Consider the following 72,089-nt stretch of genomic DNA (forward strand, 5'->3'; position numbering starts at 1 on the left):
CCACTCTCCATTTTCTGTAGTTCAGGTTTCCGAAGACCGTCGAGTACCAGCTGCAAAGTTGAGGCGTGAGAAGATCGAGCCCTTCACTGATCGGGACATCAGAACGCTAATTATCAGTAAAGAATTGGTGGAAGTCAGCGTGCCGTAGCCACGAAGCTTGGCAGCGGAATGGCCTGGCTGCAGGTTCCGGTATTTGACCAAAGAGGTTCAATAAGAGAGGCGTGTGATCTGATTTATTGTGTGGTAAATGACGCAAGAAGGCTTCTGGAAACAAAGTGCGCCAGTCCGGGCTACAGAGAGCTCTATCTAGTCTGCAAGCAACACGTGTACGAGGCGTCAAACCTCTATACCAGGTAAACATCGGACCTTGAAAACCCATATCCACCAAGTCCATACTGTCAATCCAATTTGAAAATAGTGTGCATCGATCCAAGACTCTCCTTGCTCCACCTTGTTTCTCATTAGGACTTTTGATGCTGTTAAAATCCCCAATGATCAAGTAAGGCTTCACAATTTGATTCTTACAGACTCTTAATTTCTCCATATACTCACGTTTAAACCTCATTTGCGGTCTGACATAAGTAAAGATGATATCGAAACTGATCCCGTTACGCGAACCGCCAATCAAGGCGACCTCCGCATGAAGGAACTGTGTGTCAATTTCCTTTACAAAGAGAGAAGTATTTGTATTTTGCCAAAAAAACCGAAATTCCGCCACTAAAACCCTCCGCTTCTACAACTTCAACTGCGAATAAATTCAAACGTCTACAGAGATCTATAACACGGGTGCCTGGGAGCCGTGGCTCGAGGAGCACAAGGATGTCCGGGTCATGAATCTGTAGCATATGTCTAAGAACTCGATAAAACTCAGTGCTTCCTGCACCATATCAATTCCAAGAGATTAACTTCATTTACAGGTTAAATCAAAGAAACTGCAAGCCAATCACAAGCTCAAGGCTTTAAACCAAATTGACGACCTCTCCCTGTTTCCAGGGCCCCCTCACATTCTAAACTAGACTCACCTTCAAAGCTCTATGCTCCTCACCTTGCTTGTTACCCGGTAGATTAACTGGTCTAACATTCTCTTTAAGCGCTTCTGCTCGACTCCGCTTAGCCCGTGAGGTCTCCACATTGTAAGTCTCCATTTCAATGGAGGAGTCAGGAACTCTGTCCTGTAGTTTCGCAAAAGGGTTGTGACTTGAAATGTCCCGCAGAGGCATTCGTGGCTCCGAGCCTACTATCTTCTTTCCCTTACGGATTGCTGGTCGCATTCTACTGTTATTTTTTAGAAGAGCTACTGGAGGTTGAGCTCCGGGCTGCTGTAGGTTCTGATCCTATGTGATTCCCCCTGGTCCCAAGTTAGTAAACACAAATGGACTTGTTGGGACGGGCTGCAGGCGTTGCTGTTCCATTGGTTTTTCTTTCTGAACATATTTACGCCTTGGGACCATCCTCCAGGGACCATATTCCAACTCTTTAGGATTAGTAATACCATCTGAACCTTCTAGCCCCATTCTATTCTCCGATGTTGAAGAAGATTCAATAAGTGCAGCTTCCGGTGGTGTTCTAACATTCGCCCTTGGTTCAGATTGGAAGATACTGGGTTGAATGCATGAGTTCTTGTCATGGCCATACTTTCCACACTTTTTGTAGGCTATATGTAGTCCCTCATACTCAATCCTGTATGAAATTTGGTTGATCTCAAACTCAGCTATTAGGGTTTTTTTTAGACCGATTTCAATGCAGACACGTGCAAACCTCCCCCTCGAAGCTTTAATTATGTTTCGGTCTACCTTTATTGCTTTCCCAATGACATTTGCAATGGTCATAAGGAAGTCAGCATCATACATTTGAACCGGTAAATCTAGAAAACGAACCCATACTAGTGTTGAAGATATGGTAGCCGTGGCTGCCACGAATTCAGGAGACCAGGTGCGAACGGTTAGGTAATGCCCCTGCACTGTCCAAGGACCTTCACTGATAACTCTTTCCCTATCTTGCATATCCCCAAACTGCACCATATGAAAACCATATCCGATATCCATTATTTCCATGCTTCCCTTAGGCTTCCATAACTCCAAAGCTCTCTTTTGTAACGCGATGTAACCCAGGTTCCGTCCAAACAACTTCACAATCAAAGCATCTTTCCATTTAACAGCCCAATCAACCATTAATTTCGGAGCAACAGTAAAGCTCGGTTTGAGCGAGTTCGCCATAGATATAGAGACGAGTCCCCCTGCCTGTAAATCCCGATGAATTCGTGGACCTTTGGATGTTGTAGAGCCTCGCACGGAGTCCCTGTACAACATCTTCTCTCCGATGTCCATATCATGTGCATCGCCACCTCCATCCGGTGGTTGTGGGGGTTGATCGGTCATGCGGCGGTGGTTTCCTAGGGTTCAGCTGTAGAGCCTCGCAAGAGTTATAGAATGAAAATCTGCTGAAAATATTAATGATGTAACTGTTTGATAAATACTAAAAATAAGTGCTGAATATAAAAATATTAGTTATAATGTTTAACTTAAAATGTTAAGCTAAATATTCTGACTTACCAAAATAAGTGATTTTTAACTTAATTGATTAATTTAAGTGGTGGAGAAATAACTCTTATTAAACACACTTCACATAAATAAGTTCTTAATATTTTAATTTAAGTGATAAAACTTGTTATTAAACCAGGTCAACTCTCTAATTCTCCCTCTAAAACCAGTTGCTGCCTCTCTTTATAGGAAGCCAAATAGAAAATACAATCTTCAAATCAAAGCATTCGACTGAAAATGGTAAAAGAATGACTACGTGAACCCAAATCAATTAGTAGTAGTTAATTTTGCATTCTCCGTTCTATTCTGCGTTCACTTTATGTCCATTCTCACGTTCTATTTCACTTTCACCTTCTCTCACTAAGAATTCTTACTCTATATTTGTTTAATCTCATTACTAGAACACTAACTTGATCGTCGGAGTGTCTACAAGGATCCGTCCCAACACACGATGTGAACCAACAAATATAAATCCCATATCCTTATTAATATATATTTTTTAAAAAATATGATTTGTCATTGTGGCTTAACAATTAGGGCTAATTACAAATCTAGTCCAATTAAGAGGGGTATTTTACATATCTAACCCATTTTGCTTCCATCTTACCAAATTAGACACTTTCAACCATTTTGGACAAAAGTACCCTTAGTTTTATTCAATCATCGATCCACTTCTTCGTCTTCTTCTTCTTTTTCTTCTTCTTCTTCGTTTCAACTTCTTCTTCTTCTTCTTCATTTCAACTTCTTCTTCGGTTCATCTTCTTCAATTTCTGATACCAATCATTAGCGATTTTTGAGATTATTGACGTATTATGTTCAATTTCCCGTAGAAATTGTATGTTTTTAGCTTATACGCTTGCTTTTCTCATTGGTCTTGCCTCTTTCTTCATCTGTAATGGTATCGTTTCAATTTCCTCTATTTTTCTCAATTTTCCTCCATTGCTGTCGCATTTGTGACGAAATTTGTCACATTTCGTCACAAACGCGACAAGAGTTATCGCATTCGTCGCAAATGCGACAACTCTTGTTGCATTTGTGACGAAATGCGACAACTCTTGTCGCATTTGTCGTATTTCGTCACAAATGCGATAAGAGTTGTCACATTTGTGATGAAATGCGACAACTTTTGTCGCAGTTGTGACGAAATGCGACAAATTTCGTCACAAATGTGATAGCAATGGAGGAAAATTGAGAAAAATAGAGGAAATTGAAACGATACCATTACAGATGAAGAAAGAGGCAAAACCAACGAGAAAAGCAAGCGTATAAGCTAAAAAGATACCATTTCTACGGGAAATTGAACATAATACGTCAATAATCTCAAAAATCGATAATGATTGGTATCAGAAATTGAAGAAGATGAAACGAAGAAGAAGAAAAAGAAGAACCAGAACCAGAACCAGAACCAGAAGAAGAAGAAGAAGAAGAAGAAGAAGAAGCAGAAGCAGAAGCGGAAGAAGAAGAAGAATCAGAAGTAGATCGATGATTGAATAGAACTAAGGGTAATTTTGTCCAAAATGGTTGAAAGTGTCTAATTTGGTAAGATGGAAGCAAAGTGGGTTAGATATGTAAAAGACCCCTCTTAATTGGACTAGATTTGTAATTAGTCCTAACAATTAATACATTAGAGATCCGTTGTATTTGGGAAAAAAATTGCCCTAAATTTTGAAGGTGTCACGTTAGCTTCCAAACTTGATTAAAGTAATGTGTTGAACCCCAAACTTGTTTAAATAACCTATTTGACCACTTAAACTTGCTTAAAATAATAGCATTTCAACCTATAATAATTTGGGTTAATTACAAATAAATACCCTATGGTTTGACCGATTTGCGATGTGGTACCTGTGGTATTTTTTTTGCAAACACAACCCTATGATTGCAAAATTGTACATGTTTTTTTACTTTGCCAAATTTGGCGGATAACGACTTCGAAATAAAAAATTTCAAGAGCTAAATGATATTTTAAGCAACTTTAATTCTTCAACTTTTTAGGTTCGAGGTCATTTAGGTGTTGTTGTTTTTATGAGAGAGAAAGATAATGTTTAGAGAGAGAAAACTCCAAAAATGATGATTTTGAAAAATTAAGAATACGGTTCCATAGTAAATATGATACTAAACAAGTTTAATTCTTAAAAATTTTCATTTCGAAGTCGTTATCGGTCAAATTTGGTAAAGTAAAAAAAACATGTAAAATTTTGCAACCATAAGGTTGTGTTTGCAAAAAAAAAAAAAAACCACAGGTACCACATCGCAAATCGGCCAAATCACATGGTAGTTATTTGTAATTAATCCTAATAATTATTTGGGAAAATTATAAAATTGAGTCAAATGGAAAGCCTATTTACATATTTAGACCAATTACCCAACTCATTACATATCTAGACTATTTATTTGTGACTTTCCCAAAATACCCTAAACCTTTCATATTTCCCCCTTCATTCTATCGGTTTCATCTCCTTTGTTGTCTATCTTTTCATCTTTCCCTCCCTTTATATTGTGAAAATCACCAAGAAATTCTTCATCATCATGTCTCTTCTTCCTCTCTTTCTCTCTCTCTTTTTGTGAAGGTATGCATCTTCATCTTTCCGTTTCATGTTCATCTCTTGGGTTTCTCTCTTCTTGTGCGAATTGAAGGCATCGTTATTCAATATTTTTTTTTGCGTTTATCATATGTTTATTGTCGATTTCAATGGCAAAAGAGGGAAATAAGGTAAGTATCTATCGTTTCATTTTCATCTTTTTTTTTCCAGAAATTAATTTGCAAAATGAGTTTTCATCATATTTTGTGAAGTCTGCAAAGATTTTGCTTCGCATAAAGCGATTCTGCGAAGCTTGCGCAGCAAAACTATCATTTTTCAGCTTGTTTTTCTCTTCGTAGGATTCGCATAATCGCTTGTTGTGAAGCAAAATCATCATTTTTTAGGTGATTTTTTATCCGCAGACTTTGCAAAATGTGACGACAACTCATTTTATGAAGTAATTTCCAAGTGTTTTTTTCTTCGCAGATTCTCTCTCTGCGAAGCGTTTCTTTCATTATTTTCCTCAAATTACTTATTTTTTTTTTGAAAGTTGAATACAAAAAAAATCAATCATAGTGATCCATTTATCTTGAATACAAATGCATCAATCATAGTGAGGGGTGATTAGGATGTGATGAAGATTGTGAACCTGCCAATTTTTCTTGCTTCCGAAAAGAAAAGAAAAATCACCATTATCATCATAGAGGCCATTGATTCTATATGATGCTGTCGATTTTTCTTGCTTTTGTAAAGCCTGTAATCACTTTAATGTTCTCGTTCCTTTTGCTTCTAAACTTCTTAGCAAAATGTTCTCGAAGCACACTCTCACCCAAATGTCCTGGGAAGCACACTAGGGAGAGAGTGTTCCTTCAGAATATTTTGCTAATCATTCTATTCTGGAAGCAAATTCCTGGGGTTTAGGGTTTGAATTATTGTTGCAATCTTATTATAAATTTTGATAATGTTATGATTTTAATGTTAGAATTATTGTTGCACCCTTGTTATTATAATTTTAATGTTATATACCACTTTGCATCAAAATGCGAAGTCTGTGAAAATATTACTACTTAAGAACATGACTTTTACTTCACATTTTGCGAAAAGTACGAAGAAAAAGTAATTATGTGAAATAGTATTACCTTTGCATGCTTCACATTTTGCGAAAAATGCGAAATAAATTTCATGTTCTTAAGTAGTATTATATTCGTAGGCTTCACAAATTGTGAAAAATGCGAAGTAAATTTCATGTTCTTAAGTAGTATTATATTCGCAGGCTTCACAAAATTGAAAAAATGCGAAGTAAAACGGAAAAGAGAAACAAGAAAGAGTAATAAATTTCTAGGTGTTATATATATATGAACAATATTTTGGAAAAGTCACAAATAAATAGTCTAGATATGTAATAGATTGGTGAATTGGTCTAAATATGTAAATAGGTCTCCCATTTAACTCAATTTTGTAATCTTTCGTAACTATTTTCTCTATAAATATAGGATAAATTACATCCATGGTCACTCAACTTTATCTTTACCAATATTATGTCCATTCAACCTCAAAAGTCGACATAAAAGTCATATAACTTTCTCTCTTTGTAAAAAGCATGCACTAACATTATCGTCTCTTATAAAAGTAAACTGTCTTAAAATTATCATTGTCGATTTTAAATTGAAAGGTCAAGAGTTTTAAAGTTGTTTAGAAACACATTCCATATTTTCAAAAAAAATTCTAAACCCAACAAACTCAAGAATTAACTCGCTTAAAATAATTTCTATCGATTATATATTGACGAATTACCTATTGTTAGAATATTAAATAGCTTTTATGTTAATAAATGCAAAGTTGACCGATTTTTATAGTAATTATAATGTTAATAAAGATAAAATTGAGTTATTATGAATTAATTTATGCTATAAATATAATTAGTTCTCTTTTTTTTTTGAATCAAAGAAAAACTTTTATTAACTTAAATCAGAAGATAACACTTCAATAATAAACGGTGGTGGACATGCACACTCACCACGAACAGAACTAGAAGTAACAGCTTTAGCTAGACTATGGACTGCTAAATTCGCTGATCGTTTAATAAAAGAGATCGACCAGGAGTTCAAATCTCGCAACAAATCACAACACTCATGTATCACATCAGATAAATAAGATAATTGACTTTTTTGGAGCTGAATAGCCCGTACCACCATCAGGTAGTCGGACTGAACTTCAACATGGCTTAAGTTATAATTCTTGATCCATGATAGCGCTTCGCGGATTGCCATTGCCTCAGCCAAAGGTGGATCCGTTATCTCAGCAAGGTAACCCATGCTTGCCGTAAAGCATCGCCCCTGATAGTTGCGTAAAAGGAAGCCAAAAGAGCAGAACTTATTTAACCCATTTACCCCTGCATCGATGTTACAGATGTAGCAGCCTGCAACCGGTTTCTTCCATTTACACAAAGCACCCGTGTATTGATTTTGTTGATCTGGGTGATGTCTTTGCGCTGCCTCCCAAGCCGTCAGTTCAGCAGTGGCGGTCTGAAATATTTCCTCGGGCGTTCGAAATTTATCATTCCAAACTTTTTCGTTTCGTGCCCTCCATAGTTGCCAACAGATCATCGCAATAAGGTTACAATCCATCGTCACATCACCAAGGATATTTGTAAACCAGTGGATAAAATTCATGATTAGATCCAACCGATTGTCTTTGAACAATAATTTCCATACCTGAGCAGCTCGATGACACCCTATGAACACGTGAAACTCATTTTACCTGAAAGCTCCGCACACCGGACAACAGTTAGGTAGCGAGCTATGACGAATTGCAATATTATTCAAAGTTGGCAGGCAGTTGGTAAAAATTCGCTATAAACAGTTTTTGACTTTCGGGGCTACCTTCAAATTTCATACCAGCTTCCAATTTATTCCGTTCGGATTTATTTGATTCGACGGTGTCAGTCCCCTTGCCCGAAAATATCCGCTCCTAACTGTATAAGCATCAGATTTATCAGATGGCCAGAACCAACCATCTTCAACACGCGTACGCCTGGCCGGTATGGAATAAATGAGTTTGACATCCCGTGGGCAAAACGAGCTGTTAATAACCTCATGCTTCCAATTTCCTTGATCATCCATAAGGTCTTTGATAAGTCTTGAGGGAAAAGTCGTTACAGCCGAGCTTTTTGGGAAAGGGTTCTGATTATCCGGCAGCCAAGGGCTGTTCCAAATGGAACTGGATTCTCCATTGCCAATTTTCCTCTTCAATCCGGCGATCAAGATCCCTCGACCCCAATGATGCTGCGCCACACGAAGGAAGGGTTGTGCCCCAGGGTACCCTGTAAAAAATCAACATTAGGAAAATACCTTGCTTTTAGAGTTCTTGCTATCAGAGAATTCGGATACGTAACAAGGCGCCAGCTTTGTGTTGCTAGAAGAGCGAGATTAAAATTATGGATGTCCCGGAAGCCCAATCCTCCATTAGCTTTCGGCCAACAAAGTTTATCCCAAGCTTTCCAGTGGATTCCATTTGAAGTTGAGGAGGATGAATTCCACCAGAACCTATTCAGCATATTGTTAATATCATTAGAGAACTCCATAGGCATGAGAAATATGCTCATGATATAAGTTGGAATAGATTGCAACACAGCTTTGATGAGGATTTCCTTCCCCGCACGGGATAAATATTTCTCCTTCCAATTATTGATCCGCTACCAAATTCTATCTTTTAAGAAACTGAATGCTTGCATCTTATTTCTTCCAACAACAATCGGTGCCCCCAAATAGAATCGCATATCCTCAACTTCAGCAACCCCAAGTTCGTTGCATACATCTGACCGATCTTCAATTGACGAATTCCCGCTAAAAAATACCGAAGACTTTTGGAAGTTCACGCACTGATCCGAAGCTTGTTCATAGCACCTTGAACAGTCTCGAACCACCCTTGCCTCTCTCTTATTGGCTCAGAAAAACAAATAGCTGTCATCTGCAAAGAATAAGTGAGAGATTTTTGGAGCATTTCTAGCTATCTGAGCACCATTAATTAAACCAGCCTGTTCCTTAGCTGCTAATAATGCAGATAATTCTTCAGCACAAATTAATTAGTTCTCTTAATTCAACCAGATCAAATGCAATATAATTATAATATGGATTAGAGTGGACTTGAACAAATATGTAAGGAACGGGTTAGGCCCGGCCCGGCCCAAACCAGCCATCACAACACCAAATTGTCTAGTTTTGTCTCTAATCTTGTATAGGAACTGGCTTATTCTACCACACGGCTAGAGAACTACTCGTCTCAGGTGTAAGTACGATCCGAAAACAAACGCTCCTCCCATTGATCGTCATTCCAATTTTCAACAACAATGTTTTCCATTTTGGAATTAACGGAGTAGCAAAAGACCGTCGATTCGCCCCTTCGTCCGGAAAAGAAAGATGCTCCAAATTGGAACTCTTCACGGTCGAAACACTGTTTGTCTCTTTAATTCATCGACTTCAAATGCTTGAACTCCTCTTCGCTTTTGTAGACAGAGGAATCAAATTTCACATTATACATATGCATAATATATAGAAATAGGGATAGAAGGATAGATAACGAGAGAGCAATGGATCCAGAGCAGACATTTATAAGGGTACAAGAAAGATTCTCGCAGATGCTAACACCCAAAGTGAGGGCAGCTTTGGAGTATGTGTATTTGTTCATAGCCGTCACTCTTTTTTGCATTCTGGTTGTTATGCATGCCAATTATGTTCAACAGGTGATCTTAATATCAATTCTTTTGTAATTTCGTTATTATTTTTTCCATATGCATCTTGAAAGGTTATTTATATATGTTTTTGGTTAATTCTCTTCTGAATGTTGCAATTTTCTACTGTTATTGGTGTTTGGTGCAATTTTCAATTATATGGTAGGGTTTTATTATGTTGTTGGGTTCTATTTGAGGAGTCGTTTCTGCTCAATTATTCTCATTTAACTTCTGCTTGCAAATTTGTTGGGTGGTAGAAGGCAAATGATAATTGAATCGAGATACAAAAACTCATAAGATATTTTGGAGTTTAGAATATACAAACTTTAACTGATAGCTGGAAAATGTGAACTAGAGGAAATACTGTGTTGAATGATCGGAAATTGATGCTCTTGGTTTTCTTGCTTCTTCTAGTTTCTCGATCCTTGAACTTCTTTTTTTTCAATAATGAGCTAAACTGATTCTTTTGCATATGAAAGCCTGGATGCTCAAGTGAGTTCTCTCGCGTTGATATGATGGAAGCTCAGCTCATCCAAATCAGGGTATGTAGCCTTCAAGCAGTGGCAAATTCTAGTTATTTTGCCATAGATTTGAAATGCTATTCTTTGTATTGTCCTTCTCTTGAAGAAATACTTTTCTTTCAAATTTTCATTTTAAAAGTTTATTTAGTTAATATTTTTAGACATTTATTTTCTTTTTCCTTTGGCTCATAGAAGGCTGACTTCTGCTTCATCGTGCAGATAACCAGTGCAGGCCTGTGGTCTCAGAATGAGTCTGAACCAATTGTAGGAGATGTTCCTGCTCCAGAGACAGTAGCCGATAAATTAGAATTGCAAAATGTTGATGGAGATGAACTGGCATTTTTGGCTCCAAAATTTTGGTTGAATTGGATTGGTTTTACTGCCACTAAAGGGAATCTAGCATTGAAATTATGGAAGACTGAGTTCGAAAATGTTGAATATCAACCTGGGAGCTCAAATGAGCATGAAAATGCCAGGTCAGTAGTTGATGATGTTGCTAAAACTGATAAAGTGGAAACACGCAGTAGTTTCACTACATCAGCCAAGGAAACTTTGAAAGCAGCTTTGAATCATTTTGGCAAAAAGTGGCACAGGCGTCTATCATTCATTTGGAAGCATGTCTTACAAATACTACGAAGTTTCCAGAAGTTGTGGGTGAGTTATTTGGAAAACCTTGCTATGGTTTCTGTTGGATTACTCTAACATTCACTGATAATTATTCCTGTTTTTATTTGCATCAAATATTTGACCAAATGCAGATGAACTGGTTTGGTTATCTTGTTATAGGAAATGGTCAATTGGTGGATTCTCATGCCTATCAATTTGACACAGAAAAAAACTGACCATATGGGTTGATATACATTGTGAATATAGTGCACCATGGATTGACCTTTCTCTCCCATGAAAGAACTGTTACGTCTTAAATGCTTCGACTTTGACAATTATAGTTTCTTGCTTTTGATATCTGTAATTTGTTTTTGTATACCAAAAGAATGCCTTTATCAGTTTTTCTATTATCTAAACATGAGGGTGCATTTTTATGTACTTTATCTGTATGTTAGGTTAGGATAGTTCATTGTCTGTTGTGTTGATGTTAAGTTTTGACAGGAAGTTTGCATTATTATTTTTCTTATTAAAATATGTTGCTCCCCAATTTATTTAGGTTGGTATCCTTGGCAGTAGTCATAATAATTTTGATACAGGACTAGTCATTGGTGGTGGCTGTTACTGTAATTTTTGTTCTTTTATTTCACTATTGCACAATTTTTAAGCAATGCACAATTCTTTTATTTCCTTTTTTTTAGGAATTCAGAGCTTTTGTTTGTTTAAATTATCTCGACAGGCATAAGCAGTCGACACTGAAATTAAGTTACTGATAATCTAAAATGCAACTCTTTTCTCTTTGTTTGATACTCTTCTTCCCATCTCCCTTTTAGTTGTATCCATGTAGAATTTGAACTTTGCGTTTTGAAAATTTAAGATAATTGATAGATTGCTAGAAATATGCTTAATTTCAACTTGATTATCATGAATAAATAGTTTTTGTGAATTTGGGATTTTAACTGCAGAACATCACAGGCATCCATTTGAATCTTGATTTTCCCAAGTGGATGAGAATACTTTACTTGGACAGGCTTAACTCATTGGCAGGTATCTCATTGTTTGCTGGTTAAGATAATATAGACACTGAATAATTTAAGCTTATGTAAGATCCTGCCAAGATAGAACCTTTTTAATCTTTTAATTTGTTTTCAGATCCTCGCTTGACTAGAGATCAAAAATAATAGGCTGACTGCGAAACAAATTAGTTCTCCACTATCATATATCAGACTTTTTTTACTGCCTCTAGGAATACTTGAAGTTCTTCTCGTTTTATTTTTGTCTTTTACCAGGGTGGATGAAATTGACCAGAGGTCACGGGTTCGAGTCTTAGGAGTGGCCTCTTGCCAATTAAATTGGCAAGGGAAGGCTTGCCCCCAATACACCCTTGTGGTGGGACCCCTCCCCGGACCCTCGCTCAGCGGGGACGCGTAATGCGACCGGGCCGCCCTTTTTTTACCAGGGTGGATGAAGTGGTTATGATTTAAAGAAGCATATATAATGGGGCATGCTTAGATTTTTCAGGATCAGGAATACAAATCTGTATTTTTTGTTTATGCAAGTTTTTGGTATCAAAATTTGTCAGTAGTGGCAAGTTGGAAGAGATTGGAGGGCAATACTTCTTTCAAATTTTTGGTTTGTATGCACAGATTGGATTAGAAGGCTTTAGGGCATGAGACATGACCTCTCTCCACAATTATTATCTTTTGCACTTCAATTTTACTTCTCACCGTAATATGGATGTACAGGCTTTGATCTATGTCCCAGATTTTTGTATCCATATGTACAATTCCTCTGAATTTTTTCATACTTGACCTGGTGCTTTATGGTTGGCATTTAGCTGTTTTTGTTTCTTGTTTTTTCTGTTAAAATAACCTAAGTGATAGGTTTTATAAGCTTTTGTTAATTGTTTTCTCTGCATCTCTTATGTTTAATATACTTGATACAATCAATGAAGAGCTTTTCTATCTATTTCAGTTCAATGGCTAGAGAATAAGAGCAAGGCATTTGAGCCAACTTATTTGTATACCATGGAAAAGGTATTGCATTGTTTTCTTTTTTTTTGTTCTTCATATTTATTTCTTGGTTGAATGACCAATAACATCGAACTTTTATATGTTTCCGAGTTTTGATCCAAACTTGAACTTTGATAATTTTGGTATTATTTTAAGAATCTGGTTGTTATTTTGGTCAGGTGGTCTTAATACAGATTAACTTTAAATTAAACTTAAAACTGAATAGTTTTGTTTCTATTTTATCTATGTTTTGCCCCTCCATGGTCCTTTTTTTTTCTTTTTTCTCTTCTCTGCCTCCCTACTATGCCCTCCCTTTTCTTTCCCTTCTTCCTTAACCTCAGTATAGATAAATCTTTGTTGCAAGATCTTCATCTTTAGACAAAAGACTCAAAATTATCAAAACTCAAGTTATCACAGCTTTGCAAAACTGAAAACAATGCAGACCAAAAATCTTACCTAGCACACTAAAGGGTCAACATATCTGCTTCAGAATGATGCAGAAACAACCAGATTCAAAATGATTATTCAAGAGCTCAAGCTCAATCTAATGCCTCCAATTTTTGGACAAGAGCTAGTGAGTTACTGAAATTAGCAGTTCCATCCAATGGTGGTCAAAATTTGGCGAAAGAGTGCCTTCTAGCCTAGATCAATCAAGGGTGTCTTGGATTGGCTCGTGTCTTTGCCTTAGATTTTAAATTTTTTGAAATATATGGCAATAGCAGAATGCTTGGTCAAAATGGAATACATGTTAACATGTTTGATTTTTTTTTTTTTTTTTTTTGTTGTTGTCCTTGTGTCTTATTTCTGTAAATTCCATTATATGAAATCTTTCTCCATTAGATGATCTTATGGAGAGAGAGTTTTTTGCTGCCTTTATCTTTATAGCTTATTTTTTGGTACAAGTGTCTTAACAAAATTGGTTTTGGTCACAGGGGTATTTCTTGCTTCCTGAAGACGCTAAATCTCGGCATAATATACGTACTGTTAACATCAACATATCAGCTCGGCATCCTTGCTTTGGGAACAGGTTATTTAGTTTAGCATTCATCAACAAAGGCATAGTTTTAACTGAAACCCACCAATTTTTCCTAGGATTAATATTGTTGTAATTTGGTAGTTAGGCAAATGTTGGAGGGCTTGAGAAATTTGGTTTCCTGCGTTTGAAATAAAGTGTCTTTAGGTTTAGAGTCTGAGATTGTTAGGGAATTTAAGGGTATAGATGAGATGTTGGATCTTAAAATCATGCATGTTTGTTTGTTGTCAAGGTAACCTCCAGTTCTATAAAACAGAAACAGGAATTATGTGAGGGTAAATCCATCATGAGTTACTCATAATGCGCCTAGTAATTCATGTCCAATTCAGCAGGCCATCTAACATTCGTCTAACTAAGCTGTCTTGATTTTTTTTTTCCAGTTAACATGTGAAGATAAGAATTTAGGGCACCTGTGGTATGCTTTTACAAGTTATTGTGACTTCTTAATGAATACTTTCATATTTTTAGGTGGCAGCAGCTTCTCATTAACAGAGTTGTTGGATATGATACCATACTCATGAATAGTTTATTGAGTTCCCCTGGACAAGGTGATATCTTCAATCCTGGATCCTCAGACTTGTTTAACTTGGAATTTATCTTCTGGCTAGTGTATAAGTACATCAATAGATAACAAACGTACATACAAATTAGCTTTATGTTTGGAGATACTTGATTTAATTGTGTGAATGTTCATATTTTTCTAGTTTCAAGTCAATTTCCTTTCTTTGGCTTGATAGAGTCAGCTGCACTGTTGGTGTTGTAAGTAATTTTGTCAGCATTTCATCAATCAGCAACGTCATGTTCACCATTCTATGAAATGTTGTTAAGAATGGGTGTTTCAAGTTCCAGCAGTTCTCAAGGGAATCAAGCATCTCTTACTGAGAGTGACACCATTCTGTTACCAATGTGCTTTGCATATTTACAACAAGTGGTCTTCTCATTGTTTGAGTACTTCTGCTACTTTCATCAGTCTAGATGGATTAATTTTGCAGTTTTTCTTTCTTGAATGTTCAATTTTTCATTTCATTCATTTCCTATGAACATAGCTTATGGGCTATATGTTGTATATTGTGAAATTCTTTAGTCTTATCCATAGCCCTTGGAAATCCACCAGTTGACCAAAAAGATCTGAGGAATAAGGAATCATGGACAAAGAAAAAAGTATACATGTGCATGCTCATATGATAATTTGTTCTCATTATGTCTAGTAGATGCAGTGTCTAGAATTTGGCTATCAAGAATTCATATGACATCTGCCACAAGTATTGACATACACTGTGAATCATCATTAATCATACATTATACATATAATTTCTATGTGCCTTTTGCATGTGTAATTTTAGTTAGATAGTTTACCATCTAAGTATATTGTATTTTTTCTTCCAGGCTATCTTTTCAATTTTCAAACTAAGGAGCTCTATAATCTCAGTTATCCACAGGAACCACTTGAAGGTCCTGCAAAATTTGGAGGTCTGTTAATACATGCCTTTGTTTTTTTTTTTGGTAGAAAAGGAAAAGAAAAACGAAAAACAACAAACTACCCAGGAATTAGCCTAGGGAAGCTAACCCCAATCCTATCTTCTAAGAGAAGATGAGAGGTGAAACTAGGGGAAACAGGAAGGGTAGTAACGCCTAACGTCCCTTCATGGCCCGCCGCCGCCAAGCGATCAGCAACACGATTCTGCTCTCTAAAAATGTGTCTGAACTCTACGAACTCAAAGGAGGAGCAAAGCCTTATAATAGCTTTGATGAGGTTGCGACTGTTAAGACCCATAGAATGATTCTCAGAAATCATTTTGATTGCTTCCAAATTATCAGACTCCACAGAGAGCCTCTTAACACCCAGCCTTTTAGCAAGATTGATTCCAGTAAGAATAGCCCAGAGCTCCGCAGAAAAGGAAGAACCCAACCCTAAATTCTGGGAGAACCCAGAAAGCCAGACGCCCCCTACATCTCTAAGCACACCTCCAGCCGCAATCTTACCGTTACTGAGGCAGGAACCATCAGTATTCAGCTTCACAACCCCCTCTCTTGGCCTGCTCCATCCCACGAGATGGACATCACAACACTGAGAGGCTCTGGCAAGGGACTCTCCTTTGAAACTATCGATAATAGAGAAAAGTTTTTTCGAGAAGAAATCAGCTAAGTTTGTCATAAAAACAGGGTGCAGCATAAAATAGGGTGCAGCATCTAGCAATATGGGTGCTTGATACCGTACTTCAGTAAACCATTTAAATTCCTGTTATGATATTGGGTGATTGCTAGATGCTAAGTTGTTAATTTTTTTAGCTACAATGGTTGCTTTTGTGAGTTACGCTTTTTGTTGGCATCAATGCAGACTATCTTGTTACCAAGTGTGGGGTGCTTATGATGTCCCTGTTTGTTTTCTTCACCACCACAATGTCAGTTTCCTTTACATTGAGAGAGACTCAGACTCGTATGCTGAAATTTACAGGTGTGTTTTATTTTGATTGGTATTTAGATGATGACTAAGATTGTTATCACCATTTCGTACATGCATAATTTTTACTTCTTTTACTCTAATTAATTTGTCTTGTTTGTTATATCTTAAATCTTTTGGTTCTGATGTTACCTGAGGTTCTTAAGGTGCTATAATCTTTATTGATGATTAGCACAGAGTCTATTCATTAAATGTCTTAATTGCTTTAGTTACAATAAAACTACTATCTTTTGGGTGCCAAGGGACAGTTTCATTTCTCATTTCTTCTTGTGATTATGATATGCATGTTTACTCTTCTGAATTTTGCAGTGCAGCTTCAACACCATGCTCGACATCGGCTGCCCACCTTTCAACTGATCTTTGTGCATGTGATCGAGTCACTTGTCTTTGTTCCTGTAAGAACAAATCTTCTTTGACTTGCTTAATGAGTTTTTCTTACAATAAATTATCCAGCTGCTTATTTTTAAATTGTCAATGTTTACTTGGTGTGAACCTGTTACATAAATCTGTATTTTGTCAATTGCAATCTTAGAGGTGCTTGATAACTGACGGAGTTCCATTTTGGTTTTGCAGATAATGATAGGGATCTTGTTTTTTTTGTTTGAGTTTTACGATGATCAGCTTCTGGCATTCATGGTATTAATTCTCGTATGGCTGTGTGAACTATTCACATTGATCAGGTATCTTTCCTTGCATTGATTCTGCTTATTTATTTGTTTTTGTTCGATGGTGTGAGTGGTTTGCCTATTCAATTACTATATACATTATATAATCATTTCACTGAAATATCATGCCAAAATCATTTCGCTCCATTGCGATTTGGGTGCATTAGTTTCAGTTATGAGTTAAGGGTATGAAGGGTTACATTGGTCGACATGGACACCTTTGGCACATATGCCAGATTGATTTGGTTAATCCTTTATGTGCATGTTATTAGCATCTGATGGATGCTTTGGGAGGGATTGGTCGATTGGCTTGGAATGGATATGATACTGTTTTAAATGGGTGTTTTAAGCTGGGAATGGTCTGGGTACCTTGAGGATTAATATGACTTATAGAGGCTTATAGGTTGAACTGTTCATCGACCTGGAGATCCACGTGACCTGGTCTTAAGCCCGAGGGCCAGCCTAGGGAATTGTATTCCCTTAGAAGGCATGTAAACCCTTTACATGTTACAATATCATAAACTTTTGTACACAGGAAGGACTTGATCGAAATTCCAGCCTTTACCATTTTGGCCTGGCTAGGGTGGTTGGGCCAAGCACAAAATCCTAGGCTGGTCTGAACCCATCCTCGGCTGTCCAATGAATAGATCTTGGCATAGTAATTAAAGGCGCACCTCAAGCTCAAGGCTCATGAGGCTCTAGGCCTAGCTCTGCAGAATGCCCCAGGCAGGCTCTGATTCAAAGGCTCACACATAGGTGCTCCTCTGTTCGCCCCTCTTCATGGTTACAAGAGGCATGCCTCTTTGACATAGATTTTTTTACATTGAGATGTTCTAATGGATCACTAAATGTCATCCAGTGTCCAAAATAAACAAGAAAGAAAAATAAATAAACAAGAAAGGATGCTGTTGAAGGCCAAAAGCAAAAACACGAAAACAAATACAAATCTGTAAAAGAATAGAAAATGAAGATAAAGTTGGAATCTGGAATTCAACGAAGAACAAACTATGAGGATGAAGAATTGAAGAGAATGAAAACCTTGAAGATGAATTTGCTGTTGTTAGAGATGATGGTGGTGATACTAATGAGTGATGAATGTGGACAATCTTGAACTTTCGAATTATTATTATGAATTATGGTTATGGAAGAGTTAGAGTAGTTGGGATTCGTTGCATGTCTATGATTAAGATTATTGATATGATTTAATATTTGTTGCATGTTAGTATATAATTAAATGTTAACTGTTGTCATTTATAGTTTTGCATATTTTTATTTTCTAGTGTGCCTTGTCTCGCTCAGGCGAGCACCTGCGGCTTAGTGTGCCTTTAAGATAAGTGGATCTTGCGGTAGGTCCACATTATTGTTAAGCTATCACATTGAAATATAAACTGCATTAGACTTCTGCCATCTGCCTGCCGGTGCTCAGGATATAGCTAGTGGAGCATGTCCATGTATAAATGTTGTGTTGTGTTTAGTCGGCCTATTTTTAATTTTTACCCTTATTGCCCTTTTACTGCAGTGTTCGTACACCAATATCGATGAAGTTCTTTCCACGCTTCTTTCTGCTCTATTTCCTGGTCTTTCACATCTACTTCTTTTCCTATTCCTATGGTATGGACTGACCTACTGTTCTTTTTTGTTATACATCTATCTTATGTTGAAATTGTTGTTTATCTGACGTTCAATTTTTTACCAGGGTTTTCATATTTAGCTCTCTCGACAACTGCTGCATTTATGCAGCACCTCATTCTATACTTTTGGAATCGGTTTGAGGTAATAATTAGAATCTTCTTTTACACATTTGGTTGAGTTAGAGTTTTCATGCACCTTTTTCTTTATACATTACCAACAATTGCAATTGCCAATCAGCACATAATTTATTGGTTGTTTCGTATCCTTTTTAAGGGTGCGGAGATTTGAAGTTTAATCCTCATCCATCAAATTGATTATAACTAACATTATGTACTAAACTAAAAATCTCCCCAGCGTTAAAAATAATCAATGAGTTTAGGGAGATCACTTGTTAGGTTGTGTGATTTTTCACTTCTTCTATATTAGGCTTTGCTTTGCGAATTTACTGATGGGTTACAGTTCTATATCTCGTTCATGGTATATGTTTGTCACTTTTTGTCTGTGTAACACATTTTAGGTACCGGCTCTACAGAGGTTTATGCAAAACCGACGGTCACAGCTTCAGCAACACCCCGACTTCCATATCACATCATCAACCATCCTTGCATCAACTTTACACATTACACGATTGAACACGAGGAGTGAGGGTCCAGTAAATGCAGACTTGGCTTCAGGACCTGGATTTAGACCTGGATCTGACCAAGCAATGCCAACTAGCGGGGTAGAACCTCCGGGGTCTCAACAACGGCTGGGAAATGAAGGAAACCCTATGCAAATTCCAGCACAAGCTGATCTTAGGCAAGGAGAAAATGGTGCCGGCCCTGGGTCCATGAACTCATTTAGTTCACTGTTGTTATGGATCTTGGGAGGTGCTTCTTCAGAAGGCCTCAACTCATTGTTTTCGATGTTCAGAGACGTGAGAGATCAAGGTCAAGTTTATGCTGAATCACCGAGACCTGGAAACCGCTCAACTCAGGATGTGCAATAGTAATTAAGTCCAGGGATTTTAAGTGGCAAGTCTCTGTACTCTTTGACAAATTATATACATATGGCGAGTTGTATAATGGAATGTACAGATAAGGCAAATATGTAACATATGTTAAAAGTTAACCCTCTTTTGTTCACCTGAAATCAAAGAAAATCCAAAGGGTGATTCACTTACCAAAGTCTCTGCTCTGTTTTTCTTTTCTTTTGCTTTTTCAATGTTACAAATTTACTTCTAATATTTCAAGCAATATCAAATTTATCCCTAATCTAATTGAAGTAGTTTTTAATATTTTAACAGGTTTTGTCTATTTTTCTACGTAATGTAGAGTAAAATTGATCTTATTTCAAGACGGTAGGGTATATTTGTACATTAAAATCAAATATACATATTAAAATCAGATTTAGCCCTTATTCCTTTTTTATTCCTACTAAACCCTCAGTTCAGTAGCATTGGCATAATTTAATTTTAGTTTAGTAATTAATAATTATTTATTATAATTATAATTATATTTATTATAATTTATATATACTTTATAATTTACTATTATTTATATATAATTCATCGTTATCTTATTTCAACCCGACACGTCATGCATTTTCAACTCATCCTTTTTAAAAAGTGGGATCCATTGAATATGAAATGATCTTATAACCCGTAATTGATTTGGCTCCAAATCTCACATCCTCATAAACGTTCGTATTTCTCTCTTTACCATTTTCAAAAAAATTACTCTCTCTCAAGTTTTATCTCTCGAAACTCTGTTCGTTTTTCTCTCTTACTCTCACAATCAAAAATCCATTCTTCTTAATCAAACCCCTAAAAACTCAATTACTGACATATTGCGATAGGAAGAAAAGATCAAACCACAAGAAGATAATGGAGGCGGAAGACGCATAAGAAAATGACAACATATCAAAATGAAAAAAAACTGCTTTTCATAATTGATTCTTTTCCATCAAACCCTAAAAACTGCTTTCATTCATTCTAAGTCGTTTTCATAAGAAGGAAGAGGATACATTTCAAACCTGTATGTTCTTTCTTCCATACTTATAGATTCTCCCTTTTTATGCATTCCAAGCTCTCTCCCTCTCTCCATTTCATGCATAACATTTCTTCTCTCAAATTTTATGCTCCCGATCACTTCTTATTTATATAGAAGCATTTCAAACAAAGAAATAGTTAAATAACTCATTTTTTTTTTTTTTATTTTGAATTGTAGTGGATCCTAATATGGAGTTTTCATCGAACTCGGGTGGACCACCATTGATTAAAAAAACTCTGCAATGACTGTAATAGATAGACCATGTAAATGTTTGACTTGTACTTATATGTGTATTGACCTGTAGTTAATTCATAAGTTAAGGGGTAGTTGTGGTATTGATTGTTTTGCCTTTAATTTGGTTATTAAGTGATGATTTGTTTATTAGTTGATCTCTTATTTATTAGTTGATGATTTGCTTATTATCGAAATTGTAAGTGTATGTTTTGTATATTATATGGCTCTAGCCGGTGTAGAAATAGGTGAGATAGATATATATGGAGGACATAGAGTTATTAAAAGAACATGCAAGGCCAGTGCAATTGTGATGGAAGAAATATAAGAAGACAATGAAATTTATGTCATTAGGAAGTGTAATGGAAAGGACAAAATGGGATGGGTATGTTAATGCTTGAGTACAGCACGACAGATGACTATAGATTCAATGGTAGTGTATGTGTTGAAGAACTAAGGTCTTCATCAATCAATGAACAAACAGTGAAGCCTTTTTCATTACTGCCAATGATATGCATGGAATGTCCTTTAATGGCATTCCGTATGAGGGTGAGTTTGGTGATAATGCTACCATTGTTGATATAGAGACAAGAGAATTTGGTGAGAATGTGGAGAAGCTCAAGCAAATAATGCACCACCTGTAGAGGAAGAAGAATTTATTGATCCAGACAATGTAATGGAAGATGACGATGAAGATTTGGTTCAAGGTGTTGAACATGCTAAGAGAGGGATACTTATGACTTAATCAGAGATTAGAAGCATTTGGGTTGTTCCAACTTTGAACTTCCATGTAGGTGACAATTCATCAAAGCATGTAGATTTAGATGCCCTATATTTTGAATTAGATTCAGAAAATGAAGGTCGTAGTTGTAGGTATCCAGAGTTCAATACAGCAAGGGATATGGTTGATCAACATTTAGGATTGACATTCTTTTTAATGATGGGGAGGAGTTCAAGGAAGCTTGCAGGAGTCATGACATCAAAAATAAGTTTCAGCCATGGTTCCCATTGAATACCCCAATCAAGATTGAAGCTGTTTATAAAAAGGATCATTAGTGACAAAGAAAAATGTCTATAGAGAGCCTATGTTTCCACGGTTGACAGAAAGGATAAAATAATCACACAGTGCAATTGAAGAATGGTTACTTTACACACAACTACAGTAAGGTTCATACAAATTTACATATGACTCACAAGTGGTTGGGGAAAAAGTACTTGTAAAGCTTTCAAAGTGATGCAGATTGGAAGGTTCAAGCTATGGTAAATGATATAAGAATGGGCATGTCAGTAAATGTTGGGAGAGTGACAACTTATAGAGCTAAATGTCATGCTCTTAAGATTAATCACGGTGATGAGAGGAGCCCGTATAATATATACATGTAACTCACATTTGTTTAAATATCACATACTTAAATATTCTTGTAAATGACATTTTTGTGTTCTTCATATGCAGATACAGGGTTGGGAAATTATGGAGTGATGGAAGGAAAATAAATTTGTGGGCATGTATATATGCTTGAACGCTCTCAAGTCAGCATTTAAGGCCAGATGGTTGAAAGGACTCTATCGAGGACAACTCCCATCTACTGTAGGAATTGATCCAAATGATTACATATTTCTCGTAGCCTATGCAATGGTGGAGACAGAGAGTAAAGAAACTTGGACCTAATTCTTGGAACTTCTAGCATATGATCTAGGCATAGAAAATATCAATCAATGGACATTCATGTATAATAGGAAGAAGGTAATTCTGTGTCTTTGATTTTGTTCTGTTATAAATGTTGAGTTTGGATTAGCTGAGATTGAGTTGGTTGATATTAGAATTGTTGTGTAGGTTGTTTGCCGATTTTTTATTGTGTAGCTTGGTGTGTAGGTTGTTTGTTGATATGCACGTTATACTAATATGCACACTACACAGTACATGCTGCTTATGCGCACCGCTTATGCACATTCCTTATTATACAAAGACTTATTCTATGACATGCACATTATAGGGATTGATTAGGGGAAGTTGAGTTGTTAATACCGAATGTTAAGCATAGACTTTGTGTACGCCATATATAAACAATTTTCAGAAGTAAATTTAAAGGGAAGGAGTTAAAATATATTCTCTAGCATGCAGCAAGGAAACCAGACATGGCTAAACATGAGGAACGCCGAAAATGATAGAGGATAAATCACGTAAAGCCAAATAATGGTTAAGACAGAGACCAAGTGAACATTGGTCCAGAGCTTGTTTCTCTGAAAGGTGATATATGTGTATTATTTGTATGGTTTGCTATTCAGATGTGACTTGTATAAATCTAATATGTGTATTTTGTGATATGAATTTGACAGGAGTCAATGTGATACGTTGCTAAACAACCTTTGTGAATGCTTTAACAAGTACATTCTTAATACAGTAAATAGGGGAATAATCACATTGTTTGAGATGGTCAAGGTTAAGCTCATGAACAGAATAAAGATCAAATAAGGTTTCTCGAAGAGGAGAAACAGAAGATGATATCTCATAATATTAAAGAAATTAGAAGCAAACAAAGACTAGAAGACATTTTCAAGCTACATTTTCTAGGGTTCAAGCGTACAGATCAATGGTTTAGGTGAGTAGTTTGTGGTTAACTTGGATTACAATGAATGCAATTGTAGAATATGGCAATTAATTGGTAGACCATATTGTCATGCACATGATTCCATCATTGGTCAAAATGATAATCTAGAGAACTATCTAGCATAATATTGTAATTTCATTATATAGCCAACCATAACATGGGATCAATGGCCTCAAGAAAAACCACCAGTACTAACTAAGCCTCCATCTCTAGTAAGAATAAAGTGTGACAAAAAAACATAAGGCAAGGAGGAAGCAAACAGAAGAATTGGAATCAGATGCTAATAAGGGTAAACTTAGCATAAAGAGTAACATGTATATGGCATCTCAAGGCACGCCTGTATGACTTGCACATCTCAAGTCACACCTTCAAGTGCTCTATAAGTAAAATCAATATGCATTTGTAATTATGAGACTAATATGTTTATTGATTGCGTTTTAGCCAAAAAGGCCTAAAGCCACCACAAATATAACTTCTATTGCTTCAAGGCCAACTACAACACCTATTATAATATGCTAAATGATGGATGTAAGTGTTAGTATTATATTTAGTTACTTATTTTGTTTACTTTTTTGCTTTCTAAGAGGTTTTTCATCACTATAGGGTTCAAGCCAAACTAATCCAACATCCAGTCAAGCTCAAACGAATGATGGACAAACAAGTCAAGCCTCTAGTGTTGCTACCAATTCTCAAGCTAGCAATGTCACTGATAATCCACCAAGACCACCAAAAAGAAGACCCTGGAACGATCAAGCTACAAATATAACTAAGGATGCATCAATAAGTAGACCATTCACTAGAAGTTCATCTACAAATGCACCAAGGCCATGGCGTTAAGAGCATATTGGTGATTTGTGTCTTGTATGGTTTCTTTTGGTTGGGATTGATATGTTTCACTACATATCTTGGATGTGGATTTGTTTGACAAATTATGCAACTTGAGCATAATTTGTTTGTTTATTTTGGATATTATTTTTTTATATATAGATTTACCATATTTTGACATATTTTTGCTGATTTAGGTTGGCCATATTTAGAAACGTTTTGATGTGTAACTTTCGCTCTGTTAGAATGAACATATTGCAAGTTTATGTTGCAAAGTTTAGAGTTTTAGGATGCAAAAATTCTGTTTTTTTAGGTTATCCAAGTTAATGTCTCAATGTTAAGGATCAAATTTTGATATCAATGATCATCTTGTGAATTTCATTTTTTTTGTTCTTGTAATTAAATTTGCAAACTATTAATGTTTATGTTGCCAAAAACTTAATGTCTTAATACTTAAAGTTTTTCTTCTTCTAATGTTGCAAATAATGAACTACAGAGGAGAACACAAAGTCATTTCATCATCAACGATTTCATTAACTTAACACTGAAAATATACACACAGGGAACACAAATACCTACAAATTCTTATCCAATCCATTTGCACATTCTTCCTCCATTTTTTTATGTCAATCACCATCTGCCCTTTCTCTTTCCAATCTATCTTGATATTTCCATTTCCATTTCAAAATCTGCGTTTCTTTCTCGTTCAGCCCGTTTCAATCTTGCACATTATTTTTCAATCTTGTCTATCTTCCTTGATAATCCAAGGATTGGAACTTTTTCCATTTGATTCATAGGTGGATCCATCCACTCAAAGAAGTTTCATGCATTTTGTTTCTAGTTGAGAGAGGAAAAAAGTCAGAGATTTTATAGAGAAGAAAAAGAAAAAAAAAAATCAAATTACAAATATTACTTACCTCAAAATTCCTATTGTTAAAATACTTTCTTCCTAGATTTGAATCACTTACATGCAAGAGAAGAAAGGCATCTTTCTTGTGGTTTTTATGGTTCGTCATTTCTAGGTGGAACAGTTGAGGTTTTCTATATGTTTTAGTTGCAGAGATGATGAAGAGAGAGAAGGAATAATAAAAATGAAGGAGAGGGAGAAGAAATAAGAAAAAGAAAAGAGAAAAGGAGAAACGCATTACTGTTTATGGGGATGTGAGATTTGGAGGGAAATCTCTTAAGGGTAATATGGTCATTTCATGTTTGGTGGGCCCTGCTTTTCTTAATGGATGGGTTTAAAACGAGTGACATGGCAGGTTGATCATCATTGACCGGTCATTTTTTTTTTCTGATTGTACACTTTAGTGAGAAGTCACCCATAAAATGTGATATTCTACACTAAAATGTGATAAAGGGTAAACGTTAATTTACCCTAATTATTGGCTTCTAAACTTTACTTTGTAGGATTATTTTAACTTAAAATAATTTGTGGTATCAATTTAATTTATAATTTTAGTATTTTTTGTTAAATTATATATGATTAATGTTTCTTTTTTTAACACATCATTTATGTGAATTTGTCTAAGAGCACCCGTAATAGTATTTAGGCTATCCGATACTGAATTTGCCCAAGAGGTTTATTGGTCCCTTTAACTTTTAAAGTATTCTAATAGCTCCTCAAATTGTTTAAATATTGAGATAGTCTTCTCAACTTGCTTAAAATATAGTTAATTAATCGTTCGATTACAAAGAAGTAAACTGCATGTAAAAGATGTGTTGCACGTGCTTTGAAAAAGTTAAATGAATTGACATGTAAGTAACACGTTAGACTTGAACTTACACCTAGGAAAAATAAAAGGGGTTAATTAATATTTTTTCCACTGTGAAAGCCCTAAGTTTATGAATTATGTATAACATTTTTCATTTTTGGCGTGTTTTAATAGTATGGTATACTAAGAGGAAGAGTTGTTACAACTGGAGCAAAGAACACCAAAAATTATACTAAAATAATAAGAGATATTAGATTCCACGGTGAAAAAAAAATTAATTAACCCCTTTTATTTTTTCCTATGTGTCAGTCCAAGTCTGACATGTTGCTTATGTGTCAATTTGCTTAACTTTTTCAAGGCATGCTTAACACACATTTTGCATGCAGTTTACTTCTTTTAACTCAGGAATTAATTGGCTACATGTTAAGCAAGTTGAAGAAGTTATCAAGACATTTTAGCCAAGTTTAGGGGACTATCGGGACATTTTAAGCAAGTTGAAGAGACTATGAGAACATTTTAAAAGATAAGAAAGTCAATTAAACTTTTTGAACAAGTTAAAACAAAATGATGTATTAAGCTTAGTAAATATTAAATGAGCTAGTATGTTATAGTTCATAGGAGAAGAAGTCCATGGGAGGAGATGAAAGAAAAGGGTTAGAATCTCTACATTGGAGAGATTGCTCTGTCCAAATTTCTAAATTTTGAATAATTTGACCATCCAGATTATTGTTTCATATACTTATTATGTTATCTACACATTATATATAATAATATATGGTGATATGGTAATTAGTAACATTATGGGAGTAACCGAACCAAACTCAGACCCATTAATTACCATGACATTAGGCCATCCCATAAAGAAGGACCTTTCCGGAAGACAAAGATGGAAAGGGAGCTTCAGATATCAATACACACGCTCAACGCTGCTTATTGCGGAATTATAGGGTCCGAACTTATGATGTGTTGATACGTGTAGAAATGCACAAACCAAGAGGTAAATAATTATATATAAATAGCGTGGAGATCATCACCACAGGTACACAACTTCTAATTACTACATTATTACTAAATTGCTTTCAAGTTAAGTATTCACATCATTGACTTAAGCATCAGAGAGGGTTCACCGGACTTCGGCCCCTGTCTGATCGTGTTCTTTCTTCTCAGGTGACCTGAAGCAAGCAAACAGAGAGTAATTGGATATTTCGATATCAAGCGGTTCGTCCTATTCAGATATTCACAACCAAGAAGTACTAGATTCGAATAGGCCCTAAAAGCAGAAGGAAGACTGGAATGGCAACATACGTCTATTATTGAATTCACCCGACCCGAGAGTGCCCATTTTTTTGAACATCTAGTGCCAAAGTCACTGAATGGGTAACCTAAAGCGGAATATGAAATGTACTTTATTGGGTTATGGGCGGGCATTTTACCAGAGGTTTCTATTGTATCAACTACCCTTGTGTAATTCTAGTTGAAGCATATACTCGGGGGTGGTTGCAGGGCGTATGCTTTCAAAGCGAACTCCCTGTTGAAACACCTTTCCACATGATTTTGATTTGACAAAATTGTTTAAGTAAAATTAAATATATTCTAAACACACTAAGTTTAAATGCTTTGATTTATTATACTAATGTGTTTGTTCAATGTTGAGTTAAAATTGTTTATAAGACATGAAGAATAAAAAGCCCAAGGCCCATACGGAAGTTAAGGCCCAAGTCAAACAGATTAAGACAACTCGGCCCGCGTGTGCAAAACGCTGTCATTACGATCAAAACGCAACTCAGCAAGAGAAGGATCTAGAAGACCTTCATTGAACAACTTCGGAGTGAAGCCGCTGAGTTGAATCGACAAAGAGTACAAGACAGCAGCTGAGCAAGAACAACTTCCAGACAAAGTATTTCCACTTTGGGTAAAGTTCAGAAGACACAGAACGCTGTCTAATTGACCTTACCGTAAATGGAGAGACATTCTGCCGAGCTGACTAAAAGCTGCTCAACACTGACCGAGGACAGAAGATACTCAAATCTGATTGGCCGAGAGCTCTGAGCAAAACTAAGTGACAATGACAGGAAGCCGTTTCCCTCCAACGGTTATTTCGAAATTCAAAATGACCGATGTCTCAGATGTCTCTATAAATAGAGCCCTTCAGTTGCTTCATTCCACACAGAACATTATCAAGCCATTACGCTGACCAAAATTCTGCTCAAGTTCTGTGAAGAAAAGCAAAGCAAATTCTTACACCAAATTCTATATCATTTGTGTAAAAGTCTAGAGTGATTATACAATCATCTAAAGTGTCTTAGCAATTGTTGTTTAGGACAAATCTTTATCATTTCTAGAGATTAGAAAGGAGAGGCTGAGTACTCGGTTATAGTACTCAGCGAGAGATTAGGAGTGAGTAGAGGTATAGAGGAAGGTACTCTTGTTATACTCAGCTTCTAAGTTGTAAAAGGTTTGATGCTCTACCGTTAAAGAGCTCAGTAGAGAATTCAAAATCTCGGAACGTGTTCCGGGGACAGGACGTAGGCTTGGAGGCCGAACCTGGATAAATCTGCTGAGTAACATCTTTCTAACCTTAAGCTCCTTCATATATATATTGCTTGCTTAAACGAAACTGACCAAGTAAAGAGGTCACGCTGAGTTGTGTGCATTGAGTATCTGAGTTCAGGAATAGACTCAAGCGCTATCTCCTGACTCAAAGAAAGAAGCTGACTTAGTCACCAGTTGACTAAGCTAGTGTCTTATTGACTCAGCGCGTTGTGTAATCCTTTTCAAAGAAAAAGAAGTCAGCCTTAACGTACTTAAATTTTAAATAGTTCCTATCCCCCCCCTTGGAACTAACTTGTTACGTTATAAGAGACCAACAAGTGGTATCAGAGCCTAAGAGCTCACTGTTAAAGGTTTAACTACCTTGAGCTGATCCCCACTATGGCTGAAAACAACACTCGGTTTCTCCCAGGAAACCAGACAACTCAGATCTTACCTGAGGGGCTGTCCATTACTCGACCTCCCCTATTCCTCGGGTCTAACTACACCTTCTGGAAGAATAGGATGAAAAACTTTATTCAGGCAACAAACATGAGTGCATGGCTTTCAATAGTCTAAGGCCCGTTTGTTCCTGTTGAAGTTGTGGCTGGCCAAACAGTTGTCAAAGCTGAAGCCAAATGGACAGAGGATGATCTCAAGAAGCTACAAAATCACGCTTCGGCTATAAATATGCTTCACTGTGCGCTTGATGCTACAGAATATAATAAGATATCAGGTTGTGAGTCAGCGCAAGAGATCTGGAAGAAGCTGGAGGTCACCTACGAAGGAACCAACAAAGTGAAGGAGTCCAAGGTGAACCAGCAGATGAGACTGTACGAGCTGTTCGAAATGAACGATGATGAAGGAATATCTGACATGAATGCAAGGTTTACAAACATCATCAATGAGCTCAAGAGACTTGGGAAGATCTTCACTGAGGAAGAACAAGTCAAGAAGATTCTTAGGAGTCTTCCTAAAAACTGGCAAGCAATGAAGACTGCTATTGAGGAAGCTCAAGACTTAACCACCTACAAATATGATGAACTCATCGGCTCATTGCTGACCCATGAGATCTCAATGAAGAATTTCGAGGTGAAGGAAAAGTCTGAAGACAAGAAGCAAAAATCTCTTGTCATGAAAGCTGACTCCACTGATGGGAGCTCAACAGACGATGAGGAGAAGGCTATGTTCACCAGGAAGATGAAAAGGTTGTTCAAAAAGAATGACAAATACTCTAAGAAGCCTTACAGAAAGTTTGATAAGTATAAAGCTGAGTCCAGCGACAGCAAATACAAGAAGGACAACTCAAAGCCCATTACATGCTTTGAATGTCATCAAACTGGCCATATTAAGTCAAGCTGCCCCACGCTGAGGAAGGAAAGGAAGAACGGCAAAAAGGCAATGGTGGCAACATAGAGCGACAGTGATGAGTCTTCATCATTAGAAGCTGATGCCACTGAGTCAGCAAAGATCTGTTTTATGGCTGACGAACTTGCTGAGCCGTGCGTCTCTGAGCATGCTGACCCCTCCATTGCATCTGACGATGAGGAGCAATCAAATGAGGTAATATCACTTCCCCAGCTCAGAAATGAAATGGTAAATGCCCCGAGTGACCTCTACACACTTGTCAAAAAGTGTAATAAGAAAGTTAGAGCACTCAGCAGGCGTTGTGACGAGGTTGAAGAGGTCAAGCTGAGTGACCTCAGATTCATTCTTCAGGACAACTCAACTTTGCATGATAACATGGAGATCATACATAAGTCTGTCTTTGAAGTCCAATCAGATTCTAAGAAACCGAGAAAGGACGTCACAACTATCCAGAACCAACTAAAGGTTCCAAACAAAAGAAATATTCATCTGAATACTCAGTACCGAGGTACTGGTCAGCAGAGATGGAATCCTCAGTGGAATATCCAGTGTGACTTCTGTGGGAAGAAAGGACACACCACAAAGGTGTGTTGGCACGCTCAGCACTGGGGTGCTGACCAGTCAGTGAGAAATCCTAAACGGAAGGTCAGCTGTGACTTCTGTGGAAAGAATGGCCATACTGTCCAAGTATGCCGCCATAAAATTAAATATGATGCTTTACCTATTGAACCTAACAAGCAAGGACCCAAAAAGAATTGGGTACCTAAGAGTAACTAGTTACATTGCAAGTAAGCCTGAGATGTGCTGAGAAGTCAAAGATGTGGTATATTGACAGCACATGCTCAAGGCATATGACTGGTGATGAAACTCAGTTCATCGCATTTGAGCGTAAACGAGGAGGAAGCGTAAGTTTTGGAGACAACAAAAAGGGTAAGATAGTAGGGCCAGGAACCGTTGGAGGTAATCCTACTATTGAGTCAGTCTCCCTAGTCAGCGGACTCAAATATAACTTACTCAGCGTAGCTCAACTATGTGATAATGGGAGAAAAGTTATATTTGATGACACTGGATGTAAAATATACGAGAGTAAAACTAATGAGTTAATTTTAACTGCCCCTCGCATTGATAATGTCTTCATGTTGAACTTGGAGAAAAAGTTTTCAAAAACTGTATGCTTAGTTTCAAAGGAAGAAAATTTATGGCTATGGCACAGGAGACTTGGTCATGTAAGCATGGACCTCCTGGCCAAATTAGCAAGAAAGCAATTGGTTGAGGGACTGCCAGAACTTAAATTTGAAAAAGATCAACTATGCGACGCTTGCCAAGCTGGAAAACAAACCAAACAATCTTTTCATAGTAAAAATATTATCTCAACTAAGCGTCCGTTAGAGTTACTACACTTGGATCTCTTCGGTCTAGTCCAGCCGCTGAGTATGGGTGGAAGAAGATTTTCCTTGGTCATTGTAGATGACTTCTCTCGGTACACTTGGGTCATCTTGCTGAGTAGCAAGGATGAGACCTTTGAGACATTTTCAAATTTGGTTAGAAAACTTGAAAATGATAAAGACCTAAAATTGGCTCACATCCGAAGTGATAATGGTGGAGAATTCAAAAACCAACAGTTTGTTGAATTCTGTGAAGCCAGCGACATTGACCATAATTTCTCTGCTCCTAGGACGCCTCAACAAAATGGGGTTGTTGAAAGGAAGAACAGAACATTGGTTGAAATAGCCAGGACAATGCTGAGTGAGCATAGGCTTCCAAAGTACTTTTTGGGGAGAAGCTGTTAACACAGTGTGCTATATTCTTAATAGGGCTCTTGTTAGACCTATACTAAAGAAAACCCCCTATGAACTTTGGAAAGGACGAAAGCCCAACATTGGATACTTTCTTGCCTTTGGTTGTAAATGTTTTATTTTAAATACCAAAGATAGCCTAGCTAAGTTTGACTCAAAAGCTGATGAAGCTATCTTTTTAGGCTACTCAACAAACAGCAAAGCATACAGAGTTTTCAATAAACGAACTCAAGTTTTAGAAGAGTCAGTACATGTTGAGTTCGACGAAACTAACCCTGCAGGAAGATATCTGCCGCTGACAGAGGATGATCCACACTTAGTACCCGCTGATCAAGATACAGCCGCTGAGTTATTCCCCCAAGGGCTGACCCAAGGTAAAAGTGAACCTCAAATTGTTTTCACTGACCAATCTATACCTGCAGAGACTGTTGAAACACAGACAACACAAGACGTCAATCTACCAAAGGAGATAAGGATACCAAGAGGACACTCAGAGCGTGCCATTCTTGATACCGCTGAGAATACCCTGATGACAAGAAATCAACTCAGGAGATACCTCAGCAACGTAGCCTTCGTCTCAGTTCAGTAACTTAAGAACTTTGCTGATGCTGAGGAAGACGAATTCTGGATGAGCGCAATGCAAGAGGAACTTGACCAATTCAGAAGAAACAATGTATGGGAGTTAGTGCCACATCCAAGGAGTCAGAAGACCATTGGAACAAGATGGGTCTTCCGCAACAAGCTGGATAAGCAAGGAAATGTAGTCAGGAACAAGGCAAGGCTTGTAGCTCAGGGCTACAGTCAGCAAGAAGGTATTGACTACGGTGAGACCTTTGCCCCAGTGGCAAGGCTAGAGGCTATTAGGATTTTATGCGCTTATACAAGTTATATGAACTTTAAACTGTTTCAAATGGATGTTAAAAGTGCATTCCTTAATGGAGTTATAAACGAGGAAGTTTATGTTAATCAACCTCCAGGGTTTGAGGATCCTAAGTTCCCAAACCACGTTTATAAACTCAAAAAGGCTCTGTACGGCCTCAAACAAGCACCACGTGCTTGGTATGAGAGGCTGACCAGTTTCCTGCTGACTAGAAACTATGTCAGAGGCAAAGTTGATACAACCGTATTCATTAAGAGAAAGGGTAAAGTTACCCTGCTGGCTCAAATATATGTTGATGATATTATTTTCGGTGCTACTAATGAGTCAATGTGCAAGGAATTTAGCAAGCAAATACAGACTGAGTTTGAAATGTCGATGATGGGAGAACTCAACTTCTTCCTTGGACTTCAAATCAAACAAGGGAAAAATGGCATCTTCATCAGTCAAGCTAAATATGCCAAGGAGATATTGAAGAAATATGATCTTGAAAATTGCAAGCCAATATCCACTCCTATGGGCACTGACACTGTCCTCTATGCTGACGAGAATGGTAAGTCGGTAGACAGCAAATTGTATCGAGGTATGATAGGTGTTAGACGAGGTGCCGCGGCCTAATCGTGGAATCAAGCTGCTCGGCAGGACCGGAGCTCGGAGATATGGAAGAGTCGCCACCCACGAATGGGAAAATGAACACCGATCCCTTGCGGGAGACCGGTGTGGGTTCGGGAAACTTAGGTACGAGCCGAGAAGGCTAGCTCCTTTCCGGAGAAAGGCTACTAGGCACCCCGATATCGCCCGGTTATGAACCACCGGCCTCCTACTCAGCATGTTAGGCGATAACGGACTAATCGTATACTTCTTTAAGTTTAAAATTCATTTAAAACCCTTTTCTTTCTCTTTTTAGAAACCATTTTGAGCATATGATATTGAAAAGCCACCTCAGTAAAGAATCACACATTTATGTTTATACATACACAGAGAGGGAAGAAAGAAATGATTTATTTACAACCGTATTTAAATGTTATGTTGTGTGTCTATTCTACACTAACTTATTTCCCCAAAACGAGTTTTATTTACATGGTTCACACCTTAATCGCCGTTGGAACGATTTAGGAGCGTTTTAAAACCTCGTTTGATGAAGCTTACCCGAATCGCCGTTGGAACGACTCGAGTATTTGAAAACGTTTGAGACAAAGAACCTTTTAATAAGAAAACGTGGTTAAACATACAAGTCAATTTCATTTTGTACAAATCCTTTAAGAAAATGATTCAAAAATCCATTATTCACAAAGAAAACGATTTTAATTACAATGATCATTTAATCCGCCTTTGGAACGGATTAAGGTTTTAAAACGTGGTGTTTTGAAGACGATTTGGAATATTAACAAGAATGACTCTATTTATTTACATTAGAAAAAAAACTCATTAGTTTAAATAATTCAATTGAAAACTCTCTTTTTGTGATTTATTTTCCCCATTTATTTAATGGACTCTTTACTAATTATAATTACCATAATAGACCCATTTAAACCACCATCCATGCTCAAACAAAGTCCACTTGAAACATGGACCCATGATTAAGCCCAAAAGAATAAAGAAAGCAATTCTAACATATATATATATTTAAATCAAAAATAGAATATGAAAATAAAAGTTAATACAAAAGGAACTATATGTATATAAAAATAATAGGTACAATATATCTATGCTTTGAAAATGTGAAAATAGTAAGTAAATTCTATAACTAAGAAAATAACATTTACCCAAAAATAATTTCATTCAATAATCAAGATAACCCAAATATCCCAAAACTATATATATATATACATAACTAATATAGTTTTAAATATAAAAAATGACACATACTAATATTTATCCATTATTTCTCAAAATATCAAGTAACTAATATTCAAAACATAGCCTAAATCAATAAAAAGGAAATACATATATATATACTTATCATATTGTAAAATAGAATAAAAATGATATACAAATATTCTAAAATAAATATATATGCTAAAGTTCTAAAATAATTTAAAAAACATATATTACGTAGTTATACATATATATACTAAGGATCAAAAGCTTAAAAGTTAAGAAAAAGGGACTGAAATGGCATTTTTTACATTTTGGCAGATTTACCGACGGAGAATCCGTTGGTAAACAGCATTTAGTGACAGAATTGGTAAATTACAGCAGCACTCCTAAATGTTTCCAGATTTATTCAACAACTTTAAATTAAATCTAATTCAATCGTTTTGGATTTCCGAACTACCAAAAATGGATCATAGTCAAAAACGGAAGTTCCTAAAACGACGTTTTTATTTTAAAACATTATTTGGAAATTTCTTTTAAATTAAAATGTTATAATTACAACGTTTTTGATACCCGAACTACCTTTTTATCGGATTACGGTTCGTATTGGGATATCAAAACGAGGTTTTTTATTTTAAAACAAAACCGAATTTTATTCAACACGAAACGAAAATTAAATAAATACGCTAATTAAATCAAATGTGACAAAATAAATAAATGACTAAATGAATAAAAACTATAGTATAAAAAAATAAATAGGAGAAGAGAATAAATTAAATAAAATAAAGAGTCTAGTCCTCGGATAATACCTTGAATTCGGTATCTGACAGTCGAAGCCGATTGATTCCACGAACCGCGAGCTTCCGTTTTTTTATGAAAAAATTACTAAAAATTGAACTTAGGGAATTTGGAGATTTTCAATTTTTAGGAAAAAAAAATGTTTTCTCCTAAAAAAATCAACTTCTTCTCTCTAGAAAAAATATTCTAGTGTGAGAAGCTCTCCCTTCCTTTTTTCTTTTTTTTCCTCTTTTTTGCATGGGGATCCGTGCCTTTTTTATAGGCAAACAGGTCCCCGGACCAATGGGCGACGCCCAAAAGAAATTGGGCGTCGCCCATTGGGGTTGGGCGGCCGCCCAAACTAGTGTTGGGCTGCCGCCCAACCTTGGGCGACCGCCCAACATTTGTTGGGCGATCGCCCAACAATCGTTGGGCGATCGCCCAACGGCGTTGGGCAAGCGCCCAACCTCCGTTGGGCGTTCGCCCGACGTGGTTGGGTGCCCGCCCGACGACCCTCGGGGCGTGCCTCGAGCCATCGGGCGTGCGCACCCCGCGGCCGCCGAGCGCGCGTCCCGCGCTGCCGGACGCTCACACGTCGCGGCCGCCGAACGCGCGCTTCGCGCTACCGGGAACGTGCGCTCAGCGGCCCACGAGAGCGCGCCCCGTGCCACCGGACCCGGGCATTGCTCGGACGTCGAGAGCGTGCCACTTGCGGCTCGTCCGACGGACGCCGAGCGCACGTCCCACGCCACCGAGCGGGCGTTCGACCATTGTCGTCCGCGTGCCGGATGCCGCTAAGCATCCGCGCCGTGCCGCTAATTTTCCTTCGCTTATTATTCTTTATATATTTTTTATTTTTCAAAACTTCCGGAATCAATCACTTCAACCGTTTTGTTTTCAGGTTTTCGTCACAGGTCCTCCGACTCAGTGTCTACAGTTGCCCCTACTTTTCTATTTTGACAGTGATGTGTGTGTTTCGAAAACTTTTTTTTGCTAACGTAACACATGCAATGTAAAACATATAAAAGTAAAAGACACGTAAAGAGTAGGAGGGAGCATACCTGACCTTCGCGCTGCGCGCTCTGGTGTCGTTCTCTGATTCCTTCCATCCTCGCCTCTGAATCGGCCGTCGGTGGATGTTTTTCTCTCGGAATCTAGCGTACGTTGACTATGGGTAAGAATGGCTCGAAAGCAACCTCGGTCGTGGACCGTAGGTAAGATGGCTAAAAAGCTACCTCGGTCGTGAACCGTAGGTAAGATGGCTAAAAAGCTACCTCGGTCGTGAACCGTAGGTAAGATGGCTAAAAAGCTACCTCAGTCGTGAACCGTAGGTAAGATGGCTAAAAAGCTACCTCGGTCGTGAACCGTAGGTAAGATGGCTAAAAAGCTACCTCGTTCGTGAACCGTAGGTAAGATGGCTAAAAAGCTACCTCGGTCGTGAACCGTAGGTAAGATGGCTAAAGAGCAGAAAAGTTCTTTCTAACGATTCTGGATTCTTCTAAAACACCATTGTCTGGAGCTAGTGTCTCGGAGGTTTAATGGGAACGTGTTTTGGTCTGGAATGATATCGACTAACGATTGTTTTTCTGTTGACTGTCGTCCGTACTTTGACTGGTGTCACTGTTCTGTAAAAATTGGCTGTTGTCTGGAGTTCATATCTTGACAGTATTGGTTGCTGTCTGAGAGAAATGCAGGCTGAAACGGACTGCAAATCGGAGGTCTGTGCACCTAGTAATTAATTATTTACTTTTTACCTTTATGTCACATCGTACTTTTTCACTATTTACGGGAATGCCATCCCCTCTTCCTATATAAGGTGGTGGGGTTTCATTTCAACCCCACACCTTCTCTCTCCTCTTTCTCTCACTAGACTTCAATTTGGATTATTCTCGAGATGGATTTAGATGAATGGGATGGCACTAGAGGCATGGACGAGGTTTACGTAAACCTGGATAGAGTGGATACCTTTCACGACCCTACGACGCATTTGAGCAGGACACGCTGCAACGAGGTAAGTAATTTCTCACTTTTATTCGATTCGAACTCTAGGCTTTAGCATTCCTATACGAACATGATTTGCATGCTAACCCTTAGACTGCCTTAGAGGACTTTAGCTAGAAAACGTGAATTCCTTTATTTACAAGTAACACCTGTTTATTTTTGTAAGAATGCGCGCTATATGCATGTGAATAGTGACACTACGAATTTATGCATGCTAACAGTAAAAACGACGTGAATAGTGAAGACGTGAATAGTGCACGTGAATAGTGAAAGCGTGAATAGTGCAAATGAATAGTAAAAAACGTGAATAGTAAACACTTAGCTAATGCACGTGAATAGTGCGCGTGAATAGTGAAAACGTGAATAGTGCACGTGAATAGTAAAAACTTAGCTAATGCATGTGAATAGTAAAAACGTGAATAGTGTACGTGAATAGTAAAAACGTGAATAGTGCACGTGAATAGTGAAACGTGAATAGTAAAAACTTAGCTAATGCACGTGAATAGTAAAGCCTAATCTATGCTCCTCGTCACCGCAGACGAGGATGGATCAAAGAATTGACTAAACCTTACGTGAATGACCCTACATGAGAGATTTTTACAGAAAATTAGTCCTAACTGACCGGATGTCTCTAGGTTAGAAAATGAAAGAATACCTAGTCTTAACGCGTTCTTATCAATTGCATGCTTTAGGAGCTGTATTTAAATTTTCTTATCTTGTTCCTTTTTAGTTCATTGAGATTTCGGGGACCACCGCCGAGGTTCACTCGTGATATAATAGGCTAGGCGCCGCGGCGAGAGCCCGCGTGCGTGAGTTGGGCTTCGAGCCCTTTATTGCAGCGCTGCCCCGCACCAACGGGGTATGCGATCTTTTTGGCCTACGGGCCTTGTGTGAGCGGTGGGTTGATTCGACCCACACCTTCCACCTTTCCTTTGGGGAGATGACTATCTCGCCTCGAGATTTTTCGCTATTGACCGGATTGCGAGGGAGCAACACTCCCGTCCCTTTCCATTTTGGTATGGTGCGACCGCGGGTCGACCCTACTAGGCTTGCTGCCTTGATTGGACCGGGAGTTCGTCTATGCGCCAAGTCTACTCCGGCGAAGTTTGTTTCCACCGCGAGCCTCTTGAGTAGACGAGATTTTTGCGAGACTGACGATACCGACTTGGCGGTTCGTAGCTTCTTGGTATATGCTCTGAGTGAGACGATTTTTCGCACGAAGGGCGGGAAGGTACATGCGGGCCTCATTCAGGCGCTCAACGATTTGGATGCAGCGGCTTCCTACGATTGGGCGGGGGCAGGTTTAGCCTTTCTTTACAAGTTTTTGGATCTGACTTGCCGGAAGCGCAAGGACTTCGGTGGTTATACCTTTGCTCTGCTGGTACGTGACGCCTTCTTGACTTATTCGTCTTATCTTCTTCGCATTTTTCACACTCCTAGTCCTCGTTTTTACCGCAGGTGTGGGCGTATGAGAGACACATCCTTCCCAGCTGTTAGACGAGGTGCCGCGGCCTAATCTCCCGGGCGGACCGGGGGGTGGACAACCTCATGGCGACATAAGCGGTGATTGGCGCCGAAAGCAACCAATCGCGGAATCAAGCTGCTCGGCAGGACCGGAGCTCGGAGATATGGAAGAGTCGCCACCCACGAATGGGAAAATGAACACCGATCCTTTGCGGGAGACCGGTGTGGGTTCGGGAAACTTAGGTACGAGCCGAGAAGGCTAGCTCCTTTCCGGAGAAAGGCTACTAGGCACCCCGACATCGCCCGGTTATGAACCACCGGCCTCCTACTCAGCATGTTAGGCGATAACGGACTAATCGTATACTTCTTTAAGTTTAAAATTCATTTGAAACCCTTTTCTTTCTCTTTTTGGAAACCATTTTGGGCATATGATATTGAAAAGCCACATCAGTAAAGAATCACTCATTTATGTTTATACATACACAGAGAGGGGGAAGAAAGAAGTGATTTATTTACAACCGTATTTAAATGTTATGTTGTGTGTCTATTCTACATTAACTTATTTCCCCAAAACGATGTTTATTACATGGTTCGCACCTTAATCGCCGTTGGAACGATTTAGGTGCGTTTTAAAACCCCGTTTGATGAAGCTTACCCGAGTCGCAGTTGGAACGACTCGAGTAATTGAAAACGTTAAAGTAAAAGCCTTTTAATAAGAAAACGTGGTTAAACATACAAGTCAATTTTATTTTGTACAAATTCATTAAGAAAGCGATTCAAAATCTCCATTATTAACAAAGAAAACGATTTTGATTACAATGTTCGCTTAATCCGTCGTTGGAACGGACTAAGGTTTTAAAACGTGGTGTTTTGAAGACGATTTGAAATATCAACCAAAATGACTCTATTTATCTACATTAGAGATTTAAGAAAGCTCATTAGCTTAAATAATTTAATTGAAAACTCTCTTTTTGTGACTTATTTTCCCCACTTATTTAATGGACTCTCCAACTATTATAATTACATCAATAAACACATTTAGGCCCAAAAATTAATTTTCCAAGTGAAGCCCATTTGAAACATTGACTTATAAATGACCAAAAGAAATAAAGAAAATAATATAGATATATATTTACACATTTTAGCCCAAAAGACATAAAATAAGAGTAAAAGAAAATATACTATCTAATACATATATAAGAAAGAATAATGAAAATAATATATTTATACTTTAAACATAAGAAAATAGTGAATGAAATTCATAAATAGAAAAATAGCCTTTATCACTCAAAATAATTTTATTTAACAATAATTAAGATAACCCCAAATATACCCCAAAACTATATATATATACATAACTAGTATAATCCTAATGTTAAAAAGACTATATGTTCATCCCCCAATATCTACTAATTATTTCCCAAAATGCCCAAGTAAATAACATTTAAAATAGAATTTAATGTAATTTAAATGAATAATAATAAAAAAGAAAGTAATATGTACATATACAAAAAATTAGAATAAAAATGGAATACAAATCTCCTAAAATAATTATATATGTTAAAGTCTTAAAACAATTTGAAAAGAATATATTACATAATTATATATATATATATATATACTAAGGATTAAAAGTCTAAAAGTTAAGAAAAATGGACTGAAATGACATTTTTTACATTTTGGCAGATTTACCGACGGAAAATCCGTCGGTAAACAGCATTTAGTGACAGAATTGACAAATTACAGCAGCACTCCAATATTTTCCAGATTTATTCAAAAGCTTTAAATTAAATCTAATTCAATCGTTTTGGACTTCCGAACTACCAAAGATGGATCATAGTCGAACACGGAAGTTCCTAAAACGATGTTTTTATTTTAAAATGTTATTTGGAAACCTCTTTTAAATAAAAAAAAAACTTATAATTACGACATTTTCGATACCCGAACTACCTTTTTATCGGATCACGGTTCGTATTGGGATATCCAAAACGAGGTTTTTATTTTAAAACAAAACCGAATTTTATTTAACACGAAACGAAAATTAAATAAATACGTTAATTAAATAAAACGTGACAAAATAAATAAATAACTAAAGGAATAAAAACTATAGCATTAAAAAAAAAAATAGAAGGAGAGAATAAATTAAATAAAATAAAGAGTCTAGTCCTCGGATAATACCTTTAATTCGGTATCTGACAGTCGAAGCCGATTGATTCCACGAACCGCGAGCTCCCGTTTTTTATGAAAAATTTAGTAAAAATTGAACTTAGGAAATTTAGAGATTTTCAATTTTAGGAAAAAAAAATGTTTTTTTCCCAAAAAATCCACTTCCTCTCTCTAGAAAAATATCTAGTGTGAGAAAGCTCTCCCCCAAAAAATCCTCCCCTTTTCACCTTGGGATCCGTGCCCTTATATAGGGAAACGGATCCCGGAACAATGGGCGACGCCCAAAAAAAATTGGACGTCGCCCATTGTGGTTGGGCGAGCGCCCAACGCGAGGTTGGGCGCCCGCGCCCAACCCTCGTCGGGCGTCTGCCCGACGCGTTGGGCGTTCGCCCGAAGCGGTTGGGTGCCCGCTCGGCGACCCTCGGGGCGTGCCCCGCGCCGTCGGACGCATCCACTCCGTGGCCGCCGAGCGCGCGTTCCGCGCAGCTAGACGCTCGTAGGTCGCGGCCGCCGAACGCGCGCCCCGCGCTGCCAGGCACGTGTGCTCAACGGCCCACGAGGGCGCGCACCGCCAGTGGTCCCAGGCATTACTCGGGCGTCGAGAGCGTGCCACTCGCGGTGCGTCCGACGGACGCCGCGCGCACGTCTCGAGCCGTCAAGCGGGCATTCGACCATCGTCGTCCGCGTGTGGGATTCCGTTGTGTGCCCGCGACGTGCCGTTAATTTTCCTCAGCTTATTATTCTTTATATATTTTTCAAAACTTCCGGAATCAATCGCTTCGACCGCCTTGTTTCAGGTTTTCGTCAGAGGTCCTCCGACTCGGTGTCTACACCAGCCGATCTCGATCTCGACCGAGAGTACTGAGGCCACCTTTCATGACTCAGTGGAGGGATTTTGACTTGAGCGCCGAGAGGAGTCGGACAGTGTCGCGGCTTCTGGATCGGATCGACTCGCTGACCCTCACACAGGTAGATTTTGCCTAATCATGCTTGGTTTTTGTTTGAGTCTTTCTGACTTTCTCTTTGTGCATTTTCTTAGATTAAGTTCCGATGGGATGACCTCTGACTGCATCAGACTTTGCTTCGGGCTGCACCCTAGTTCACGATCACGGGGATAATGGCTAAATAGCTATCCTAGTTTATGACCGCGGGGATAATGGCTAAACAGCTACCCTATTTCAAGATTACGGGGATAATGGCTAAACAGCTACCCTGATTTACGACTGTGGGGATAATGGCTAAACCGCTACCCTAGTCTACGATCTTAGGTAAATATGGCTCAAAAGCAACTCCGGTCTGCGACCATGAGTCAGATGGCTCAAAAGCAACTCCGATCTGCGACCGTGAGTCAGATGGCTCAAAAGCAACTCCGGTCTGCGACCGTGAGTCAGATGGCTCAAAAGCAACTCCGGTCTGCGACCGTGAGTCAGATGGCTCAAAAGCAACTCCGGTCTGCGACCGTGAGTCAGATGGCTCAAAAGCAACTCCGGTCTGCGACCGAGAGTCAAATGGCTCAAAAGCAACTCCGGTCTGCGACCGAGAGTCAAATGGCTCAAAAGCAACTTCGGTCTGCGACCGTGAGTCAAATGGCAAAAAAGCGGGTTCTGTTTCTGGATTTTCTTACCACACGGTTGTCTGTATTTTCTCACTAGAGCTATCATCTCGATGATTCGATGGGCACACGTCTGAGTCCGAAATGAAATAGACTACTGATTGTTTTTCTGTTGACTGTCGTCTGTATTTTGACTGGTGTCACTGTTCTGTAAAAATTAGCTGTTGTCTAGAATTGATGTTTTGACAATGTTAGTCACTGTCTAGGAGAAATGCAGGCTGAAACGGACTGCAAATCGGAGGTCTGTGCACCTGGTAATTAATTATTTACTTTTTACCTTTATGTCAAATCGTACTTTTTTCACTATTTACGGGAATACCATTCCCTTTTCCTATATAAGGTGGTGGGGTTTCATTTCAACCCCACACCTTCTCTCTCCTCTTTCTCTCACTAGACTTCAATTTGGATTATTCTCGAGATGGATTTAGACGAATGGGATGGCACCAGAGGCATGGACGAGGTTTACGTAAACCTGGATAGAGTGGATACCTTCCACGACCCTACAACACACTTGAGCAGGACACGCTGCAACGAGGTAAGTGGTTTCTCACTTTTATTTGATTTGAACTCTAGGCTTTAGCATTCCTATACGAACATGATTTGCATGCTAACTCTTAGACTGCCTTAGAGGACTTTAGCTAGAAAACGTGAATTCCTTTATTTACACGTAACACCTGTTTGTTTTTGTAAGAATGCGCGCTATATGCATGTGAATAGTACACTACGAATTTATGCATGTTAACAGTAAAAACGATGTGAATAGTAAAAACGTGAATAGTGCACGTGAATAGTAAAAACGTGAATAGTACACGTTAATAGTGACAACGTGAATAGTAAAAACTTAGCTAACGCACGTGAATAGTAAAAACTTAGCTAACGCACGTGAATAGTAGAATGTGAATAGCGCACGTGAATAGTAAAAACGTGAATAGTAAAAACTTAGCTGACGCACGTGAATAGTAGAACGTGAATAGTGCACGTGAATAGTAAAAACTTAGCTAATGCACGTGAATAGTAAAAACGTGAGTAGTGACAACGTGAATAGTGCACGTGAATAGTAAACGTGAATAGTAAAAACTTAGCTAATGCACGTGAATAGTAGAACCTAATCTATGCTCCTCGTCGCCGCAGACGAGAGTGGATCAAAGAATTGACTCAACCTTACGTGAAGGACCCTACATGAGAGATTTTTGCAGAAAATTGGTCCTAACTGACCGGATGTCTCTAGGTTAGAAAATGGAAGAATACCTAGTCTTAACGCGTTCTTTTCAATTGCCTGCTTTAGGAGCTGTATTTAAATTTTCTTATCTTGTTCTTTTTTAGTTCATTGAGATTTCGGGGACCACCGCCGAGGTTCTCTCATGGTATGATAGGCTAGGTGCCGCGGCGAGAGCCCATGTGCAGGAGTTGGGCTTCGAGCCCTTTATTGCAGCGCTGCCCCGCACCAACGGGCTATGCGATCCTTTTAGCCAACAGGCCTTATGCGAGCGGTGGGTTGACTCGACCCACACCTTCCACCTTTCCTTTGGGGAGATGACCATCTCGCCTCGAGATTTTTCGCTGTTGACAGGATTGCGAGGGAGCAACACTCCCGTCCCTTTCCACTTTGGTATGATGCGACCACGGGTCGACCCCGCTAGGCTTGCTACCTTGATTGGACCGGGAGTTCGCCTATGCGCCAAGTCTACTCCGGCGAAGTTTGTCTCTACCGCGAGCCTCTTGAGTAGACGTGATTTCTACGAGACTGACGCTACCGACCTGGCGGTTCGTAGTTTCTTAGTATATGCTCTGAGTGAGACGATTTTCCGCACGAAGGGCGGGAAGGTACACGCAGGTCTTATTCAGGCACTTAGCGATCTGGATGCAGCGGCTTCTTATGATTGGGCAGGGGCAGGCTTAGCCTTTCTTTACAAGTTCTTGGATCTGACTTGCCGGAAGCGCAAGGACTTCGGCGGTTATACCTTTGCCCTGCTGGTACGTGACGCCTTCTTGACTTATCCGTCTTATCTTTTTCGCATTTTTCACACTCCTAGTCCTTGTTTTTACCGCAGGTGTGGGCATACGAGAGACACATCCTTCCTAGCCGGTCTCGACCTCGACCGAGAGTGCCGAGGCCGCCATTTATGACTCGATGGAGGGACTTCGACTTGAGCGCTGAGAGGAGTCGGACAGTGTCGCGGCTTCTGGATCGGATCGACTCGCTGACCCTGAGTCAGGTAGGTTTTGCCCCATCGTGCCAGATTTTGGTTTGAGCCTTTCTGACTTTCTCTTTGTGTATTTTGCTTTAGATTCAGTTCAGGTGGGATGACCTCGACTTCGGCCCTGAGTATGCATACGTGTCGATGATCCAGGAGCAGCAGTGTGTGCTCACCGGCCCCTGCGTGCGGGCGTGGTATCTAGGGGATCGAGGCATTACCGGGGTTAGAGACGCTCATTGGACGCTGGGTGAGATCCCCATCTCTATGTTCGCGGTACGGACTCTGCCCTTATCGACCATTCGTCGAGATCTGACCCGTCGTTTTGTCGATAGAGTGGTCTGGATTCATGCCGGGGGCCGCGAGCCTTATTTGTCTACTTTACTGAGCGCGAGGGATGCCCCGGCGGCAGCGATGGAGGTAGATCCGGTGGCGGACGTGTTTTTGAGAGAGGCGGTCGAGGCCGTCTTTGGTCAGGCAGAGGTTCTGGTAAGTGATTCCGCCCCCTTTTCATTTTATTCATGATACGCTCGGAGGTTTTATTGTGTGTTTTTTTTTTTTTTTTTTGCAGGAGGGATCTTGGAGGAGTGCCCACTTATCTGATTTTTTTGATGGCACTCAGACTCAGACACCAGCGTGCGAGCAGCCCTACTTCGTCGGCGAGTCCTCCAACGCAGCCCGACCGGAGAGATCGTCCATAGGCGTGCCTATACCAGGCTACGGGAGGGATTATGCTACGATCCGCTATGACGAGTCTGGGACACCTTATGCGGGATTCGAGGCGGCCCCTCCTATCTTCTCCTCGAGGGTCCCGTTTGATCCCTCGGACGCTTCACTGACCACTAGGGAGACCTGTACAGACTACGTGGATCTATCCGGCTTCCTACGAGATCGCCTCAGCTTGCGCTGCACCGACCACCTGGTATGTATCATTACTGTACTTTAGTGTAGTGAAATGTATGCATGTATGTATGATTTATGTTTTTGCCTATGCTGCCTCTTATCTTTTTTTTCTTTTTTTTGTAGAGTGATCTTCATGCCCATGAGCGGAGACAGAGTGAGCTAGTGCGGGAAGCTGATGCCCGAGTTGTTCGTGTGTATCAAGAGAGGAACGACCACTGGTCGGGAGTGATGCGACGGGAGACTGAGGGTCGCCTTGCCGTCGAGGAGAGGGCGCGTGATGAGTCGATCAGACGCCTTGCTGCAGAGGAGAGAGCACGAGCTGCTGATGAGAGAGCACGGGTTTCTGATGAGAGAGCACGAGCTTCTGATGAGAGAGCGCGTGCTGCCGAGGAGACACTATCTGCGGAGCGGGCATCTCACCTGAGAGATTTTGAGAACTATTGGGACTTCCCTCCGTATTAGGCTCGTAGCTTTCATTGTTGCTTTGTAGCTTTTATTAGGGTTTCTCCGATGTATAGCTGATGTATAGGGAGTGGGGTGGATAGTAGGTAGGCTTTTTGTGAAAAGTAGGATAGGAAATGTATAACTCGTGATTCATATTACCATGCATTCAGTAGATTATGATGATTCCAATCATTCTCGTCAAATATATTCATGCCTTTATTTATTTACAAACAACAGAAATACTTAGTCTCTTATACATTGTTTTTGTAATTGCTCAAGTTATAACTATTGTTACCAGGACCCGCCTTTCGGTTTTCGGATCCCGGCGATTTTTCTTCTCTCCTTTTACTATCCCGGAATTTTTAAATGAGTGCCCTTTCGGGTTTTCACCCATTAGGATTTCCCTTATTGTTGCATAGGTCGCCCTTTGCGGGTTTTCGACCTATCGGGAATTTTTTTTTTTTTTTCTCTTTTTTTTTTTTTACGAAAAGTATTTCTTAAGCCTATCCAGATTGGTAGGTTCGGAGAATTCCATGCCGTCCATTATGGTTAACTTCACCGCTCCTTTGCTTAGTATCTTCTTCACGACGAATGGTCCTTCCCAGTTAGGCCTGAACTTCCCCTTCGGGTCGGTGTGCGTCACACGGATCTGTTTCAGCACCAAATCTCCTTCTTTGATAGGGCTGGTCTTGACTTTTTTATTGAAAGCCCGAGCCATCCTTCTTTGATACAACTGTACATGGTAAAGGGCTTCCATCCTTTTCTCATCAACTAAAGCCAACTGCTCGCATCGCCTCTTTACCCATTCCGCCTCGGGAATTTCTGCTTCCACTGCGATTCTCAACGATCGCTTTTCAATCTCAATCGGCAAAACTGCTTCTGCGCCATATACCAAGGAGAATGGCGTTGCCCCAGTCGAGGTTCTGACTGTCGTGCGATAAGCCCACAATGCGAGTGGGAGGTGCTCATGCCAATTCCGATGTGATTCCACCGTCTTTACGAGGATCCTTTTAAGGTTCTTATTAGCTGCTTCTACTGCCCCATTAGCCTGTGGACGGTACGGAGAAGACCTGTGATGTTCAATGCCATATTCTCGGAAAAGGTTCCTTACTTCCCCCTGAAACTGGACCCCGTTATCCGTGATCATGTGATGAGGCACTCCGAACCTGGTGATCAAGTGTTTTTCAATGAACTTTCTCATCTGCTTGGATCCCAGTTTGCTAAACGACTCTGCTTCTACCCACTTGGTGAAATAATCGATGGCGACTGTAATAAACTTATGTCCATTTGAAGCATAGGCCTTACTTCACCGATGATGTCAATGCCCCAGGCAGCGAATGGCCAAATAGGTGCTAGCACATGTAGTTCCATGGCCGGAAGATGACTGCAATCGCCGTGGATTTGACAATCATGACATTTCTTTGCATACTCGTTACAATCTTTTTCCATGGTGAGCCAATAGAAGCCTTGCCTAATAATTTTCTTAGCTAGTACTGCTCCTCCCATATGGGCTCCACAAATTCCCGAATGTACTGATTCCATCGCCTCGCGGGCTTCCCCCGCATCCAAGCATCTGAGTTGTAATCCATCAACGTGCCTTTTGTAAAGCAAGTCGTTGTGGATGACGAACTGACGAGCTAGCCTTCTAATCACAGCTTGATCCCTAGGTTCTGACTCTGCCGAATATGTTCCATCTTTCATGAAGTTCACGATATCGAAATACCACGGTTTTTCATCTGCCCCTAACAACATTACGTCTTCGTAGCACGGTTTGTGAGATCTTCTCAATACCAATGGTTTCGAAGCAAGGTTCCGGGGGTTGTCCCAAACTGACACCAAAGTGGCCAAGGCATCCGCGGCCTGATTCTGAGCTCGAGGAATGTGATAGAAGCGACATTCTTTGAATCTCAATGCCAACCCTTCTAGCTGATCTAGATATGGACGTAGCCTTTCTTCTCTCACTTCCCAGTTTCCTTGTGCCTGTTCAATGATCAACTTGGAGTCACCCCAAATTTCGACATATGACGCTCCCAGTGCTGCTAATGACTCCAAACCATAAATGCATGCTTCGTATTCGGCCATATTGTTGGTAAGGGGGAAAGATAACTTCTTCGCCATCGGGATTCTTTCTCCTTCTGGTGAGATAAGCAGCACTCCTACTCCGGCTCCACTCGAATTAACCGCTCCGTCGAAGAACATTTTCCATGGTATGACTTCGATTGCGTTCAAATGTTCATCGGGGAAATCATAGCTTACTTCTTCCTCTTCTGCATTCAGGGGTTGGTTAGGCAGAAACTCTGCCACGGCCCTTCCTTTGATAACCTTCTTCGTCACATATTCAATGTCAAACTCGGACAAAAGCAACAACCATCTGGCTAACTTCCCCGTTAAGGATGGAGTTCGGTACAGATACTTCACGGGGTCCATCCGAGAAATAATGATCACTTTATACGATTGGAAATAGTGCCGCAGTTTCTTCGTCAACCACACTACTGCCACACATGTCTTTTCGATCATGTTGTATTTGAGCTCATACTCTAGGAACTTCTTACTCAAATAATACACCACGTGCTCCACACCGGTGTCTCCCTCTTGGGCCAACATTGCTCCAATAGATCGCTCTTCAATCGTTACATAGAGGAGAAGCGGCTTTCCCAGTTTAGGCAGTCTCAGCACTGGCGGATTAGACAAGTAACATCGGAAAGTCTCCAACGCCTATTGACACTTATCATTCCAAACGACGGGTTGGTCTTTCCTTAGCAACTTAAAGATTGGCTCGCAGATTGCGGTGAGTCTTGCTATGAACCGGCTGATATACTGAACCTGCCCCAGAAACCCTCTCACTTCCTTCTCATTTCTCGGCGCCGGCATTTCCTTTATAGCCTTTACTTTATCAGGATCTACCTCGATTCCCTTATTTCCGATTACATAGCCTTAGATTTTCCCCGACGAAACGCCGAAAAAGCACTTCTTCGGGTTTAACCTTAGCTTGAATTCTGTAATTCGGGCCAAAAACTTCTCGAGTGCGGCAAAATGCCCTTCTCTTGTCTCTGATTTGACCATCATGTCATCCACGTAGACTTCTACCTCTTTGTGTATCATGTCATGGAACAGGGCTGTGGCCATTCGCTGGTAGGTTGCCCCGGCATTTTTCAAACCAAATGGCATCACTTTGTAATAGTATGTTCCCCACTCTGTTGTGAACGAGGTTTTCGCTTTGTGCTTTTCGGCCATCTGAACTTGCATGTAGCCCATGAAACCATCCACATTTGTGTGTAAGACGCTTGATGCTGCACTGTCGATCAATACATCGATATGAGGCAAGGCAAACTCATCCTTGGGGCATGCCTTGTTAAGATCTCTGTAATCCACGCACATCCTCACTTTGCCATCCTTTTTCGCGATGGGCACTACATTTGCGACCCAAGGGGGATAGTCGATCACTTCGATGAATCCTGCTTCTAACTGCTTCTTCACCTCCTCTCTGATCTTATCTGCCCATTCGGGTCTCATACGTCGGAGCTTCTGCTTTACGGGCCTCGCCTCGGGATATGTTGGAATACGATGAGTTACGATTGATTGATCGATTCCAGGCATGTCTTCGTATGTCCAAGCGAATACAATTTCGTATTTTTTAATTATTCTCTCAAATTCTTTTCTCTCTTCAATAGTTAATTCTTGAGCAATTTGTATAAGTTTAGGATTTTCATCCGTACCAAGATTGAAAGTTGACATTTCTATTGTATTGATTTCAAATGTAGGCATGTTATATGAATGAGAATGCATGGAATGATCATGATCAACATCAAGCAAGTAAGCAAAATCAGAATTCATTTCATTGATAGCGTGGGTGATTACATCATCAGACTCAAACAAAGCAGTAATACAATTTTCATCCTCAATATCTTCGGGCTTCTCATATACTCTCGAGGTACTAGGCTCAATTTCAACTCCTGTAGTCGCTTCAATGGTAATGACCTGCTCCTCGGCATTTGAATCCAGCATCATGATCTCCTCGACAAAGCAGCTTGCCTTTCCTTTGCCCCAGTCGGCGACATCATTGAAGATTTCAAACCTTGGCAGAATCTTTCCTTCCGCGCTAGTCCACGACTCGGAGGTTCCCGAATATGGCTTTCCATGCCCTTCGCTTACAAAATGCTTCCTCAAGCCTATTTTTCCTTCTGCACTCATGTTGGATGGACTCCCCTGCTCATATCCCAAACCCCTCCGGGTTTTCTGACTTTTAAAATCCGGAAACTCCGACAACCCTTGATGGTGTGCTCCTAATCCCATTCCCGGGATGAAACCTCCTTTCATCATCTTCACCACATCGGTGGTCATGCTCGATTCGTAAATCCCAGAGACTTGGAATCCGGAGAAAAGTTGAGGCTCAATTCCCAATGCTGCCACCGAGCTCAATTTCTCAGCTCTAATTGTTACTATTTCCTCCCCGAAAGGGAACTTGATCATTTGGTGGAGCGTGGAGGGCACACCTCCCAGCTTGTGGAACCAAGGGCGTCCCAACAACACAGCAAAAGTTACCGGGATGTCCAACACTGTGAACTCAGTCTCTTCCTCATGCGGCCCCACTTTCAACTTGGCCTTGAAAACTCCTTCAATATGCCTACGGCTGTCATCGTATGCTCTGATCACTGTTTCAGAAGCTGTCAAGTCTCCTCTCTCTACTCCCAACCTCGATAAGAGTTTCAACGGACAAACATTAATGGCTGATCCATCATCGACCATCACACAGCTAGTCTTTTTCCCGTTAATTTCCGCTCGGATATACAATGGCTTGTTGTGAGCCTTCCCCTCTTCTGGGAGATCCTCGTTGGTAAATGTGATCTCAGTCCTCTTTTGAGCCATAATTTCCCCTACTAGCGCTGTCGGCTCGGTATCGGTGGAAATAACCAAATTCTGCAACTCTTTCATCAGATTTTCCCGATGGTACCTAGAATGGCATAAAACTTCCGAGACCGTAGACTTAGCTTGCGTTTTCTTCAACTGTTCAAGAACTTGGTCGTCGGGCTTAGGAGCCGAACCTTCTCCAATCTCAATCTCTACCATTGGTGCCTTTCCTTCGGCCACACGACCTGATCTCGTCATCACCGCAACTTCCGGCTCGTCCTCCGACTCGTCCCAAATGTTAATAGGAACCCTTCGATTGGCATCCTCCTCGTCCGAGGAACTCGCCCAAATGTCTACGACCATCAAATCCATGACGTGAGGAACACTCGGATTCAGGAAAAAGGGATCTGCCGATCCATATAAGGCCCAACCTATCAACTCATCATAGTCACGGAGGGACACTCTACTCATCCTTCTTGCGGCCAACGGAATAGCGCCTCGTTGTATGCACATAAGCTGCACCTTATCGCTCATTGTCTCATTACACCGCTCATAACGGTGCCTCCACCTCCTAGCATAATCCACAAAATGTTCCTCGGGGAATTGCCTAATCCTGTCCAAATCATCCAGGGATCCCGTCCACAGAATGTACATTTCGTATCTCGCCACAAAGGCATTTCTGAGTGGTACCCAATGACACATCTCTTCCTCCGACAGACCCTGATGCCACAATAAGGCTTCTCCCATCAAGGTTTCCGGAAAATGTTCATGCAACTCACACTGTGGGAATCCAACGTTATACATATGATCGCGGAATATCCTCGCATGCTCTACAGGATCCTGGTATCCACCATACCTAGGCATTGCTAACACCGCATCAGGTGTTTGGTAAGACGGGGAATCAGGAGTTTGCTCTGCTAGCATCCATACCATATGTTCCTTGATAAATCTCTTCGTCATAGCTGCCCAATCGGTCTTAACATACATCGGCAGCGACATGTACCACATCAGCGGTTCACCCATCAATGAATTACAAAACAAGCTAGTGATCTCTTCCTCTTTGAAACCCAAGGCTGTCATAGCCGACAAATAGAAGTGAAGGTGCTCCATAGGGTCCTTATTGCCGTTATACTTGCTCACCCTTGGCAATGGACGCTTGATGGGTCCAATCTGCATTGCAAAGTGCTCCGCGGTTCTATCCTCAGCTCTCTGATACTTTTCAAGAAACAAATCCGACAACTGATCCCAATCGTGCTTGCAAGAGTCGGGCAATGAATGGAACCACTGCCAAGGCTCACCTACCAGCGAATGGTGGAATCACTGAGCAATTTCATCTACCCCGAAGGATTCAATAAACATGTCGTGCATATACTCACGCAAGTGCACTTCGGGATCCCTTCCTCCACTGAACAAACCCAAATTTGGCACGATAGTCCGAGACGCCCCTTCACCGGTCTCTTCGGCACTATCCTCATCATATGGTGCTCCACCATCTGATCCTTCCTCCATTGGTTCATCCTCTTGTTCCTCACCCAAGAAGGACACATACAGACCATTTCCTACATTGCTTCTTTCGACGGAGTCCAACAACTCCTCTACATCTTCCTCAAAAGATTCCATCACCACAGTTTCCATCAAACCAACTCCGATCACGCTCACCCTATGATTAGGCAATGGATTGCGCCTAACGGAAGGGTTTGCTGACGAAGGATCAGCTATCTTCTTCTCCTCAATCAAATCTTGGATTTCGTGTTTCAGCCTCTCGCAATTCTCAATCGTATGTCCATAACTGCTGTGGAATTCACAATACCCTCTAGCCCGAATCTGCAGAGTAGGTTGAGCTTTGTTATATGGGGTAAGGGCTTTCAACAACCCCTTCTTCTGCAGACGTTCAAAAACTTTCGCATAGGTCTGATCGAACTTGGCGAACCGCCTCTTTTCGATAGCATTAAGATCAACCACTTTCACTGTCGCAGATTCCGTACTCGCGCTAGGCCCTCCGTCACTATATCCAGACTTCGTCCACTTGGTATAAGCTTTCTTCGGCTCCCCATCGCCTTCGACAGTCAAGGCACAACTATACATCTGATTGAAATCTGTGAACGGCATATATCTCAACTCATTCTTAATATACGGCAACGTATTGCCGATCACCATTCGGATCTGATCTTGCTCAAGCGGCTTCTGTTTCATGACCGCGGCCTTAGCCCTCCATCTCTTCACGAAGTCTGAAAGGGATTCCCCAGTCTGCTGCTTAGTGCTCTCTAACTCTTTCAAAGTGACTTCCAACATGGTGTTAAAACTATACTGAGCGATGAATGACTTCGCTAACTCCTTCCAATCCTTCTTTGTCACCATTGGCAGCGCATGGAACCATATGAGGGCAGCCCCCTCCAGGTAAGTGTTAAACAGCCCCAAGACTTGATCCTCGGTCAGGATCGTGTGCTTCATTACCGCAACGTACTGATTCATGTGAGCGGTGGGATCTCCAGTTCCATCGAACTTTTTCATATCAGGGAGCCAGAATTTCAGAGGCAAAGCTGTTGCTGTCAAGCAATTCTTCAAGTTATAGAAATCTTGACTCCCGGAGCTTCCTCCGTGCAAGTCCTGCACTTCTTGTGTGATGTGTTGCCTCCACTCCTCTTCCTTAGCTTTCTCCTTCTCTAACTGTTTTCGGGCATAATCCTGATAATCCTCCTCATTCCCAAAGCGAGGGCCATCGTTCACCTCATTCTCAGCACGCTTACTACCACTCTTGTTGTCCTTCAGTGCTAACTCAGCTAGCTGGGCCAAGATCGCGGCCAGCTGGTCGTTGATATTGTTCACAGAATTCTCCAATTCAGCCACCTTCTCGTCGGTTGCAGACATACTGACGGAAGACTGAGTATACTCGGATGAAGACGATTCAGAAGCCACAACTACTGGTTCGGGACTGTCTACTCGCAACTGATCAAACTGTCTGACAAGCCGATCACTCTCGCGAAACCACAACCGCTTAATGATGACGTCGGCGCGAACGGTATCCATTAGTATGTATGCATGGTTTTATATGCATGATTCGTGGTGTGTGCGTTTATTTATTTACGATTATAAGATAAGAAGAACAAACGTTAGTTCTATTTACATGTATCACAACATCTCTCTTCCACCCTTATTCCTCCACACACTCGTTGGTCTAGGTCTCTTTCCTAGGATTTTGGTTTTTTGGCTCACATTGCGATCCAGGGGACGCGTGATGCCGTCGATTATTGCGGAAAAATAAATCATTCATCAGACAATACAGTTCGTTTTGACGTATCAACGTTCAGTGACTAAGAAATCGACCAAGTTGGATTGTCCTTTCGGAATAACTCGTCTTTCGTCCTTTCGTGAGACGCATTAATTCAGGGTTTGACTCCCTTTGAGCGCATCTCAGTTTTTAGACGTGGTCCGAGTTATTCTTCTAGTCCAATCGTTCGTTATTGTCAATGAGTCGTTCCCTTTTATTCGCGTGGGTTCGTGTCTCGATTTTTGGATTACAACGGGATCTTTTGGATCTATTGAGAGACGTAACCACGTGTTTATTTAGTGATGGAATCACTTTTGGATTTTATTTTAGGGAACGGACTCATCGCGTAACGTGTTTGTTCTTAGCGTCGAGGATCCGTTTGCTCATTTTGTTATGTGAAAAGACGGCGAGTCTTATTTTGAGCGCGCGATAATCTTTCGGCTAATTACAACTCTTTGTTCCTCCCAATCCACGGGATATATCATCTCAGTGTGGTTATAGAAAATCCACGTTTCGTTGAATCGCATGTTTATTCGAAGCGAGGATATCACCGTTTTCCTTCCTTTAGGCGCGAATTTAAGCAAACACGTATATCGGGCCATATTTCTTGCAGTTTTGGTAACGGTCGAAATGATCGAGTCGTTAGTCAAAACCCGCAGTCTCGTCCATATGGCGCAATTTATGTGGTTTGGCTTAATTCGGCTTCGAGATTTTAAACGGGGTATACTCTCGTCCGAGGCACGTATTCAACGACATTGGTTTATTTTCTTTAACTACTCGCGGGATTAACATATATCGTGGATTTAGAATGATTTTGGTCGATTAGTTCATTTTTCTTTTCTTTGTTTTCTTAGTCACATTTTGCGGACACGTCCATTTCTCCTAAGAATGACACAAGGCATAACGTAAAAGCTCGTCTTTTATTCGGAAGGGACGGGCTACTTGTGCGAAACTTTTCACGTTACAACAAGGTCGTTCGAAACAGAAATGTTCTTCGTTTTCGTTTCATCGTGATCTCGTTTTATCCTAATTTATTTAAAGAATGTGAATAACGGCTACCGTTAATATAGTCTTTTGTATCGAAATGTAATTATCCTTAACACCGAACCGATTCATACTAATACGTGCTTACGTCATAACGTATTTCCTGAACACGTGCCTTCGTCGGGACACCGAAAGGGACAAGGCGGGTCGCACATGTTCATTCATATGAGATGACTAAGTCGTCTTTAGTTCAAATCGTTTCGATGTTTTAGGGTAATTAGTATGTCGATTCATGAGTATATATTAACGCATCGTCTCATTTTCTTTACATAGTTTAGGATTAGACACGTATCATGGCGGTTTGAAAACACGAACTGATTTATTTATCACATAAAAAATAGTAACGGGTAATCCTATGGAAACTTCTAAGGCTACTATATGCTAACACGGCTGACCGCGGGACCTCACAGGACCGCACAGATTCGCCCCTAACGAATGGATGGGGACCCTCTGGCGCCTTACTGTAAGGGGGAACTTACGCTAGCCTCTTTCGAGCGACGAATGGACTCTCGCTAGAGGTTTCGCGGAAATTACCCAAAGGGTTTGCAATAATGCTCGTGAATGCATACGAAAAGAAGTAAAACGATCCGTCCCCGTTAAGGGCTTAGTGCATGCCTTCCGGAATCAAATTTCTCGCTTCCCCAGCAGAGTCGCCACTTGTTAGACGAGGTGTCGCGGCCTAATCTCCCGGGCGGACCGGGGGGTGGACAACCTCATGGCGACATAAGCGGTGATTGGCGCCGAAAGCAACCAATCGCGGAATCAAGCTGCTCGGCAGGACCGGAGCTCGGAGATATGGAAGAGTCGCCACCCACGAATGGAAAAATGAACACTGATCCCTTGCGGGAGACCGGTGTGGGTTCGAGAAACTTAGGTACGAGCCGAGAAGGCTAGCTCCTTTCCGGAGAAAGGCTACTAGGCACCCCGATATCGCCCGGTTATGAACCACCGGCCTCCTACTCAGCATGTTAGGCGATAACGAACTAATCGTATACTTCTTTAAGTTTAAAATTCATTTGAAACCCTTTTCTTTCTCTTTTTGGAAACCATTTTGAGCATATGATATTGAAAAGCCACATCAGTAAAGAATCACCCATTTATGTTTATACATACACAGAGAGGGGGAAGAAAGAAGTGATTTATTTACAACCGTATTTAAATGTTATGTTGTGTGTCTATTCTATATTAACTTATTTCCCCAAAACGATGTTTATTACATGGTTCGCACCTTAATCGCCATTGGAACGATTTAGGTGCGTTTTAAAACCCCGTTTGATGAAGCTTACCCGAGTCGCCGTTGGAACGACTCGAGTAATTGAAAACGTTAAAGTAAAAGCCTTTTAATAAGAAAACGTGGTTAAACATACAAGTCAATTTTATTTTGTACAAATTCATTAAGAAAGCGATTCAAAATCTCCATTATTAACAAAGAAAACGATTTTGATTACAATGTTCGCTTAATCCGTCGTTGGAACGGACTAAGGTTTTAAAACGTGGTGTTTTGAAGACGATTTGAAATATCAACCAAAATGACTCTATTTATCTACATTATAGATTTAAGAAAGCTCATTAGCTTAAATAATTTAATTGAAAACTCTCTTTTTGTGACTTATTTTCCCCACTTATTTAATGGACTCTCCAACTATTATAATTACATCAATAAACACATTTAGGCCCAAAAATTAATTTTCCAAGTGAAGCCCATTTGAAACATGGACTTATAAATGACCAAAAGAAATAAAGAAAATAATATAGATATATATTTACACATTTTAGCCAAAAAGACATAAAATAAGAGTAAAAGAAAATATACTATCTAATACATATATAAGAAAGAATAATGAAAATAATATATTTATACTTTAAACATAAGAAAATAGTGAATGAAATTCATAAATAGGAAAATAGCCTTTATCACTCAAAATAATTTTATTTAACAATAATTAAGATAACCCCAAATATACCCCAAAACTATATATATATACATAACTAGTATAATCCTAATGTTAAAAAGACTATATGTTCATCCCCCAATATCTACTAATTATTTCCCAAAATGCCCAAGTAAATAACATTTAAAATAGAATTTAATGTAATTTAAATGAATAATAATAAAAAAGAAAGTAAAATGTACCTATACAAAAAAAATTAGAATAAAAATGGAATACCAATCTCCTAAAATAATTATATATGTTAAAGTCTTAAAACAATTTGAAAAGAATATATTACATAATTATATATAAATATACACTAAGGATTAAAAGTCTAAAAGTTAAGAAAAAGGGACTGAAATGGCATTTTTTACATTTTGGCAGATTTACCGACGAGAAAATCCGTCGGTAAACAGCATTTAGTGACAGAATTGACAAATTACAGCAGCACTCCAATATTTTCCAGATTTATTCAAAAGCTTTAAATTAAATCTAATTCAATCGTTTTGGACTTCCGAACTACCAAAGATGGATCATAGTCGAACACGGAAGTTCCTAAAACGATGTTTTTATTTTAAAATGTTATTTGGAAACCTCTTTTAAATAAAAAAAACTTATAATTACGACATTTTCGATACCCGAACTACCTTTTTATCGGATCACGGTTCGTATTGGGATATCCAAAACGAGGTTTTTATTTTAAAACAAAACCGAATTTTATTTAACACGAAACGAAAATTAAATAAATACGTTAATTAAATAAAACGTGACAAAATAAATAAATAACTAAAGGAATAAAAACTATAGCATTAAAAAAAAAATAAATAGAAGGAGAGAATAAATTAAATAAAATAAAGAGTCTAGTCCTCGGATAATACCTTTAATTCGGTATCTGACAGTCGAAGCCGATTGATTCCACGAACCGCGAGCTCCCGTTTTTTATGAAAAATTTAGTAAAAATTGAACTTAGGAAATTTAGAGATTTTCAATTTTAGGAAAAAAAAAATGTTTTTTTCCCAAAAAATCCACTTCCTCTCTCTAGAAAAATATCTAGTGTGAGAAAGCTCTCCCCCAAAAAATCCTCCCCTTTTCACCTTGGGATCTGTGCCCTTATATAGGGAAACGGATCCCGGAACAATGGGCGACGCCCAAAAAAAATTGGGCGTCGCCCATTGTGGTTGGGCGGCCGCCCAACCTAGTGTTGGGCTACCGCCCAACCTTGTTGGGCGGCCGCCCAACATGAGTTGGGCGAGCGCCCAACGCGAGGTTGGGCGCCCGCGCCCAACCCTCGTCGGGCGTCCGCCCGACGCGGTTGGGTGCCCGTCCGGCGACCCTCGGGGCGTGCCCCGCGCCGTCGGACGCGTCCACTCCGTGGCCGCCGAGCGCGCGTTCCGCACAGCTAGACGCTCGCACGTCGCGGTCGCCGAACGCGCGCCCCGCGCTGCCAGGCACGTGTGATCAACGGCCCACGAGGGCGCGCACCGCCAGCGGTCCCAGGCATTGCTCGGGCGTCGAGAGCGTGCTTCTCGCGGTGCGTCCGACGGACTCCGCGCGCACGTCTCGAGCCGTCAAGCGGGCGTTCGACCATCGTCGTCCGCGTGCGGGATTCCGTTGTGTGCCCGCGCCGTGCCGTTAATTTTCCTCAGCTTATTATTCTTTATATATTTTTCAAAACTTCCGGAATCAATCGCTTGGACCGCCTTGTTTCAGGTTTTCATCTCAGGTCCTCCGACTCGGTGTCTACACCAGCCGATCTCGATCTCGACCGAGAGTACTGAGGCCGCTTTCATGACTCAGTGGAGGGATTTTGACTTGAGCGCCGAGAGGAGTCGGACAGTGTCGCGGCTTCTGGATCGGATCGACTCGCTGACCCTCACATAGGTAGATTTTGCCTAATCATGCTTGGTTTTTGTTTGAGTCTTTCTGACTTTCTCTTTGTGCAATTTTTTAGATTAAGTTCCGATGGGATGACCTTGACTTTGGTCCTGGTTATACATATGCATCGATGATCCAGGAGCAGCAGTGTGTGCTCACCGGCCCCTGCGTGCGGGCGTGGTATTTAGGGGATCGAGGCATCACCGGAGTTAGGGACGCTCACTAGACACCGGGCGAGATCCCCGTCTCTATGTTCGCGGTGCGGACCCTGCCACTATCGGTCATTCGTCGGGACCTGACCCGTCGGTATGTTGGTAGAGCGGTGTGGATTCACGCCGGGGGCCGTGAGCCTTACTTGTCTAATTTGCTGAGAGCGAGGGATGCCCCGACGGCGGCGATGGAGGTGGATCCGGTGGCGGATGTATTTTCGAGGGAGGCTGTCGCGGCAGTCTTTGGTCAGGAGGAGGTCCCGGTAAGTGATTCCATTCCCTTTTTATTTTACCCCTTTTATTCATGAGATGTTCAGAGGTTTTATGGTGTGTTTTGTTTGCAGGAGGGATCCTGGAGGAGTGCCCACTTATTTGAATTCTTTGACGGTGATGCGTCCCCACCTAAGGTTAGAGATGGGAACTCACTAAGGGATAAGTGTACCCCGTCGTTATCAAGTAATAAATTTCTGGGTTTAAGTCCAGGTTATCGTCCACATGATTTATTTCTGCAAGTACCGAATTACTAAGTCTCGGATGTTATCTAGGCTTAAGGGGTTTGAGTTGGTTTTGTTTAATTAATCTACTCCTAGGTTGGTTTGCACTAATCCTAACTAGATTATCTAATTCTGACTAAGTTATTCTAACCCTAACTAAATTACTCTACCCCTAATTGATCTTTTACCAAAGCAATTAACTGAATGAACATGAAGGAATACGATGATAACAATGATAGAGTGTTTAAGCAATTGAATTGAAACTAAGTCGCTTATGTCCAAGGCGATTAACCCGACCTATCCTCCTAAAGTCCCTAGTTCGTGATTCCCTTGTAAGGCCGAAACTAGCTCTAAGGCTCAGTAATTTGGGCTTAATCTTCTATAGGGTCGTCAATCCTATAGGCACTGACTAGGTCAGATTCAGCTCGCAATATGTGCCAACCTAATTTTGGGATTATCGAATGAGTTAAACCAATCAGACAAAGCGTAAGACAAAGATTAAAACATCAAAACAGTTGAATAAACAAAATCTATATTATATATCAAAGATGAAGGAATTGTCACGAAGTTACAATAAACCTAGAATTCATAGCATGTATCAGAGGCTAGACAGAATATAAAAGAAGAAAAATCCCTTTCAGGGAACCTGTCTACCAATGCAGGCGTCTTTCTAGGATTTAAGGATGGAGCTTGAGTAATCCTCGGTGAATGGAGCTTCGGAGGTGTCTTCAATGGAGGTTTGAAGGTTATGGAGGAGGTGGAGAGGATTTCTCAAGGTGGAAGCTAAGCTAATTACAAAAGTAAAAGATATTTAATTTACAATTGGAAATTCCTATTTATAGACGCGTCTCGGGCCTCGTTTTGACCTAATTTCGTGTCCTTGTTGGTGTAGGAAGACGTGGGGCCGAACGTGGCTTCGTGGGGGCGGAATTGGTCTTTTTGACCAATTCCCGCAGGTCTGCTCGCCGAGCAGGAAAGGCTGCTCGCCGAGCAGAATTGCGACGAGCAGCCCCTGCTCACCGAGCAGGCACTTCCTGCTCGGCGAGCAGGCACACTGCCTGGGCAGTGCCTAGGCAGTGCCTGGGCAGTGCCTGGGCAGTGCCTGGGCGCTGCCTGGGCTGCTGCCCGGGCTGCGTGCCGATGCTCAATTCACCGAGCGGCTGCCGGGGGGTCCTGCTCGCCGAGCGTTTTCGCCCGAAACGCGCTCGATCCGTGCCGGATGACTTCTATACCCTTTTTCGTCCGAACTTACACCTGCACACGCATAAAAACTCCAGGAAACATTAGTCTAAAAGCCAAATTGATCCGTCAATCGCTTATTTTGAGCAAACGCTTCGTTTGGTGCGACTTTTGACGGACCAATTAGCTTCAAAAGGTAACGGAATTCTAATATGCATGTTATTTCGGCCGTATTTGCCTAAATTGATCACAAAACGAGCCTAAACAACGAAAAGTAAATAGAACGTTTCCAATTTCTAATAACTCACACAAAAGCATTTAAATGCGAGAATTGCTCGCTTATTAACCAAATTACTCTAAAAACCGTCCTAAAACCGTACCCAAAGATAAGGGTTTTTGACCCCTATCAAACCTCCTCGCACTTAAAACTTTACTTGTCCCCAAGTAAACTAAAAAACTAAACCCGCCATCACAAGCAAGCTAGAAAACTTCCCAGTTTGACTAGGTGCTTGACACAATTTCGAGCATCTGTAATTACATGCATTCGGAAATACAAAGTAGAGACACGATATCCAAAAGCCGCATTTCAATTACAATAGGTCATAGTTTTAAGTAAAGGAACACATGTTCAATTGAACGAGCTTGAGGGGATCGCTAAGTAAAACACCTCACCATAGGTAGTTCACTCATTCACACAATTTTGGTGGCTAAAGTGTTTACTCTCGGCTTATATTCTTGCTTAGGATTACGTTGATTTTGAACGTTCATCCGAGTTCCTCTACTATGCTATATGACTCCGATGATATCAAAAAAAGCCTCTAATTAGGGTTGTAATGTGGTTAGAGGGTTAAAGGTACAACAAAGGTTAAGTGTTCTAGCGCTACAACAACAAAGTTTAAATGGCTTTAGCAAATATGAAGTGATTGAGCTTTTTATTCGTCCCTTATTGTTTTCTTTTTGGGATGTTTTCTTTGAGACGTTTTTGATTTTTCTAAGAACTAGGGAATGGAGTTCTTCCCTTTTGTTCGTCTCTTTTCTTTTCTTTTTCTTTTTCTGTTTTTCTTCTTCTCTTTTTTTTTTCTTTTGGGATAGTGATGCTCATTCACTTCTTATCCTTTTGGCTTGCTACTATAATGCCATAAACAACGATAAAGCGCTAGAGAAAAACAAAGGCTCAATTTGAGCTTTGCAAAAACAAAGGTTAAGTAACGAACCAAGTTGTGGTTCGCAAAAACGGGTTAGAACGAAAGAAAAATCTACAAACTACAAAAATGTCGGCTCAAAGGGGCTTCCTAGAGTGGATGAAAAAGAAAAACAAGGTAAAGAAAAGGTTAATTCTAATGAGGCTGATTCATCGTTTATCATCTCAAATCATTGCATGTAGGTTCAACACAGTATTAGGTGCAAAATCTGTAATCTTCCACAAGTCAAAGCATTCACACAAAAATGTCAAGAACAAGAGCTTTTTGATGTTCGCTCTTAGGCTCAAATTCAACTCACAATTCTTTGGGTTTCAATTTTGTGTTTACTAGTTTTCCCCAAACTCAAGTTTAATATTACATGCCTTCAATTCTTAAGTTATCTACCTAAGTAATGATTTTAGCATTTCTTCAAAAGTAGGGTCTAAATGCAAACTGTAGCTCATGCTTTTACAGATACAAGAGTTGTGTCCCAAACCTAAACTAGTTGTCATGCAATTTTAGATTCGGTTCTCAGCCCTCAAAGACAAATAACGAAGTTTAGATTCGAAGGAGGTTCACAGTTTTAGGTCCTAAACATGCAAAAACATAGTAAAACGCCAAAACGCAAACCTAAACTAGACACGACGCAACAAAAATTTAAAAATTTATACAATTTTTATACAATTTTTGTAAGTTTGTCTACCCCTCCTCCTCACACTTAAAATATGCAATAAGTTCCAACATTGCATTATAGATCATGAAATACGAGTGTAAAAAGTTAGGGTGGAGAAGACAACTTACTGATCTTCTTGAAGCCGGAGGATTTGGACACCCGAAGTGTCTTTACCGAGATAAAGTTTAAGTCGGTGTCCATTAACTTTTTGGGTGGTTCCATCTTTCAACATGATCTCAACCATACCGGAGGGATGTGCGTCAAGAACTAAAAATGGTCCATACCATCTACTCTTGAGCTTGCCTGGGAAGAATCTCAATCGGGAGTTATAGAGTAGCACTTGGTCGCCTTTTTGGAAGGTTTTCCGCTGTACCTTTTTATCGTGCACCCGCTTGGTTCGTTCTTTGTACAATTTGGCATTCTCGTAAGAGTTATATCGGAGCTCATCCAGTTCGTGCAGTTGTGTTAACCGTAGATCACTTTGTAGTTCGCGATGTCTGCAAACCAGGGGAGAGTTTTTACCGAATATAGTGTTTCATCCGGGAATACTTCCTTTATTGCCCCATGCTCTAAGGATTGCTGATCTGACTCTAACCTGGATAGATGGTCCGCTATCACGTTTTCTACCCCTTTCTTGTCTCTGATCTCGATGTCAAATTCTTGGAGTAGTAAGATCCAACGGATCAGCCTAGGTTTTGCATCCTGTTTGCTCATCAGATATCTCAGGGCTGCATGGTCAGTAAAAACAATTACCTTAGATAACACCAAATAAGATCTGAATTTGTCAAAGGCAAATACTACGGCTAGCAATTCCTTTTCAGTTATTGAATAATTCTGTTGTGCATCATTTAAGGTTTTGCTAGCATAGAAAATTGGGCGAAAAAGTTTATCCACCCTCTGCCCAAGACAGGCTCCTACAGCCAGATCACTAGCATCGCACATTAACTCAAAGGGAAGGGACCAATCCGGGCTTACCATAATGGGTGCTTCAATTAATTTCTTTTTCAGCAATTTAAATGCAAGCATACATTCTTCATTGAAATTAAAATCAGCATCTTTTAGCAATAATTGAGTGAGGGGTTTAGTGATTTTTGAAAAGTCTTTTATAAATCGTCTATAAAACCCCGCGTGTCCTAAAAAGCTCCTAACTAATTTCACATTAGTAGGAGGTGGCAGTTTTTCAATCACCTCAATTTTTGCCGGATCGACCTCGATCCCCTTCCCCGACACCTTGTGTCCTAATACTATGCAGTTTTGGACCATGAACTGGCACTTTTCCCAATTAAGTGCCAAGTTCTTGTCTTCACAACGTTCTAAGACTCGGTCCAAGTTTTCAAGACATTGGTCGAAAGTAGGTCCTACAACATTAAAATCATCCATGAAAATTTCTAGGAACTCCTCGACCATGTCAGAAAACATAGCCATCATACAACGTTGGAACGTGGCAGGGGCATTACATAATCCGAAAGGCATCCGTCTATATGCAAAAGTCCCATAGGGGCAAGTGAATGTTGTTTTCTCTTGATCCAAAGGGTCCACAGGGATTTGCATATAGCCAGATAGCCCATCTAAAGTGCAGAAAAATTCGTGCCCTGCCAATCGTTCCAACATTTGATCAATAAATGGTAAGGGAAAGTGGTCTTTACGGGTGGCCTCGTTTAATTTCCTATAATCTATGCATACACGCCAACCCGTAACCTTTCTAGTTGGGATTAATTCTCCTTTTTCATTTTCCATTACTGTTGTTCCCCCTTTTTTGGGCACACATTGAACCGGGCTTACCCATTGACTATCAGAAATTAGAAAGATGATACCTGCGTCGAGGAGTTTTATAACCTCGACTTTTACCACCTCTTTTATGTTAGGGTTGAGCCGTCGTTGAGGTTGGGCAGATGGCTTGATCTCCTCCTCAAGAAAAATTCTATGTGTGCAGATTTTGGGGTCGATACCTTTGATGTCGTGGATTGACCATCCAAAGGCTCCTTTATGTTCCATCAGCACCTCCACCAATTTTTCTTCCTGTTCAACTGTCAACAAAGAAGAAATAATAACGGGTAAATCTGTGGGAGGTTGAAGAAAAACATATTTCAGGTTGTTGGGCAAGGGTTTAAGCTCTAATTTTGGAGGTTCCTCCAACGAGGTCTTAGGTTTAGGTTTGATCTCACGATCAAGGTCCTCTTTTCTACCCTTAACCCAATAACATTTTTCAGGTGGGAGATCTTCAAATGGCTCACTTGAGTTTTCACATGTCTCACCACCTAGACCGAGTTCTAAAGAGGCATTTCTTATATCGAGATCAACTTCCTCAACACATTCATCTATAAGTGCATCCACAAAGTTACAACTTTTGGAGCGTTCTTGAGGAAATTTCATAGATTCATAAACGTTAAATGTTACCTCTTCGTCCTGCACCCTTAGAACCAATTTACCTCTATGGACGTCTATTAGTGTCCTACCGGTTGCAAGAAACGGTCTCCCGAGGAGAATGGGGACGGAGTCATCTTCTTCCATGTCGAGGACCACAAAATCGACTGGGAAGATCAGTTTGTCCACCTTTACAAGCACATCTTCAACTATGCCTCTAGGCCGTGCAATTGACCGATCCGCTAGTTGTAGTGTCATGTTTGTTGGTTTAGGTTCTCCGAGCCCCAATTTCCTGAAAATTGATAGAGGCATAAGATTAATACTTGCTCCTAAATCACATAATGCCCTATCTATGTGCATGTTCCCTATCCTACACGGGATGGTAAAGCTCCCTTGATCTTTAAGCTTGGGGGGTAATTTATGGGTGATTATGGCCGAGCATTGTTCTGTTAAAGCCACTATCTCGTTTTCCCCAAACTTTTTCTTTTTCGACAACATGTCTTTAAGAAATTTTGCATAGTTCGGCATCTCCTCTAGTGCTTCCATTAATGGAATGTTTATTTCTAATCTACCAAGGATTTCTGAGAACCAGGCAAATTTCTTATCTAGGTTGGCCTTTTTCTGCTTCTGAGGGAATGGCAGTTTTGGTGTATAAGGCCTAACCACTTTTTCTACAGCTTTTTCAGAGGCTGAAGTTTCAGATGCGGGACCGGGGTTGCTTACCACTTCCGGTTCCCTACTTACCTGAGGTGACAGAGGTATTTGCGATGGAGATGCCACGAGTGTATCCACTTTCTTGCCGCTCCTTAGGGCGATGGTTTGAGCCGCCTCTTCTTGCAAGAGGAACGCCTCGTGGCATTCCCTTTCTTCTTGTCTGATTGTGGCGAGTTGGTCACTCAGGGTCCTGCATGCCTCCTCGTTGGCTGCCAGTCGGACGGATATCTCCTTTAGGAGAGTCATTATTCCTTCTGAGTACCCTGTTTGCATTCTCACCTCTAGGTACGTAATAGTTGATGTGGCATACCCTACCGGGGTGATTCTGGCCGCATCTCTCGCAGAATGGTATCCTTGGTTGGTTATTTTGGTTGTATGAAGCCACCAGGAAGTCCATTTTTGTGTTGAGATCGTTCATGGACGGGTTTGATGCTCTGTTGTCCATAATTGCTGGAAGAACGATCCAATTTAAGTAATAGTATATCAACAAGTATATATATCTATACAAATATGAATGATATTAATAAGGAAAGTATTCACAAAGAATGCCTGAACTAACAAGTTGACCTTTGGTTCGATATTGCAGAAGAAATAAATCCCCGGCAACGACGCCAAAAACTTGATGCGTCCCCACCTAAGGTTAGAGATGGGAACTCACTAAGGGATAAGTGTACCCCGTCGTTATCAAGTAATAAATTTCTGGGTTTAAGTCCAGGTTATCATCCACAGGATTTATTTCTGCAAGTACCGAATTACTAAGTCTCGGATGTTATCTAGGCTTAAGGGGTTTGAGTTGGTTTTGTTTAATTAATCTACTCCTAGGTTGGTTTGCACTAATCCTAACTAGATTATCTAATTCTGACTAAGTTATTCTAACCCTAACTAAATTACTCTACCCCTAATTGATCTTTTACCAAAGCAATTAACTGAATGAACATGAAGGAATACGATGATAACAATGATAGAGTGTTTAAGCAATTGAATTGAAACTAAGTCGCTTATGTCCAAGGCGATTAACCCGACCTATCCTCCTAAAGTCCCTAGTTCGTGATTCCCTTGTAAGGCCGAAACTAGCTCTAAGGCTCAGTAATTTGGGCTTAATCTTCTATAGGGTCGTCAATCCTATAGGCACTGACTAGGTCAGATTCAGCTCGCAATATGTGCCAACCTAATTTTGGGATTATCGAATGAGTTAAACCAATCAGACAAAGCGTAAGACAAAGATTAAAACATCAAAACAGTTGAATAAACAAAATCTATATTATATATCAAAGATGAAGGAATTGTCACGAAGTTATAATAAACCTAGAATTCATAGCATGTATCAGAGGCTAGACAGAATATAAAAGAAGAAAAATCCCTTTCAGGGAACCTGTCTACCAATGCAGGCGTCTTTCTAGGATTTAAGGATGGAGCTTGAGTAATCCTCGGTGAATGGAGCTTCGGAGGTGTCTTCAATGGAGGTTTGAAGGTTATGGAGGAGGTGGAGAGGATTTCTCAAGGTGGAAGCTAAGCTAATTACAAAAGTAAAAGATATTTAATTTACAATTGGAAATTCCTATTTATAGACGCGTCTCGGGCCTCGTTTTGACCTAATTTCGTGTCCTTGTTGGTGTAGGAAGACGTGGGGCCGAACGTGGCTTCGTGGGGGCGGAATTGGTCTTTTTGACCAATTCCCGCAGGTCTGCTCGCCGAGCAGGAAAGGCTGCTCGCCGAGCAGAATTGCGACGAGCAGCCCCTGCTCACCGAGCAGGCACTTCCTGCTCGGCGAGCAGGCCCCTGGGTGCCTGCTCGGCGAGCAGGCACACTGCCTGGGCAGTGCCTGGGCGCTGCCTGGGCAGTGCCTGGGCGCTGCCCGGGCTGCGTGCCGATGCTCAATTCGCCGAGCGGCTGCCGGGGGGTCCTGCTCGCCTAGCGTTTTCGCCCGAAACGCGCTCGATCCGTGCCGGATGACTTCTATACCCTTTTTCGTCCGAACTTACACCTGCACACGCATAAAAACTCCAGGAAACATTAGTCTAAAAGCCAAATTGATCCGTCAATCGCTTATTTTGAGCAAACGCTTCGTTTGGTGCTACTTTTGACGGACCAATTAGCTTCAAAAGGTAACGGAATTCTAATATGCATGTTATTTCGGCCGTATTTGCCTAAATTGATCACAAAACGAGCCTAAACAACGAAAAGTAAATAGAACGTTTCCAATTTCTAACTAACTCACACAAAAGCATTTAAATGCGAGAATTGCTCGCTTATTAACCAAATTACTCTAAAAACCGTCCTAAAACCGTACCCAAAGATAGGGGTTTTTGACCCCTATCAGACGGCACTCGGGCTCAGACGCCAGTGTGCGAGCAGCCCTACTATGTTGGCGAGTCCTCCAGCGCTGCCCGACCGGAGAGGTCTTCCCTAGGCGTGCCTATACCAGACTATGGGAGAGATTATGCTACGATCTGCTATGACGAGTCCGGGGCACCTTACGCGGGATTTGAGGCGGCCCCTCCTATCTCCTCCTCGAGGGTCCCGTTTGATCCCTCGGACGCTTCTCTGACCACGAGAGAGACTTGTACGGATTACGTGGGGCTGTCTGGTTATCTCCGAGACCGCCTCAGCTTGCGCTGCACCGATCACCTGGTATGTATCATTACTGTACTTTAGTGTAGTGAAATGTATGCATGTATGTATGATTTATGTTTTTGCCTATGCTGCCTTTTATCTGTTTTTTTTTCTTTTTCTGTAGAGTGATCTGCATGCCCACGAGCGGAGACAGAGCGAGCTAGTGCGGGAAGCTGATGCCCGAGTTGGTCATGTGTATCAAGAGAGGAAGGACCACTGGTTGGGGATGATGCGACGGGAGACTGAGGGTCGCCTTGCCGTTGAGGAGAGGGCGCGTGATGAGTCGATCAGACGCCTTGCTGCAGAGGAGAGAGCACGAGCTGCTGATGAGAGAGCACGAGTTTCTGATGAGAGAGCGCGAGTTTCTGATGAGAGAGCGCGTGCTGCCAAGGAGGCACTATCTGCAGAGCGGGCATCACACCTGAGAGATTTTGAGAACTATTGGGACTTTCCTCCGTATTAGGCTCGTTATGTATTGCTTTGTAGCTTTCATTATTGCTTTGTAGCTTTCATTGTTGCTTTGTAGCTTTTATTAGGGTTTCTCCGATGTATAGCTGATGTATAGGGAGTGGGGTGGATAGTAGGTAGGCTTTTTGTGAAAAGTAGGACAAGAAATGTATAACCCGTGATTCATATTACCATGCATTCGGTAGATTATAATGATTCCAATCATTCTCGTCAAATATATTCATGCCTCTATTTATTTACAAACAACAGAAACACTTAGTCTCTTATACATTGTTTTTGTAATTGCTCAAGTTATAACTATTGTTACCAGGACCCGCCTTTCGGTTTTCGGATCCCGGCGATTTTTCTCCTCCCCTTTTACTATCCCGGAATTTTTAAATGAGTGCCCTTTCGGGTTTTCACCCATTGGGATTTCCCTTATTGTTGCATAGGTCGCCCTTTGCGGGTTTTCAACCCATCGGGAATTTTTCTTTATTTTTCTTTTTTTTTTACGAAAAGTATTTCTTAAGCCTATCCAGGTTGGTAGGTTCGGAGAATTCCATGCCGTCCATTGTGGTTAACTTCACCTCTCCTTTGCTTAGTATCTTCTTTACGACGAATGGTCCTTCCCAGTTAGGCCTGAACTTCCCCCTCGGGTCGGTGTGCGTCACACAGATCTGTTTCAGCACCAAATCTCCTTCTTTGATAGGGCTGGTCTTGACTTTTTTATTGAAAGCCCGAGCCATCCTTCTTTGATATAACTGTACATGGTAAAGGGCTTCCATCCTTTTCTCATCAACTAAAGCCAACTGCTCATATCGCCTCTTCACCCATTCCGTTTCAGGAATTTCTGCTTCCACTGCGATTCTCAACGATCGCTTTTCGATCTCAATCGGCAGGACTGCTTCTGTTCCGTATACCAAGGAGAATGGCGTTGCCCCAGTCGAGGTTCTGATTGTCATGCGATAAGCCCACAACGCGAGTGGGAGGTGCTCATGCCAGTTTCGATGTGATTCCACCGTCTTTACGAGAATCCTTTTAAGGTTCTTATTAGCTGCTTCTACTGCCCCATTAGCCTGTGGACGGTACGGAGAAGACCTGTGATGTTCAATGCCATATTCTCGGAAAAGATTCCTTACTTCCCCCTGAAACTGGACTCCGTTATCCGTGATCATGTGATGAGGCACTCCGAACCTGGTGATCAAGTGTTTTTCAATGAACTTTCTCATCTGCTTGGATCCCAGTTTGCTAAACGACTCTGCTTCTACCCATTTGGTGAAATAATCGATGGCGACTGCAATAAACTTATGTCCATTTGAAGCATTAGGCCTTACTTCACCGATGATGTCAATGCCCCAGGCAGCGAATGGCCAAATAGGTGCTAGCACATGTAGTTCCATGGCCGAAAGATGACTGTAATCGCCGTGGATTTGACAATCGTGACATTTCTTTGCATACTCGTTACAATCTCTTTCCATGGTGAGCCAATAGAAGCCTTGTCTGATAATTTTCTTAGCTAGTACTGCTCCTCCCATATGGGCTCCACAAATTCCCGAATGTACTGATTCCATTGCCTCGCGGGCTTCTCCCGCATCCAAGCATCTGAGTTGTAATCCATCAACGTGCCTTTTGTAAAGCAAGTCGTTGTGGATGACGAACTGACGAGCTAGCCTTCTAATCACAGCTTGATCCCTAGGTTCTGACTCTGCCGGATATGTCCCATCTTTCATGAAGTTCACGATATCGAAATACCATGGTTTTTCATCTGTCCCTAACAGCATTACGTCCTCGTAACATGGTTTGTGAGATCTTCTCAATACCAACGGCTTCGAAGCAAGGTTCCGGGGGTTGTCCCAAACTGACACCAAAGTAGCCAAGGCATCCGCCGCCTGGTTCTGTGCTCGAGGAATATGATAGAAACGACATTCCTTGAATCTTTGTGCCAACCCTTCTAGCTGATCTAGATATGGACGTAGTCTTTCTTCTCTTACCTCCCAGTTTCCTTGTGCCTGTTTAATGATCAACTTTGAGTCCCCCCAGATTTCGACATATGACACTCCCAGTGCCGCTAATGACTCTAAGCCATAAATGCACGCTTCATACTCAGCCATATTATTGGTGAGAGGGAAGGATAACTTCTTGGCCATCGGGATCCTTTCTCCTTCCGGTGAGGTAAGTAGTACTCCTACTCCAGCTCTATTCGAATTAACTACTCCATCGAAGAACATTTTCCACGGTATAACTTCGATTGCGTTCAAGTGCTCATCGGGGGAATCATAACTTATCTCTTCTTCCTCTGCATTCAGGGGCTGGTTGGCCAGAAATTCTGCCACGGCCCTCCCTTTGATAACCTTCTTCGTCACATATTCAATATCAAACTCGGACAAAAGTAACAACCATCTGGCTAACTTCCCCGTCAAGGATGGAGTTCGGTATAGATACTTCACGGGGTCCATCCGAGAAATAATGATCACTTTATACGATTGGAAATAGTGTCGCAGTTTCTTTGTCAACCATACTACTGCCACACATGTCTTTTCGATCATGTTGTACTTGAGCTCGTACTCCAGGAACTTCTTACTCAAATAATACACCGCGTGCTCCACACCGGTGTCTCCCTCTTGAGCCAACAATGCCCCAATAGATCGCTCCTCAATCGCTACATAGAGGAGAAGCGGCTTTCCTAGTTTAGGCGGTCTTAGCACTGGCGGATTAGACAAATAGCTCCGGACGCTCTCCAAAGCTTGCTGACACTTATCATTCCAAACAGCGGGTTGGTTTTTCCTTAGCAACTTAAAGATTGGCTCGCAGATTGCGGTGAGTCTTGCTATGAACCGACTGATATACTGAACCTGCCCCAGAAACCCTCTCACTTCCTTCTCATTTCTCGGCGCCGGCATCTCCTTTATAGCCTTTACTTTATCAGGATCCACCTCGATTCCCTTATTTCCGATTACATAGCCTAAGATTTTCCCCGACGAAACGCCGAAAAAGCACTTCTTCGGGTTTAACCTTAGCTTGAATTCTGCAATTCAGGCCAAAAACTTCTCGAGCGCGGCAAAATGCCCTTCTCTTGTCTCTGATTTGACCATCATATCGTCCACGTAGACTTCTACCTCCTTGTGTATCATGTCATGGAACAGTGCTGTGACCATTCTCTGGTAAGTTGCCCCG

General features: G+C 40.5%; 1 protein-coding gene and 1 long non-coding RNA gene across 2 annotated transcripts; both read left to right on the plus strand.

Moving 5' to 3' along the window:
- The first annotated feature begins 9,311 nt into the window (after positions 1–9,311).
- LOC136226189 (membralin-like protein At1g60995) lies at positions 9,312–19,884 on the plus strand. Its single transcript, XM_066014538.1, has 14 exons — positions 9,312–9,800; positions 10,268–10,330; positions 10,529–10,963; positions 11,878–11,959; positions 12,887–12,948; positions 13,857–13,951; positions 14,426–14,505; positions 15,344–15,427; positions 16,296–16,412; positions 16,728–16,813; positions 16,992–17,098; positions 18,603–18,694; positions 18,780–18,856; positions 19,233–19,884. The coding sequence occupies exons 1-14, from the start codon at positions 9,648–9,650 to the stop codon at positions 19,701–19,703; spliced, it is 2,004 nt and encodes a 667-aa protein (XP_065870610.1). The 5' UTR covers positions 9,312–9,647; the 3' UTR covers positions 19,704–19,884.
- A 529-nt stretch (positions 19,885–20,413) lies between these two features.
- LOC136227465 (uncharacterized) lies at positions 20,414–24,691 on the plus strand. The gene is made up of 4 exons (XR_010688091.1): positions 20,414–20,730; positions 22,430–23,224; positions 23,314–23,576; positions 24,189–24,691. It is a non-coding gene; the product is annotated as an uncharacterized lncRNA (long non-coding RNA).
- The last annotated feature ends 47,398 nt before the right edge of the window (positions 24,692–72,089 follow it).

This window comes from Euphorbia lathyris, chromosome 4 (genome assembly GCF_963576675.1).
Source record: "Euphorbia lathyris chromosome 4, ddEupLath1.1, whole genome shotgun sequence".
In the NCBI taxonomy this organism is placed as follows: Eukaryota; Viridiplantae; Streptophyta; class Magnoliopsida; order Malpighiales; family Euphorbiaceae; genus Euphorbia; species Euphorbia lathyris.

Excerpts from the sequence above, each read along its gene's own strand:
- LOC136226189 (XM_066014538.1), top strand. The coding sequence starts at position 9,648 with ATGGATCCAGAGCAGACATTTATAAGGGTACAAGAAAGATTCTCGCAG. Across the intron at positions 10,331-10,528 it reads CTCAGCTCATCCAAATCAGG|ATAACCAGTGCAGGCCTGTG; the intron begins GTATGTAGCCTT and ends TTCATCGTGCAG. Across the intron at positions 16,413-16,727 it reads TCGTATGCTGAAATTTACAG|TGCAGCTTCAACACCATGCT; the intron begins GTGTGTTTTATT and ends TGAATTTTGCAG.